Source organism: Chelonia mydas, chromosome 3 (genome assembly GCF_015237465.2).
Source record: "Chelonia mydas isolate rCheMyd1 chromosome 3, rCheMyd1.pri.v2, whole genome shotgun sequence".
NCBI classification, from domain to species: Eukaryota; Metazoa; Chordata; order Testudines; family Cheloniidae; genus Chelonia; species Chelonia mydas.
The window spans coordinates 59,156,974-59,229,062 of NC_057851.1; the positions used below are offsets into that span (position 1 = coordinate 59,156,974).

Consider the following 72,089-nt stretch of genomic DNA (forward strand, 5'->3'; position numbering starts at 1 on the left):
GTTGATTGGATAAAGGATGTTAAAGAAACAATGCCCTTGGGGAAAAACACTATTAAATAGTAATGCAAAGGGACAATAAGTAGCTTTTGAGTGCTTCTGGAATCTATTTGAACCAATCACGTCAAGCAAATATTGGGCTCCTGTAGAGGTATTTTTGTTTTTGTTTTTAACTGGAACCCTATCTGAAAGGCCCAGATTCAGTATGAAACCTCCCATCAATCTCACTCCATATGGTCCAAACACCCATGCCACGGCAACCATGGTGTGCTTCAGGTTTCACTCCAACAAGCTGAAGTGGGGATAGGGAATATGTCTTGGTAGAAATGTGCGTATTTATGGAGTGAATTAACAAAAGAGTGGATAGAGGTGTTAGGACATAAAACAGTGTTTAGGTGAACTTACCTCAAGTAAAATGGTAAGGGCCTATGTGTATTTAATGGATTGCATATATACACACACATATATCACATTAGTTAGTAATACACGTATAAGCAAGTACATAATTGATTTAGTTTGGGTCATCAGACCTGCCTCAGGTTTCAGAGTAACAGCTGTGTTAGTCTATATTCGCAAAAAGAAAAGGAGTACTTGTGGCACCTTAGAGACTAATCAATTTATTTGAGCATAAGCTTTCATGAGCTACAGCTCACTTCATCGGATGCATACTGTGGAAAGTAGAGAAGATCTTTTTATACACACAAACCATGAAAAAATGGGTGTTTACCACTACAAAAGGTTTTCTCTCCCCCCACCCCACTCTCCTGCTGGTAATAGCTTATCTAAAGTGATCACCCTCCTTACAATGTGTATGATAATCAAGTTGGGCCATTTCCAGCACAAATCCAGGTTCCCTCCCCCCCTCCCCCACAAACCCACTCTCCTGTTGGTAATAGCTTATCTAAAGTGATCACTCTCCTTACAATGTGAATGATAATCAAGGTGGGCCATTGCCAGCACAAATCCAGGGTTTAACAAAAACGTCTTTTCCATAGGTCCAGATGATGAGGATGTCATCAATATAGCGCAAGTAGAGTACCCATAACTATTTTACATTTGGGGACAATGTATACCTTCAAATCAGCGGCACTGCTATGGGTACCCGCATGGCCCCACAGCATGCCAACATTTTTATGGCTGACTTAGAACAACGCTTCTTCAGCTCTCGTCCCCTAACGCCCCTACTCTACTTGCGCTATATTGATGACATCTTCATCATCTGGACCCATGGAAAAGAAGCCCTTGAGGAATTCCACCATGATTTCAACAATTTCCATCCCACCATCAACCTCAGCCTGGTCCAGTCCACACAAGAGATCCACTTCCTGGACACTACAGTGCTAATAAACGATGGTCACATAAACACCACCCTATACCAGAAACCTACTGACCGCTATTCCTACCTACATGCCTCCAGCTTTCACCCTGACCACACCACACGATCCATCGTCTACAGCCAAGCTCTGCGATACAACCGCATTTGCTCCAACCCCTCAGACAGAGACAAACACCTACAAGATCTCTATCAAGCATTCTTACAACTACAATACCCACCTGTGGAAGTGAAGAAATGGACTGATAGAGCCAGAAGAGTTCCCAGAAGTCATCTACTACAGGACAGGCCTAACAAAGAAAATAACAGAACGCCACTAGCCGTCACCTTCAGACCCCAACTAAAACCCCTCCAACGCATTATTAAGGATCTACAACCTATCCTGAAGGATGACCCAACACTCTCACAAATCTTGGGAGACAGGCCAGTCCTTGCCTACAGACAGCCCCCCAGCCTGAAGCAAATGCTCACCAGCAGCCACATACCACACAACAGAACCACTAACCCAGGAACCTATCCTTGCAACAAAGCCCGTTGCCAACTGTGCCCACATATCTATTCAGGGGACACCATCACAGGGCCTAATAACATCAGCCACACTATCAGAGGCTTGTTCACCTGCACATCCACCAATGTGATGTATGCCATCATGTGCCAGCAATGCCCCTCTGCCATGTACATTGGTCAAACTGGACAGTCTCTACGTAAAAGAATAAATGAACACAAATCAGATGTCAAGAATTATAACATTCATAAACCAGTTGGAGAACACTTCAATCTCTCTGGTCATGCGATTACAGACATGAAAGTTGCGATATTACAACAGAAAAACTTCAAAACCAGACACAAGCGAGAGACTGTTGAATTGGAATTCATTTGCAAATTGGATACTATTAACTTAGGCTTGAATAGAGACTGGAGTGGCTAAGTCATTATGCAAGGTAACCTATTTCCTCTTGTTTTTTCCTACCCCCCCCCCAGACGTTCTTGTTAAACCCTGGATTTGTGCTGGAAATGGCCCACCTTGATTATCATACACATTGTAAGGAGAGTGATCACTTTAGATAAGCTATTGCCAACAGGAGAGTGGGTTTGTGTGGGGGGGGGAAGAGGGGGGGCGGGAGAAAACCTGGATTTGTGCTGGAAATGGCCCACCTTGATTATCATACACATTGTAAGGAGAGTGATCACTTTAGATAAGCTATTACCAGCAGAAGGGCGGGGTGAGGGGAGAGAAAACCTTTTGTAGTGGTAAACACCCATTTTTTCATGGTTTGTGTGTATAAAAAGATCTTCTGTACTTTCCACAGTATGCATCCGATGAAGTGAGCTGTAGCTCACGAAAGCTTATGCTCAAATAAATTGGTTAGTCTCTAAGGTGCCACAAGGACTCCTTTTCTTCTTTCGACCTGCCTCCGTTGATCACTGCGGTGTGGCACTCTACCTATGCTCAAATAAACCGGTTTCTTGGATCTGAACTCTGGATTTAGCCATGATTTTGTCAGTTACAGCAAGCAGTGGCTGTCTGCTTTGTTAGGTTCATAAGGTAACCTGAATGCCTGGTTGGTGGTTCTGAAAATATCCTTATATTCTGGGGCTTGTCCAGGATCTTAGACAGTTACATTTCATGGAGGAATCGCAATCTACATGTAACAGTGCATATGTAAATAATGGCTGAGGCGATCCATCAGTAGATCATTAATTATGTGCAAAAACTTTGGGTCCATTTAATTTTAAAGAGGAGTTACATAAAGAATTGGATGTAACTCAACATCTACAAAATGACATAATAATAAGAAATTAAAATCTGGCCCGTATCAAAGTGTCAGCAAACCAATAGCTTTGGCTAATAGCCCATGATTTGAATGTTAAATTAAGTAAATGTAGACCTGAAAAATAAATTGTAATAGAAGAGAAAAGGAAGTTAAGAGCAAATGAAAATGCTGGAGACAGAGGATATGAAGGAGTTAAAGAAAAATGTATGTGAATTAAGGGCAAATTCTCTTTTCAAAGGGAAAACTTCTAGCTGTTAGGAGGCAGAGAAGAGGGAAAGTTTCTGATTTAGGGAGACAAATATAAGAAATGGGAGGACACATTAATGGATTGTTGCAACTACAGAGCACAAGTCAGTTAATCATGTTTCCTCCTTTTTAGGCAAGGAGGCAGTGCTAACAGCATTACCACTCCATGCTGAGGAAACCAGAGCTTTCCATAAATTATATCCCTGAAAGGATCTGTTGAAAGAATTCTCTCTGCTTTTAATAATTAAAAGCTAAATAATTATTTAAGTAACTTGTAAGTTTAAGTTTAAAGGTATTATTAATTGTTGTTAATTTGTAATGTTTGCATGACTTTTAGTCAAACCTAACAAAAGACAATACAATGTTATTTAAAACTGTTTGGCAAGCAGCCAATATGTTGTTGTGAAAAGGGTAAGTGGCTTACCTGGCAGTTTTGTCTGTGTTGGTAAAAAGTTGTTTAAAGGCATTCAATTTAATAACCTTTAAATATGGCAGTAATTTATACAATTCACTATCTCTTTAAATAGGACTGTGCTTAGTGTAAATATGAAATGTAAATTAGTGAGTAAAAGTACAGCAGAAGAGAGAAAGTAGAAAAAGAAGCAAAGGTAAAACCCTTAAGTAAAATTAGCATATTAAATGTGTGTATATATTGTTCTGTTACTTGCATGTCCATATTGGCCAGACTGACAGCCACAAAACTTGTTGGGTTCAAATTTTTGTTAATGAACATATTTTTAATCTAATTAATTGGTTGTTGTGTGTTATCTCAAAGGTGTAAAGTTAGTTATGATTCCAGCCACACCACCATGATCATGGTAAGGAAAACCAGCGATGTGTAAGTTTTCTGCTTTATACAGAAACCATTATTTTAAGGAAGTACTGACACCTCTAACAAAAGAAAACGTGGCAGCCTCTTCTACTCACAAAATAGCACTCATGGGATAATTAATTCATCACTCTGTGAAAGTGTCTAAACTTTTTGCAAGCTCTTGTAATTTCTGTTTTTTATTTTCCCTAGATAAAATGTGTTAATATGGTTTTCCACAGCATTTGTTTTTGCTTCCAGTATACAAATATTCAAGGAAAAATACCTTTTGCTCCTAACTGAATTGTTTAATTCCTTTCAGCAAGCAAAATTGAAGATTAATTTAGTTAAAAGGAGGTTGTTAACTCAATTAGGATTTTTTCCATTTCATTCTCATTAGAAATGAACAAATTTCCAGTGCCTGTCTGCCATATTAGTCAATGCTAATGTAACTAAGTCAAGGGTAATTGATCATTTTAACCCCTAGGTTTCCTGGACCTGCGCTAAACAGCAATGTCTAATCCTTTGTTTAGTGGTTTGTTGTCTATGTTTAACTCTTTAGAGTTTTTCTTTAAAGTTTTATTTTATATAGAACATGTTGGAATTATTTGTCCCTTGGTTATATGTTTTATTTCATGTAACTGTTATTAGGTTTTTAATTAGGGGAGTTTTGTTGGGGGGGGAATCCTTTTTGCGTGTGCAAAAATTATGAATAGACCTCTGAGAGGGCAGTACATGTATATTTCCCTCACTCCTACTGCAGCGGAAAGCAACACAGAGCCACTCCTTTCCATAAAGTGTTTGGTTTTTTTCCTGGTTGGCTCAGACATTCCTCACAACACAGTCATTCCATCTGAGAAAATGGATCAGAATGGTTTCAGGTAACTCATCAATCCACATGCTTAGACTCAGTCAGTTAGGGAACCAGAACTAATACTATTTGACTTGTGAGGAATCAAACCCAGCAAATTCTGCTCTAAACTCCAAAGAACCAATAATCTTATTTTAATTCCTGTGTCCTAACAGAATCCCCCCCTACACACACACACACACACACACACGTTTGGAATGAGTTTTAGTGAGAACGTCATTTTTTGTGTAACTGCCTTCTGTTTTCATGCACATTTTGTGAATACAAAAAACATGCACAGTTCATTGCAGTTAATATTTTGCCCAGCTCTGCTTTGCAACATAAGCAAGCAAGCAGTAAACACTCTATTTCACATCCCATATGGGGTTTTGTTTATCTAATGTTACTGGTTAATAAGATTTTTCCTAGCTTGCACCACTGAAGTGCTAAAGAGGTAGCAGCTCTACCAATACAATATGAGCTAAAAGGAAGCCAGTTCTTCTCAAATTACTAGTACCTGTGCTAAATTCTTGACAGGTAGAGTTATTCTGAATTTATTTTTGATTTGTGCATGATAGTTAAATGCCTTTATTCAGTCTGGGATAAAATATAATAGATCTCAGAAAGTTATATTTTTGTTATTAATACTGGATCATTTGCCCAAAAAGCAAAACACAAATGAGTTTCCACTAAACCAAATCACATTTATTTCCATTTTTGAACAATACAGTTATTCATTTACTTTAATAACTTACAATTTGCTTATCACTGCAGTCATTGAGTACTTGATACATTGCAGTAAATGTTGTGGTAAACCAACAAGTGAGGAGGAAATCAAAGCCAGAAATCAAATGCAGGCTTGGCTGGAAAAAAAAATCTTAAAATAAAGTGTGATATTTATGCTTAGAAGGCCAACAAACTCGAGCTCTGGCAGACTAGACAGTGTCATGATCTTCTGTACCAGATACGGACTGGCTACAGAGCTTGCTTGTAGACAACAGATATATTTTTCATAAGAGCCTTTAATGATCTGTCAGCTATGGCTGAGGTTCGTTTAAATAAGGTATTTTACACACAGTGCCACCTAGTGGCTGAACCACAATACAATTGAGCATTTCATTAATCCCCTTGTGTAAATTCTACATTCCTACCATTTACTATATTTACCCTCATGCTGTCTTTGAAGTTCTGCAATCAGTCTGTTAAGTGTCTCTGAATTGTACTGGTTTTCTATTTACATGATCCAAATGCATAACATCGTGGCATCTGGCTGTCCATTAGTTGCAATGACTGGTTGAGGACAGTCCAGAATTCTTGAGGCATTGTCTTCTTGTTCTGCATCTGTCGAGTTTGTTCTGTTGATTGTTCTCTCTAGGAACAAACTGCAGCTCTTCACAGTTGGTCTCAATCACATCTGATCTGGGTGCAGAATTCTTTTTCTTTGTGACAGCTGAAGTTGGCCATCCTTTCGCTCCATCCAATTTGATGTGAACATGGTCACTAGGTTCTAGACCTGGCAGTTCTCTGAGTGACATCTGGTGTAAAAGTGTTCATAAACTCTTTTAGCCTTTATCCGATTTGTCTACTCTTTTCTTGTCTGGCCACTTTAGAGATAGGTTCTTTTCCAAAGTTGGAAGAGTAGTTCTGAGTTGTCTTCCCAGCAGGAGTTGTGCTAGATTATATCCAGTAGCCACTATTGAACTGTAACTCAGAAGAGCAAGGAATGAATCTTCCTGCTGTAGGATTTTCTTGTCTTCTACAACTCTCTCAGCTTCTCTGTTCATGTGTGGGTAATGTGGGCTGCTAGTAATCTGATCAAAATAATGTTTTGTGCAGAATGAGAAATTCCTCTGCAGTGAATTGTGGTCTGTTGTTCGTCATTAGTTGTTTTGGAATACCAAAGTGAGCAAAAGTGCACTTTAGTTTCTCAATACCACTATGACATGTTATGACTTTCAAATACATTATTGCTACAAAGCCGGGTGGGAGGTGAACTCACGTGAATGCACCTCTGAAAGCTGGGTCTTGGCTGAACGAGGACAACAACTGTGAGCGGGGTGTAGTGGAGGGAGAGGGGCGTGGCATAGTAAAGGAATTGAAGATGTGCCCTGGCTGGGTGGTTGAATAAGGCAGTGCCTCGGGGAAGAAGTCTTAAAGCTGTGGCCCCATATCAGGGCTGAGAAAGAACTTTGACTGTATACCCCAGCAGGGGGGACAGCGTGTGAAGCTCATCCAGAGGGCTGAGCTGCCGAAGACCAGCAACTGCCTTTCAGGTACAACAATGAAGTTAGACAGTGCTAATGGCCCATCAACAAAGACAGTGGACCATGGAAGAGCTTATCCTCACCAGCGGACGTTTCAGACAGCCTATGGAAAATAGCTGCTATGACTCAGCAAGGCATGCAAAGGCATGTGACCTGATTACATGATACTGAACTCCATTTTGGTACCTGTGTTATTCCACAAACTGGGCTGGGAACTTGTCTTAGAACAAAGGGGTTCCCTCCCTATGGAGAGACTATAAAAGTTGGGGAGAGACGTCATTTCTGGGTCTCACTCCTCACACAAGAGAACACCTGGAGAACAAAGACTGAACTGTGGGGAAGTGCTGGTCCCAGGCTAAAGGGATTTCTAGCCTGTGTATGGAAGCTTGATGGACTGCTTGTACTATCTTATAGGGTGTAGCACTGTTTGATTCAAATCCTGTGTAGTATGTTAGGCTTAGATTGTGTTTTTGTTTATTTACTAGGTAATCTGCTTTGATCTGTTTGTTATCACTTATAATCACTTAAAATCTATCTTCCTGTAGTTAATAAACTTGTTTTATATTTTATCTTAACCAGTGTATTTTTGAGTAAAGTGCTTGGGAAAAATCTCAGCTCAGTTAACAAAGGCTTGGTGCATATCTTCCCCACATCGAGGGGGCGAGCAGATTAATTTAATAAGCTTTCAGTGTTCAGACCCCTGTCCAGTGCAAAACGGTATAATTCTGGGTTTATACTCCAGTAGGGGTGTAAGGTTGGAGAGCTGGCAAATTGGCTTGGGCCTCCATTGTTAGTCCATGAGTGGCTTAGGTAAAGCACTCAGGTGACTCAGTTGGATGTGCGGCACCACCTTTTGTTGGGTTGGGTGATACCTAGCCAGCCCCTTCATGTCCTGTTATCACCAATAGAGCACTGTGGGAGTCCAACCCAACTGAATGGTTTGGGGACACAGCAATTCCAACAGTTTGCACGCTTCACTCCAGGGGTACATCCCATCACAACCAGGTCTAAGCATTAGAGTTGGAGTGGGGCAGTGTTTCTGATGAAAGGTTACAGTAGAGAAGGGAATGGAGGAGTGAGCAGCTGATGGTGGAGCAAGTGACCAGTGGACTGGCTGGGCGACGGCAGAGTGAGTGGATGGCTAAGCAGTTGGGTGATGGAATGAGCAGACAGCTGAGTGGATGGGCAATGGTGGAGAGAACAGACAGGCAATGGTGGAGTGAGCGGATGGCCGAATGGCAGCTGAGGCATTCCTTGGTGCCTTCCCCCCACACCTTCGAGGTGGAATGTGAACTCATGTGAATGGATCTCTGAACTCTGGGTCTTCATTGACCAAGGACAACAACAGTGAGTGGGGTGTGGTGGAGTGGGGAGTAACACATTGAAGAAATGTTTGTTTTTTGGACTGTCTCACTACAAGATAAGAACCTGAGGCAAAGTACACCGACCAGGAGCAGAACATCCATCACAGATTATGTTGGGCATTCTGAATCATGCTTGCAGCATTTTCCCAAATTAATACTCGGTTACTTTCCCCTTTTTATTAAAAGTTTTTCTACACACAGACTCCAGTGCTTGTGAGAGGGGAAGTATTGCCTCATAGAGGCATCTGGGGTAGTGTGTAATTTTCCCAAGTTACTGGGTGAGGGGTCAAGCCAGTTCTGTGTTGCAAATGTTAAAAAAGAACCGCAAGGTATTGGACCCATCCCTTGTCACTGTTGACTCCATCTGGTAGAAGAGTTACAATCCCAAAAGATAATCTAGAAAAGTAAAATCTTCTAAAGGATGTGATAAATGTAGTTAGTTAAAACACCCTCTTTGGCTAAAGGAATTTGCTATAACCAGCCTGGAGAATGCTGTAGCTACTTTCACTTTGGGAAAGAATTCATCCAGTACTGGGAGAATGTATGTCTCTCACAACTGCTTCATTAAGTCTTTTTAAGATCCACACAGATTTGTATTTTTCCATTTTTCTTTATAACTGGTACCATTGGGGTACACCATGCTGTTGGCTGTGAGATTTTCTCGATTATGCCAATCCCTTCCATCCTCGTTAACTCAGTTTCCACTTTATGAAGTAATAGGATAGCCATTCTGCAAGATGTAGGTACACAATATGGCTCAGCATTGTCTCTTAAGGTTATTTGCACTGGATGTCCTTTCCAAAGTCCAATATCACCAAATAGTCCATCAAGTTCTTCCACCTTTCTCACTAAGCCCATCATGGTTGCCATGCTGCAGCTGAGAAGGCTATTGGTCTGTGGTCCTTTGATCACATTCATTCTGAATGCATAGCTCTTGTCGCGTAAGGTTTTTTTCTGTGATGAATTGGCCCATCCAGTTCAGAATACCTCCAGGGTTAGTCAGAGCTGTGTCTTGTGACTTCATCTCTGGGAGAGGTTAAAGGTGATTGTAAGTGCCTTTTGAGATGACTGACATCCGCTTCTGAGTAGAGCCCTGCAAATCCAGACATCCACTTTATATCTATGGATAGCTGAACCTGCGGTTTTATTATTTACCATCATTGCAGATCAGATGCGAATCCAAATTTTTGTATCCACACAGGGCTTTAACAGTGAGATAGGTGCTGGTGCGGATGCAGATAGACAGAAAAGATGGAGTGTGGATTGCAGGCTGGATACAAGTTACTTGTCGCGGACGCAGATCCACATTTTTGTATGCATGCAGGACTCTACAACTCAGTCAATTTAAAAGTCAGTAGTCTTGCCATAAACATTCATTTTCACTCTCCAGGTACGCTCTATCTTATCACAAGTGACAGATCCAGAAACAAAAGCTCTTGATTGTCTGTCTGTAATATAAGTCAACTCCCTGACTGCTTTGGTGCGACAAACAACGGCAAAATGTCTATATTTCATGCATGTGTTACAGTGTGCCTCTGGCTGGAACATGCATCATCTCTTGAGATATGGCTTTTTCCACACCTTGGGGAAGTGGGCTGGAATTTGTTCTTCTTAGCCTGGAAATGCTCTCCTCTTGCCTCAGGGATTTCATGATAATGACTTAACACTCAAGTGTCTGTTTATAGCTTTCAGAGTAGCAGCCGTGTTGGTCTGTATTCGCAAAAAGAAAAGGAGGACTTGTGGCACCTTAGAGACTAACAAATTTATTTGAGCATAAGCTTTCGTGAGCTACAGCTCACTTCATCGGATGCTTGTAAGCTACTTTCAGGTCTTTCAAGTTGCTCCTACCTTTAGTTTTGTTCTTTGACTAATTCTGACTGCTTTACTGTCTGTATAGCTGTAGCTAGAGTTAAATCTTTCATCAGTTGTAGCTGCTGTGAAAGCCTGCTGCTGATTATTTTCATGTTTTGCATTCCCCAAATCAGTTTTCAGCCAATATATGCAGAGCTCTTATAAAACATTCAACATTTTCCCCTCATTCTTAAATTCTCTGGTGAAAACATGCTCTTTCATAAACCACATTTCTCTGGGGTATAAAGTATGTGTGAAATATAGACAGAACCCTTTCATAGTCATCTTTGTGACTGTCTTCAATAAAGTCAAAGGATTTAAAGATATGCTCTGCTTGATTTCCCATCGCATATATTAAAGAAAATACCTGTATATCTCCAGTTTCTTGGGGAGTTTGCAGTTGGAAATCTTGCAAAATACTGCTTCCAGTCTATTGTGGAGGTTTGTCAAAGCTGAGATTCTCTGGAGCATGGAAGAATGGCATGTTGATGTGAACCTGCAATCTTTATTGCTGTTCATTCGGTTTCTGTTAATTTACTCCTGATACCATGTCATGTTCTTCTATACAAGATAGGGACTGGCTACAGAGCTTGCTTAAACACACCAGATTATTCATGCTCAGACAGACCTGGCAGAGCTTCACTTAAATATTAAATAGGTATTTTATACACACTGTCACCTTGTGGCTGAACAGTTAAATACAGCTTAGCATGCCATTACAGTCTGTATGAGAGAGCAAGTTCTACATTTGGAGGACTTCCTCTGACAATGTCATGCCTTCAGCTCCCATGGTGGCATATCTAGGAGTTGTCAAGAAAATTACTTCTGCCATTTCAGTGTTACATAAAGAAAACCTACATTTTCCATTTTAATATTGATTAGTCCTCCAAAATCCATTACACATTTTAGAAAAAGAAACAACTCCCAAGTAATATTCTCTCTTCAATTTGTATTTCAGAGATGATGTAAAGAGTTAGTCTTTTGCCCCTCTTTTTTTCTGGAAGATGAATTTATGCCATTATCTTCAAAAAAGTAAGATTATTAATATGATCTCTTATTAATTATACTGGGGTGGCCAAACTTACTGGCCCTCAGAGCCACATATGACAATCTTCAGAAGTACAAGAGCTGGGGCACACCTCCCAGGAGCCAGGGCTTGGGGTTTCAGCCCCACTCCTGCTGAAGCCCTGATCCCCAGCAGATGTGCCCTGCAGGGCTGAAGCCCCAAGACCCCTCTCCTTTCTGGGCAGAAGTCCCTACCCCATCACCCCACTGCAAGACAGAGGTCCTGAGCTCTGCCCCCAAATCGGGTAGGTGGAGAATGGTGGGGCGGGGGCTTCCAAGCTGCACTTTAATGGGAAAAGAGCCACAATTTAGCCACCCCTGAATTATACCTTTAATCTCCTTTCTCTCTGCTGTACATCTAAACTCTTTTGTATTAGTAAGTTTTGTATTTTGCTTGTCATCATCAAAATATTACAAGAGATTAAATTTTTAGTAGGACTTTACTTTTCTGTAGAAGTAAGAAATTTTACAAATGATCATGTTGATTTAAAATAAATGTGATACTGTCCAAAGAAAAACATGCCCAAATATACACATGCAGGAATCCAGGGTAATTTCTTTTATGGTTTCATTGGGGGGAAAATAATGAACTGCTTCAATCCCAAATTTTTTTTTAGTAAAAAGAATTGTACCCCTGGAAAACATTCAAGAACCATAATTAAGGTACCTCTATGGGCTTGTCTTCGCTGCAGTGTTAGCTCAAGGTGTAACTTAAGTGGGAGAAAGCATGAAGGTGTTTGTTTGAAAAAGTACAATGTAGGTGACAGAGGCTGGCATTACTAGCCAATTGGGGTCAGAGTTGACACCTCAATAGAGTATGAGAAATGATAAGGTGGGGATAGGCCAATAAGGTCCTTGAAAGTGAAGATAAGTAGCTTACGTTGATGTGATAGAAAAGGGAGGCCCAGTGAAGGAATAGAAAGAGAGGGGTGACATGGTCAAATCAATGGGCTAGGAAAATATATCATTCTGAATGGATATAAGCAGGGCAAGATAGAATTTGTCAAGCCCAGATAAAAGGATGTTGCAGTAATTGAGATGCAAGATGAGGAGGGCCTGGACAAGAGGTTTAGATGTGTGGATGGATAGGAAAGGCCATACTTTAGAGATGTTATGCAGAAAAAAATCTGCAAGATTTAGACATAGCTTGGATGTGAGAGAGATCTGGGTCAAAGATGACACCAAGGTTATGGGCCTGAGTGAGAGACAGGGCGGTGATCAAGAAAGGATGTCAGGGAGAGGGCTTGGGGGAATTGTTAGTATACATTACCGTTTTATGTTACTAATGCAAAACAAAAAACTGAACAGTGTCAGTGGGCTTGTTTTCACTGCAGTGTTTGCTCAAGGTGTAACTCAACTGTTGTCCCTAACCTGACTCCTGCCCACACACCCAAATCTCCAGCTCAAGTTAAGTGGTGCTTTAACCTTGAGCTAGCTCGCTTGTCAAGGGGTAGGGGTTGAAACGAGTGCTGCTGATACTCAGGCTTGTCATGCAGCGGGGACTCAACTAGTCTGTGCTGCCAATCACTCTATTCAAGTAGAGCATTTTGCAGTGTGACTGCTCTCACTCAAGCTAGGCTAACTTGAGAAGAGTTAATTTGCATGTAGATGTCTTTACTGCTATGTTAGCTCAAGTTAAGACCAGTGTCTCTTAAAGGATACTATAGATGATCGTCTATTAATAATAAATAGTTGTTTTGCAGTAGCACAGAGACCCAATCTGGAATAGGGCCCCATTGTACTAGTCACTGAGTTTAATAAATGTAACTTGATTTATTAATTGAACAGTGTGGTGAACTGATGTGTTTCCAAAACCAAAATGGCTTGTCTTTTACATTAGTACAAATTTAGATATCCTTCCTGAACTAACTTGTAAGGCTGTTACCAAGTCCTCCAAATCCTTTTCAATACCCACCCATACTGTGACATCAGCAAGAAATCAGACAACCATTATTAAATTGAGTTAAATTGAGCAGTCCTCAGGGATGGCTGAGGTTATTTACTAATTTATCATTTTAAAAATACTTTCAAGTGACTGAAAACCATCAAACTGTGCACATAACTTTACAGAACTGTGTGATCTTTTTATTATTACCCCCATCTTCTGTCCCACCCTTCCCACACTTACTTGGTTCTCTTTTCAGATTAGATTGTGAAGTCTTTAAAACAGGGTCTTCCCTTGTTCATATAACAGCTAGTATGCAGGGCCCAAATTCTGACTGGGGCCTTTGGGCATACCACAACATAAATAAATAATGATATTTAATCAAAATTATAAAGGTGGAATCCAACTCGGCACAGGACAGATCTTTTAAAACTAGCAGTCAAGTCATTTTTCTTAAATTCTGCTCAACTAAACATGAACTTAAAGGGTTACTAAGGCAACTAAACTAGAATACAAAAATTCAGTTGAGGTTTGCAGGAGCAAACTGGCTTAATCTTCATTAAAAGGGACAAGCAGAAAAGAAATACTTTTTCTAGAGCTGGGTGATGGTGGTGGGTAATTTCTGAAAAAAAATTACACTGAAAATGTTTGCCACTTTGCTCCACACAATTTTTTGTATCATTAAATTTTTTGTCATGGCATTTTAAGGAACTGAAATTATGTAAAGTGAAACCTGCAAAACCAGCAAAATCCATTTTAATGGATGGGGGAATTACACATCACTTTTAAAAAAACTTCTGGAGGTATCATTGATCCTGATAAACCATATGGCAAAGAGGATTAAGCCCAGGGTTTGGAATCTGGTTCTGATCTCTAGTCCCACCTTTAACACTGATTAGCCTTAATGATACTTGTATTTTGTTTCTCCCTCCCACAATTCAATGAGGGGAGGAAAGGGATTCAGAAAACCTTGGAGCAGAGTGGGGAGACATGGCGATGGGAAATCTTTCCCATATCTGTACTACCTGCTTTTTGCTGCCACATTCTTCCCCTGTGGTCCTCTTGGAGGGGGTCCAGGATGGTCTCTTACTGCCTCAAATAAGGGAAGGATAGCAGAGTTGTGGGATTTTCTTACCCTCTTCTTACTGGAGGGGATGTCCGGCTGCAGCATTTTATCCTGGCTGTAACTCAGGCTACTGTGTCTTGAGTCAGCAGAGCAGAAACACTGAGCTTGTTCTGCCTGGTATCAGAATGCTCCAAACAGAGTAAGCTGAGCAGTTCTCAGCTGTTGCTAAAAGAGCAGCCTGAGGACTTCATGTGCTTGTGTGTGAAAATTTACATTTCTGTGAGTTTCAAATGTGAAAAGAGCCATTCCCTCATAATTGCAAATAAAGCAATATGTCTGTGTGCATACATGCAAAATCACATCAAACAAAAAGGCAGCACTACCCTGTGAAAACTGCAGAACAAAAACCCAAGAGGTCTGCCCATGTCTACTTGCAATAACCTCTCTGTGTGAAATCAGCCAAGTCTGAATTGCTAATGAATAATGAAAGGCAGCAGTGTAGAAGGGAGAGCTTCACCAACTAGCACTAATATTGGGTCAGATCTTTTGGCTGCTGCTTCCATGATCAATCTTAGGGGCATTTGGATGTAAGTCAGACCTATAGCTACACTGCTAGCTTGTCCATTTTCCATTCAAAGAATATTGCTAGACAAGTTGTTTGGTTTTAGTCTGAAGCAAAGCAGGGTGTTTTTTTCATGCATTTAAGCAGACCTCATTACAGTAATGCTGTTTGGACTGCTATTTATCCCCTTTACAATTCAAAATGTCCTCTGACTTGAGTCAATTTCAATAACCCTGTTCCTCTGAAACTGCTTTAATTGCAATGACTCCCTGTGAAACAACACTGATTGTTACAGTGTGGATTGGCTGCCTTTTATGGACCAACCCTATTCTAATACCTGCTGCAAATGGGCTCACAAGACTCTGAAGGATTTCATAGCAGTGAGCGGCCATCTATTCTATGTAAATGCTTATAGTTGGAGTGCCTTACACTCACGCATTAAGCAATATGGCTAACATGTGGTTTGTTCTTTCTCTTCTTCTCTTCCAGGGAAAAATGGTGTGTCCAATAGAGTGTTTTGGTTGGTAAGGTTTTTTAAAATGTTCATGCTGCTACGTGTTTGTTAGAGAAGTTAAGGTCAAAGAAATACACCTTGCAGAAGGAGGTGGTAAGCCTTGTGATAGTCTTTTGTTCCAGTGGAAGTCTGTTCTAGGACTCAAAAAGAAAAGGAGTACTTGTGGCACCTTAGAGACTAACCAATTTATTTTAGCATGAGCTTTCGTGAGTTACAGCTCACTTCATCGGATGCATACTGTGGAAACTGCAGAAGACATTATATACACACAGAGACCATGTGTGTATATAATGTCTTCTGCAGTTTCCACAGTATGCATCCGATGAAGTGAGCTGTAGCTCACGAAAACTCATGCTAAAATAAATTGGTTAGTCTCTAAGGTGCCACAAGTACTCCTTTTCTTTTTGCGAATACAGACTAACACGGCTGTTACTCTGAAACCTGTTCTAGGACTGGCTCCCGAGAAAGCTCTGGCTCCTGCACAGAGAAGCTTTACCCTGCTGGTAGACAGTTCCACTGTGGCTGAGGAGTGGAGTTGTCAACCACAATCCTCATCCCAGAGCTTTAGGAGGCCTTTTAGATATCAAGGCATTCAATGGCCTGGACCCAGCATAAGGACCAAGACCTTGAACTGGAATTGATATTTTATGGGAAGCCAATCTAGAGAGCAAAGGAAAGATTCCATGTGTTCACAGTAGACCATGTTGTTGAAGAAATGCACTCTCTTAGCCAACAGTTAAGCCACTCTGCCTTTGAAAAGAGAGGAACTGATGCCTGCAGTCTTTGTGCATCCTAAACTCCCATTTAAGTCAACGGGAATTTTCCCTGCTGATAAACTGTGTCTCACAGGTTCCTTTTCAGATGTCTTGAAGAAGAGTACCACCTAAATTAAGATCAGGCACTAAAGAAATGTTTCAGGCTAATTCATCCTTTGTGTAATTCCATTAATTTCCAAACTGATAGAAAAATAATGCATGCTATTCTTTATTGTACCCATTTTAACCTGGGATCTGATTCACATATGGATACCTGAACCCTGTAGCTGGACAGGGGTGCTGGAACTGGGGGGGAATGGGCCATGGCTCTCCCACTTTTCACCCAGCCCCCTGCCCCTCCTCTTCTCCTGAGGCCCCATCCCCTGGCCAGGCCAGAAGCTGGAGCCTACTCTGAGTAAGAGCGGCCCAGGGAGCCTGGGCAGTGGTGAGGAGCCACGGACCCTCTACCTGCCCAGGGTGGGGGGGCCCCCCCTGAGAGCAGCCTCCAGCCTGTGTCCCCACCCCCTCACCCAGGGCAGATGGAGGGTCTGCCGCTGCCCAGGTGGCTCTTACTATGACCTGGCTGCAGCTCTTCAGCCCCTGAGGCCCTGGCCAGGCCGGAAGTCAGAGTTGGCTCAGGGTAAGAGCCACATGAGCAGCTGTGGGAAGCCATGGACGCTCCACCTGCCCTAGGCACAGAGACACAGGCTGGGGGTTGCTCTCTGCTGCCCCGCACCCTGGGCAGGTGAAGGGTCCCTGGCTCCCCAACCAGGCTCTGGCTTGGCCAGGGCCTCAGGTGGAAGAGATTGGGTGGGGCCGGTGGGCGGGGCCTCATGCTTCCCCCCCCCTTTAGGGTGCCTGGTTTTGAAAGGTCCTGAGTCAGAACCCAGTGAAGTAGTGTGGGCCTGGGTTCCCCTACCCCCACCACACACACACACACACTTACTTGCCACTGGGCAATACTGCCGCCAAGGGAAGCGGCCCTTTTGGACTCTCGCCACCCACCTGACAGATGCCCAATGGCAGTACACGTGTTAAATATTTTACAATACCAATGCAGCATTCATATTGCACCCAATTCCACTGCTAGGAGTTTTGATATTGATTTTATATTTCAGGGACCTCCCAATGTTGAAACTTGAAAGCCAGTATTTTCACCAGAAGCAAATGAGCAATTCATTTTCAGGCTTGGTGAACAGAAGTATCAGACAAAGAATTGCTTCCTAAGAATTAAGGGGAGACAAAGATATGGAGTATCCTTTCAGAGCAAATAAATAAATACTGTTATTTTCTAGCAGCTTTTCTACAGTTAATCATTTGTTTTCTGAAAGGCACAGAAGTGCAACTACTCTTGCTGAATTGTGCTCAGCCATTGATTTTTTTGAAAAGCCTGAAAAGCCTCAGGTCATGGTGTTCTTCAGATTTGGAGTCACCAATTGAAATAATTGATGTGCTGAGTATTGGGTCTTCTAAATCCAAACTCAGAATTTTGCCCTGGTTAGCATTTTTTAAATGATGCATCTATTTGATTTTCGTGTGCTTGATTTCAGTGCACCATTTCCATTGACTCTGTCTGAAACACCCCGAAGTGCTACCCTGGAAGGACACTATGAAAATGAAAGAGAAGGTTGTATTGATCATTTTATTACTGTGCTCCCATAAAATTACAAACATTCATCAAAAAATGAAACACATGACTGAGCTAAGTATAGCCCTTAGATGAGTGGCGGTGCTGAAGTGCCGTCAAAATACGTCGTGCATAATTATCTAAGAGGAGAATTTGGCCCCTCGCAACGGACTGCATGTTATTAAATTAACTTTCAGTCACTATGGAACTGTGGCAAACTCAAATTAGTGATCTACAGGTGTAATAGTTCCCCCCCACACACACCATTATCGATCTTCAGAGCCAGGAGCCATCCAGCCTCCCATTCTTTGATTGCTTCGAAGGTATTGCATCCACATCAGCCTCCGAGCTGAATAATCATGCTCCAGGAACTCTCGGTAGCTCTAATGCCACAGGTTCAAGTCAAGGAGCAAAGTAATAAACTGAGCAGAGTCATGGTGGCAGAGGGAAGAAAGAGGGGGCTAAGTGAATTCAGGTCAAGGACTTGAATATGGCTCGGTTCTTTTGAAAAAGAAGCTACAGAAAAGCCCCAGGCAATTTGGAAGCATAAAGACCCCATTGATTTTTCTTGTTGCTTTGCAGACCAGGTATTACAGTCGATGGTTTTAAACACTCTCATGGGTAAAACAAAATGAACTGAAGTTATTTATACTTTTAGCAGTAAAAAGGGGAAAATCCTGTTCCTTCCTCTCTGGGAAGAAAGATCCTCGTGCTCTGGAATCAATTCAATGGGGGAGAGGGGCTTAGCAGGGCCTCCTTGAATGGCTAAGTAATGGGGAGAAGAGGCTGATCAGGGCCAGAGGATCTTTTATTAAACTGTCTTTTTGTTCAGTGTTTGTACAGCACCGAGCACAATGTGGTCCTTGTCCATGACTGGGGCTCCTGGGTGCTATGGTAATACAAAAAATAAATGAGCAGATCTTCTGATCTCTCCCCTTCTTTGGTGGCATGGATACTAGGCTGTGGAGGTTACTCCATTCATTAGGCTGGAGTTGCCTCTACAGAGCAGCTTCAGTGCCCTTCTTACTTCTCAGAGATTGTAGTATTGAATTACTCAGACTGGACATTGGGGAAAGAGTTTGCTCCTCCATGGACACACAGGCACCCTCTGTCCAAGGGCTACCAACTGACTCACTGATAGCGAAAGTATTTTGTTGTTTCCAGCTTAGCCAGTTCCTGCTTGTATCCAATGTTTAAAGTTAGGATGACTAGAAGAAGAGGGGGTCAAAATATTAGTTTGAGATCAATCAGTAAATCACTTTTTGCTCCATGGCTTTGCATTGTATTTTCCCAAGGTCTGCTTTTTGAAAGGGCTATTTTCTAGAAGGACACACAGACAGCTCTAGCAGACACATCATATATCAGGGTCTTCAGCTGGTGCTAAGCAGTTCAAAAGTTCATGCATTTTTATAGCCTGTGCCCTGTATGTTTACATTCTAGCTCCCTACAGAAAAGTGGCAATCACTAGATGTGATTGTTTTTCAATATATCCCTGCACACCTATATCCCAGCACTGGTAAACACTAGGGGCCTGATTTTTCAACATGCTGAGCTCTCAACTCCATCGCTGCCAAGTTTCATGCAGTTCAATGTGTGACATTTTATGCAAGTTATTTAAGGACCTAATTTGCCTGTTTGCAAAGGACCATATACTTTAGCTTATGGTCAATACACCTTTCTCCACACAGTGGCAGGGATAGGACATGGAGGTGCACACGGTGTAGCAGCTAAGAGGCTGTGAAAGGTAGATGAGGTGGGCGGAGGTGTCTGGGAGGAATGGGTGCTGGTGGGGGAAGGCAATGGTAGGTGCTTGTGTTGGTGTATGCCAGAGGGTGTCTGCGTGCTATTTGCACAGCTGAAGTTGCGTATCTTAGGTCGACCCCCAATGTAGACCAGGGCTGGGTGCTGTAAGAAGGTGACTGGGTTAGGTGGGTGGCAGCAATGGATACTGCTGGGGTTGGATGGGTTCTGGGAAGTCTGGGAGTACTAAGGTAGGTGACAGGGCCCTGTCTGGGAAGACAGATGGGGTCTGTCTGGTGGTTTGGTAGCTGAGAAATCAGTGGCTGAAGTCTCTCTCAAGGACCGAGGTCTGGAATCTAGCTGGGGGTCTCTTTGCATGGCAGCAGCTTGGGCTCTGGCTGGTGGTCTAACTGAGGCCAGGCCTCTCTGAGGCAAGGGTCTGGCTGGGGGCTTTGCGGAGAAGGGGTCTGTCTGATACAGGAGTGTGGCAACTGGCTGGGAAGTAGGGCCTGGGGTTGGTCTGGGGCACAGAGGATGGTCAGGGGGAGCCTGGGCCTATTACTGGACCCCCTCACCTTCTGTCCCCACCAACCATTGCTGCCACCCCTCTACTGACTGCTGTTGCAACTCCACCACTGGGAGCCGGCAGGAGCAGCCAGAGGGGAAATGGATAGGTGCCTGAAGACAGGCTCCTAGTGGCTGGCAGGAGAAATACAGCACGGGCGCACAGCTCAGCCACACATGTGAGGTTCATGTGAGAAGCAGCCCTGCAACTCCAATTGAAGTCAAATGGAGCTCTTGGTGCTCAGAACTTCTGAAAAGGTTGCCCTAAGTTTTTTGTTTTTTTTTCATTTCCAGCAGTCTTTCATTTTCCATGCTGAGCTAGCAGTAATTGGGTAGAAGAATCAGAGGGACATTAGCAGTCCTTGCTACGCCACTGACCAGGAGCCGCCTGAGGTAAGCCCACGCTCCAATCCTGCACCCCAATCCCCTGCCCCAGCCCTGAGACCCCCAAACCCGGAGCCCCTTCCTGCACTCTAAACCCCTCACCCCTGGCCCCACCCCAGAGCCTGCACCCCCAGCCCAGAGCCCTGACCCCCTCCCATACCCCAATCCCCTGCCCCAGCCCAGAGCCCCCTCCCACACTCTGAACCCGTCATTCCCAGCCCCACCCCGCAGGCCTTACCCCTGCACCTCAACCCTCTGCCCCAGCCCTGGACCCCTCCCACACCCCAAATCCCTCATCCCCAGCTCCATTGGATCATGGGGATCAACAATTTTCTTCAGCAGGGTAGCTGGAAAAATCTTTGAAAACCACTGTTCTAAAAGATATGTTCTAGGAATTATTTTGAGGAAGTTCTGTGTTATACTGTAGGTCACACTAGATGATCACAATGATCCCTTCTGGCCTTGGAATCTATTAATCTAAGAATTTGGATGCACCGATAGACATTATGTATGCAGTTTTTATTATTTGTTAAGACTCGTGATGTACTTAAGGCACACAATAACAGACACTGCCCTGAAGAGATTACAATCTAAGATTTCATTTCCATTTGCAAATGTAGGTTTTCTAGAATCAGATATGTTGCTCTGCACATTTTGCATGTATAATTTAGAAGCCTTCTTTGAAATTTGATTAAGTGAATATTGTCAGTAACCTACCAGTTTGCACTATGCTGAATGACATTAGTAATATTTTTCAATATCTTTTATTCACATATACGCATGAAAATCCTCTTTTATTTTATAGCTCTTCTGATACCCTGTTTAAATAGGGGAGAGAAAACATGTTTTCAGAACAAATTTTCTAAAATCCATAAGCTTCAAATGTTTTTGACATATTTGCAGCATTTTACAAGACTGAATTTAGAAACGATGACTAACTTTCCATTTTCTTTGTAGTGTGATTGACAAGTTCATTTTCACATTCAGGTATGTGCCCTCTGATTACCATTATGATACGAGAATGCTTCTTCCCACATTATGGCTGCTTACACATGGGAATAACTGCCATACTTTGCCTAAAGTACCAATAATTACACTGCAACTACACGGTAAGCAATGTAAGTGTCTAATATAGCATTGCTGCTTCATGTTATTGAATAGTCATTTAGACGCTGTTATGTTTGACAACTGTATGGTATAATTATATGTTACTTCAAAATCTTTCTTTTACAAAGTGCCACCCCCCCAAAAAAAATCATTTTTATTTTAAAAGACTAAAACATCTCAGAAATAATGCCTGAGCTGATCTGAATGCGGAATCAGAAACAAAACTGAACCTGTCATTGATTGAGTGAGTATACAAGGCAAAAGATGAAAAATGTGACTAATTTAAAAAAAAATCTCTGGGACTAAACCTCGACAGTCACAGTGGTGCTCAATTATTCCTGTAACCAAACTATAACAGGAAAAACAGGAAATTAGTAATAGGCAGCAAGTTCTCTAGGATTATACTGAGGATTGGAGTCACAAGACCCTGCGTGCTAATCCTGGCTCTTCCATGTCTAAAAGCTTGTGACTTTTAGACAAGTTATATCTCCTCTCTGCCTCAGCTCCCCTGACTGTAATAAGGTCCCTCTCGCCCTTCTAAGTGTGTTATGAGAAACAGCATCTATAAAGTCCTGGTCCAGTAGGTATACTGAGCATCACCACACCTAAGTTTCTTTGTGAATCTTAGCCCTGTGTCTGGAACCCACAAATACACTAACAAAAAATAGAGTCCGATATTTAATCAGTAGGAAAGTCAGTTCAAACAATTCAGGATAATAAACTGTATAAACTTTTAAGAAATCAAGTTAAGTGACAGCACCTTATCCTGCTATACACCCTACTAGAGATTAACACCAGAGTTATATCTTTATAGAAAAAGAGGACAAAATGTACTAGGTTTGTTACAGAATAGCGAGAAGTATATCTGACAGATCTTAACTAGATTAGCTTGTTGGTGATGTTGATAATGCTTATAAACATGTATTCATCACAGGTCTTTATTAACATTGCTTAATTAATCCAAACAATGCTTCAGTGAGGAAACTAAGTGTTTATTTTGTTATCTTTCTATCAAAACTGATGAAAGCCATTGTGATTGCTTTTAACATGGATGCATAAGGGGTTAAAGAAAAAGCCATACACACACTGCTATATTAGTTAACAAGTTAGTTAACACTCTCCACATCATGAAAAGAGCCCAGGGGTGAGCAGGAGCTGAAGGCCCCAGACTGCCCCCAGGGTCAGGATGGAGATGGAGACAAGGCAGAGTTCAGCCACACAAAGGGTGAAATGAACTTCAGTAAATTACTTCCACCCCACTAGCCTGCCTGGAGCAAGTAAGGACTTGTAATTTTGAGTCACAGTTCCTTCCCAAGGCTCCCTCTGGAGTGATGCAGCTGCGCACATACACACACACTTATACAGGAGATTGAGGAAAAGTTCAAACTATCGTATGCCCCAGATGTAGTCCGTGTCAGAGCCAGGAATAGCAATAACTCCAGAGGAGAAGAAGTGGGAATTTGTGGAGGTAAAGGGAGGGAGGTTGATGGCAAAATGTTTGAGGCTAGGCAAAAAATGGCAAAGGCTGACCTTGCATAGAATTATAGTTATAAGAGTGTATGTGTGTATGTACACATGAATATATATTCACATTTGCAACAATGTGTATGTGCATGTGTGTATATATATGTGTGTGTATATATATATATAAAAATGGGACCAGCCATGTGAACCTGCAGCGTTAGAGAATTTCCAAAAGCACAACCAGGCAAATATAATAGATATTGTCTTAAGCTGTCAGCATTTTAGAATATTGAGAGATGGGAATTCTAGCTAATTTGCTGAGCAAAAAAACCCAAGAAGCCATCACAGAACATGTCATCAGCACATTTGACAATATTTCTATAGCTCCGATTCATTTAGTTAGGGTATCTGACATGAGCATGACAGAAAGCAGATGAGTCTCCATGAACAGATTTCAAGATTAAACGAGAGTCCCTTTCCTCCTCTCTTACTTTTAGTGAGGAGGGATAATGATAAACGTAACCCTCATGTTCTGTAAAGCGGTCATAGATTCTTGCTATTGACAGGATTGTGCTGAAAATAAAACTGCAAGAGGTAGAGAGGTATCCAAAGTAAATTAAATTATACTTTTTTTTCTCAAATACACAGCTACAGTCAAACAACATAAGAACATAACGGCCATACTGGGTCAGACCAAAGGTCCATCTAGCCCAGTACCCGGTCTTCTAACAGTGGCCAATGCCAGGTGTGCCAGAGCGAATGAACAGAACAGGTGATCCATCCACTGTCACCAATTCCCAGCTTCTGACAAACAGAGGCTAGGGACACCATCTCAGCCCATCCTGGCTGATAGCCATTGATGGACCTATCCTTGATGAACTTATCTAGTTCTTTTTTTAACCCTGTTATAGACTTGGCCTTCATAACATCCTCTGGCAAGTAGTTCCACAGGTTGACTGTGTGTTGTTTGAAAAGAATACTTCCTTTTGTTTATTTTAAATCTGCTGCCTATTAATTTGATTTGGTACTCCTTAGTTCTTGTGTTGTAAGGAAGAGTAAATCACTTCCTTATTTACTTTCTCCACACCAGTCATGATTTTATAGACCTCTATCAGATCCCCCCCTTAGTCATCTCTTTTCCCAGTCTTATTAATCTCTCCTCATATGGCAGCAGTTCCACACCCCTAATTATTTTTGTTGCCCTTTTCTGAACCTTTCCAATTCCCGTATATTACTATTACCAACAGGAGAGTGGGGTGGGGGGCTGGGGGGGAGAAAACCTGGATTTGTGCTGGAAATGGCCCACCTTGATTATCATACACATTGTAAGGAGAGTGATCACTTTACATAAGCTATTACCAGCAGGAGAGTGGGGTGGGGGGAGAGAAAACCTTTTGTAGTGATAAATGCCCATTTTTTCATGGTCTATGTGTATAAAAACATCTTCTGTATTTTCCACAGTATGCATCCAATGAAGTGAGCTGTAGCTCACAAAAGCTTATGCTCAAATAAATTGGTTAGTCTCTAAGGTGCCACAAGTACTCCTTTTCTTTTTGCAAATACAAACTAACACGGCTGTTACTCTGAAACCTGATCCCTGAATGTCTCCTTCTCCTCAAAATTTGGGACTATACATAACCCCACTTTTGTTTCTAGTCTATCACAGTATACACTGAGCTGGATTAAATAGAATGATTATTTCCTGAATTTTGTTTTGTTTGACACAGCAGCCACTTCTGACATTCTGTTGGAACATGAGTTAATTTAGGAGAAGAGGAAAGAGTTAGCTGTTTCTGGTTTGGCTTGGTTCCAATCCCACTACACTGAAGAGTATTCCAGAAGTGGTAAGGGTCAGGATGAGAACATTTCATTCGAGAAACTTCAATTGTATGACTCTTTTAAAATCAGTGGGAAACACAATAGCCTCTCCAAAGAATGGGGGAGACACAAGTATTTTGATAAAAAGGAATTTCAGAAAATCAGTGTTTTTCACTGTATTGCTGAAATTTGCCACAGAGTCAAGTCTCCACATTGGCACCCACTATATTAACAATCAGCATGTAACTACTATCCCCACAAGTATTTTAGTTTTTAAATGATTTTACTTTGATCTGCTTATGCCCCTTTTATGTTGGCTTTCCTTGACTATTCCAGCAAACAAGATTTTCTAGCATGAATATATGCAAAAAGCAGACTTTGGATTCAACTATGCTTGAATTGTGAGTAACATATTTTGCATCCATCTATGCAGTTTGCAATTTCTGCTATTGTTACTGGTTAGTTATACGATCAGGGAACAGAAATAATGCCATGTGACTTACATAACTAACCAACATAACACAAATGACAGGTTTCAGAGTAGCAGCCCTGTTAGTCATTGATGTGTCATTACACAAAGTAAAACTATTTCCCCATGTTTATTTCCCCTCCCCCAACTGCTCCTCGGACGTTCCTGTTAACTGCTGGAAATGGCCCACCTTGATTACCACGACAAAAGGTTTTCTCCCCCCGGCTCTCCTGCTGGTAATAACTCATCTTAAGTGATCACTCTCCTTACAGTGAGAGTGGGGTGGGAGGAGGTATTGTTTCATGGTGTCTGTGTATATAATGTCTTCTGCGATTTCCACAGTATGCATCCGATGAAGTGAGCTGTAGCTCACGAAAGCTCATGCTCAAATAAATTGGTTAGTCTCTAAGGTGCCACAAGTCCTCCTTTTCTTTTTGCAAATACAGACTAACACGGCTGTTACTCTGAAACGTCTCCTTACAGTGTGTATGATAACACCCATTTTTCATGTTGTGTGTATATAGATCTCCTCACTGTATTTTCCACTGAATGCATCCGATAAAGTGAGCTGTAGCTCACGAAAGCATATGCTCAAATAAATTGGTTAGTCTCTAAGGTGCCACAAGTACTCCTTTTCTTTTTGCGAATACAGACTAACACGGCTGCTACTCTGAAACCTATCATCTCCTCTGTGATTTGAGAAATACCATGGCACAGGAGCTGTCATCTGTCTTTTACGTCTATACTATATTATAGATGTTGTGTAATTAAAAACAGATCTAGTTGATGAAATCCTGTTTCATCTCCCTGAGGCTACAGATCATCCTTCTGTAAGTTGTCATTGCTTTAAAACTGTTCCTGCTGTTGGCCTTCTTCCTGCTCTTAAAATGTATTTTCCCAGTTGCTCAAAAGAAAATACTTTCCTGGTGCCTGTATGAACATTAGTGAACACTTCAACCTCTCTAGACACTCAGTAAAAGATTTAAGGGTAGCGATTTTGCAACAGAAAAGCTTCAAAAACAGACTCCAAGGAGAAACTGCTGAGCTTCAATTAATATGCAGACTAGATGCCATTAACTTGGGTTTGAATAGAGACTGGGAGTGGCTGGGTCATTACACATATTGAATCTATTTCCCTATGTTAAGTATCCTCACACCTTCTTGTCAACTGTCTAAATGGACCATCTTGATTACCACTACAAAAGGTTTTTTCTCCTGCTGATAATAGCTCATCTTAACTAATTAGCCTCTCATAGTTTGTATGGCAACTTCCAACTTATCTCAATGTGTGTGTATATATAAGTTGGAAGTTGCCATACAAACTGTGAGAGGCTAATTAGTTAAGATGAGCTATTATCAAGCAGGAGAAAAAACCTTTTGTAGTGATAATCAAGATGGCCCATTTAGACAGTTGACAAGAAGGTGTGAGGATACTTAACATAGGGAAATAGATTCAATATGTGTAATGACCCAGCCACTCCCAGTCTCTATTCAAACCCAAGTTAATGGTATCTAGTTTGCATATTAATGCATATATATTAATATATATATATATATACACACACACATTGAGATAAGTTGGAAGTTGCCATACAAACTGTTAGAGGCTAATTAGTTAAGATGAGCTCTCTCTCTCTCTCTCTCTCTATATATATATATATATATCTTCTTACTATATGTTCCATTCTATGCATCCGATGAAGTGGGCTGTAGCCCACGAAATCTTATGCTCTAATAAATTTGTTAGTCTCTAAGGTGCCCCAAGTACTCCTGTTCTTTTTGAAGATACAGACTAACATGGCTGCTACTCTGAAATCTGAATCTCAAGATTAACTCATGTCTGTATGTATACTGTTCTTTTAACCAATTATCTCTCAATTTTATTTTGTAATAAATTCTAGTTTAGTTAATAAGAATTGGCTGTAAGCGTGTATTTCGGAAAGGTCTGGAATATTCATAGAGTCATAGAATATCAGGGTTGGAAGGGACCTCAGGAGGCCATCTGGTACAGCTCCCTGCTCAAAGCAGGACCGATCCCCAATTAAATCACCCTGGGAGGTAATGTGTCCAATTCTTTGGGATTGGTAGAACCTTTTTTATATGATGAATAAGATTTTCAGAAATCCTCATCGTACGTGACTTGTGTGTCTAGGTGGAGGCCTGAGACTGGGTTACTTTAAGAGAACTGTGTTGTTGGCTTCTGGGCAACCAGTGAGGTAACATAGAAGCTATTGCATGCTGGTCTGGTAAATCTAAGTATTGGAATATCCACCAGCTTTGGGGATTGTCTGCCCCGTTCTTTGCAGTTCACACTAATTGAGTCCCTCAGCTGGTTCCCCTGGGAATCCGGTCACAACATGATCTCTAAAAAAGAAAAGGAGGACTTGTGGCACCTTAGAGACTAACAAATTTATTTGAGCATAAGCTTTTGTGAGCTACAGCTCACTTCATCGGATACATTCAGTGGAAAATACAGTGGGGAGGTTTATATACATAGCGAACATGAAACAATGGGTGTTACCATACACACTGTAACCGGAGTGATCACTTAAGGTGAGCTATTACCAGCTGGAGAGCGGGGGGCGGGGGCGAACCTTTTGTAGTGATAATCAAGGTGGGCCATTTCCAGCAGTTGACAAGAACGTCTGAGGAACAGTGGGGGGCAGAAGAATCTGTCCTATCTCGGGGCCTCTCCTTCTGTCCCTCCACCCGCACGAACATGACACAGTTCTGTGGTGACCTAGAATCCTATTTTCGATGCCTCCGACTCAAAGAATATTTCCAACACACCTCTGAACAACATACTAACCCACAGAGAGCTTCCTACCAAGACTACAAAAAGACGGATTCTGGGTGGACTCCTCCTGAAGGTCGAAACAACAGACTGGACTTCTACATAGAGTGCTTCCGCCAATGTGCACAGGCTAAAATCGTGGAAAAGCAGCATCACTTGCCCCATAACCTCAGCCGTGCAGAACACAATGCCATCCACAGCCTCAGAAACAACACTGACATCATAATCAAAAAGGCTGACAAAGGAGGTGCTGTCGTCATCATGAATAGGTCGGAATATGAACAAGAGGCTGCTCGGCAGCTCTCCAACACCACTTTCTACAAGCCATTACCCTCTGATCCCAATGAGGGTTACCAAAAGAAACTACAGCATTTGCTCAAGAAACTCCCTGAAAAAGCACAAGAACAAATCCGCACAGACACACCCCTGGAACCCCGATCTGGGGTATTCTATCCGCTACCCAAGATCCATAAACCTAGAAATCCTGGACGCCCCATCATCTCAGGCATTGGCACCCTAACAGCAGGATTGTCTGGCTGTGTAGACTCCCTCCTCAGGCCCTACACTACCAGCACTCCCAGCTACCTTCGAGACACCACTGACTTCCTGAGGAAACTACAATCCATCAGTGATCTTCCTGAAAACACCATCCTGGCCACTATGGATGTAGAAGCCCTCTACACCAACTTTCCACACAAAGATGGACTACAAGCCATCAGGAACAGTATCCCCGATAATGTCACGGCAAACCTGATGGCTGAACTTTGTGACTTTGTCCTCACCCATAACTATTTCACATTTGGGGACAATGTATACCTTCAAATCAGCGGCACTGCTATGGGTACCCGCATTGCCCCACAGTATGCCAACATTTTTATGGCTGACTTAGCACAACGCTTCCTCAGCTCTTGTCCCCTAATACCCCTACTCTACTTGCGCTACATGGATGACATCTTCATCATCTGGACCCATGGAAAAGAAGCCCTTGAGGAATTCCACCATGATTTCAACAATTTCTATCCCACCATCAACCTCAGCCTGGTCCAGTCCACACAAGAGATCCACTTCCTGGACACTACGGTGCTAATAAGCGATGGTCACATAAACACCACCCTATACCGGAAACCTACTGACCACTATTCCTACCTACATGCCTCCAGCTTTCATCCAGACCACACCACACGATCCATTGTCTACAGCCAAACTCTACGATACAACCGCATTTGCTCCAACCCCTCAGACAGAGACAAACACCTACAAGATCTCTATCAAGCATTCTTACAACTATAGTACCCACCTGCAGAAGTGAAGAAACAGATTGACAGAGCCAGAAGAGTTCCCAGAAGTCACCTACTACAGGACAGGCCCAACAAAGAAAATAACAGAATGCCACTAGTCATCACCTTCAGCCCCCAACTAAAACCTCTCCAACGCATCATCAAGGACCTACAACATATCCTGAAGGATGACCCACCACTCTCACAGATCTTGGGAGACAGGCCAGTCCTTGCTTACAGACAGCCCCCCAACCTGAAGCAAATACTCACCAGCAACCACACACCACACAACAAAAACACTAACCCAGGAACCTATCCTTGCAACAAAGCCCGTTGCCAACTGTGTCCACATATCTATTCAGGGGACACCAACATAGGGCCTAATCACATCAGCCACAATATCAGAGGCTTGTTCACCTGCACATCTACCAATGTGATATATGCCATCATGTGCCAGCAATGCCTCTCTGCCATGTACATTTGTCAAACTGGACAGTCTCTACGTAAAAGAATAAATGGACACAAATCAGACGTCAAGAATTATAACATTCAAAAACCAGTTGGAGAACAGGTCAATCTCTCTGGTCACTCGATTACAGACCTAAAAGTGGCAATACTTCAACAAAAAAACTTCAAAAACAGACTCCAATGAGAGACTGCTGAATTGGAATTAATTTGCAAACTGGATACAATTAACTTAGGCTTGAATAGAGACTGGGAGTGGATGGGTCATTAAACAAAGTAAAACTATTTCCCCATGTTTATCCCCCATCCCCACTGTTCCTCAGACATTCTTGTCAACTGCTGGAAATGGCCCACCTTGATTAGCACTACAAAAGTTTCTCCCCCCCCGCCCGGCTCTCCTGCTGGTAATAGCTCACTTTAAGTGATCACTCTGGTTACAGTGTGTATGGTAACACCCATTGTTTCATGTTCTCTCTATATATATAGATCTCCCCACTGTATTTTCCACTGAATGCATCTGATGAAGTGAGTTGTAGCTCACGAAAGCTTATGCTCAAATAAATTGGTTAGTCTCTAAGGTGCCACAAGTACTACTTTTCTTTTTGCAAATACAGACTAACATGGCTGCTACTCTGAAACATGATGTCTGGTATCTAAGCTATCACTAGTTTCTAGTTCAGTGATCAATTCCTCTTTAATCTGTCAAAACAAGATCTAATATAGGATTGCCCCTGTGCTGGATGCCACACTTTTTGAGTTAGGATATTGTCATCTACAATATTTAGAAATTACATGGATGTTTTAGTACTAGCAGCATGAAACTTCTAGTGTTGTTGTACTTTATTTAGGTTTTCCCCAAGCTGGTACCTGGGAGCATCAAGCCTCAGCTAGTCAAACTAGCAAGACAGAGATGCACATTATATCCTATAACTACTCTCAAAAAAAAAAAACCCTACTAATTGCTTCCACTATGGGATGTCATTCTAAGAATATGCGATGGATAGAGAGAAGTAAAGTAACTTGCCCAAAGTCACAAGGCAAGAGACTAGAACAGAGTATAGTATTTTACAATCCTGTGCTAAACCCACTGGACCACACAGGGCAACAGCCTTCTTCCCAGATGGATTTTTAGATTTGTTCCCAAGATTTCTTTAAGCCTGAGCTAATAAGACTTACTGGTCATGTCCTTCTCACTGACACCCATGTTTGTTTGTTACCTGAATAGGAAAGGCAGTTTCCTTTGCTTTTCACTTCAAAAAGTGTGAAATTAACAGCATACATGTGGAAGTTTTAAATTTTTTTGAATTACTGTGAAAATGTGAATTTTTAGTTGTGTTCCTTGGCAGTGAGAATATTTTGGCTGTTTGCTTGTTCATTTTTGCGATTCAGTTGTTTAGGGCCAGTTAATCAAACTATTTCCCTGGGCCAAGACTATAAATTATATCCTTCGTCCACTCCACCTGAGAGCAGAAAGTCTAAAACTTGCCTTCGTGGCCTGTAAGCTGGCTAGAGCACTGGAACAGAAATACAAGAATACACTGGGTACACTGTCCAAGTGATCAGAGAGAAACGGCCAGCAGACCACAGTAGCACTTTCCTGAGTCAAACCAAATTGAAATATTTTAATAAAATCCCATCTGTGCATGCCTTTTCTCTCCCTTTTGATCTTTTGGATGTTGTCTTTCATTTACAGCTGCCCAAGTCCCTACTGTGTCCAGCCCGGAGATGGAAGCATAACTGCCCAGAACTAGCATTTGTCCACATTGTGCAGCTATTGTTCCAGCTATATCAGATAATTCTGGTAAAGTGAAAGTCATAGGGCAGCATTCTCAGCAATTATGCTTTGTCAAACATCAATGAATCTGTTTGAAAAGCAAGGCTGAAAATAGGCAGCTAACAAAGATGCAACAGCTTCGTGTGAATTAACCATATTTGGCAGCACAGCAGTAATGATAGTACACGCAATGATTCAGGCTACTGCTATGGGCTTGAAAGATGGCTTGAATGTAGCAGGCAAGCAAATATTGGAAGTTGATGGAGCCTGATGCTGGCAACAATTAATTAGTGTGTCATAAACAGAGAAAAAGCAATGAGAGGATATCATAATACATCAAGAATGTGGCTTTAAGCCACAGCCCGCATATCTGGGATGAGGAGGAGCGGAACTGCTAAGCAGCCTGTGATACAGACGGGGCAGATGAACCTTTTGTAGACCTTTGTGCCTGGACCATAGCCCTGCCTCCCCCCCTCTGCCCGTGCCTCACCTCCGCTCAGCCTCTTCTCCCCGAGGCCCTGCCTGCTGTTCACATGTGGGGGAGGAGGGGAGGAAGGGTGGAGAGGAGCAAGGAGGAGGACGGGGCCTCAGGGGGAAGAGGCCAAACTGGGGTGGGGCCTCAAGGTGGAGCACAGGCAGAGTGGGGGGGAGGGACCACAATCCTCTTTTGAGTGTGGGCCCAGAGCCATGGCACCATTGTAAACCCGGTTACTGGACACAGAGGCCCACTGGTGCCAGCTGTTAAAGGATTCACTGTTCCTAACAGGCCCAACAAACTCACTACACCTAGTATACCATTTTCATGGTATTTAGCCATAAATTATGTCATGTGAGGTCTCTAATAAAAGCTTGTCATACTGCTCCTCATAATCATTGTGTAGTGTATGTACGGATGATATTTAAGGAGTTGTGTACGTGTACTGAAAGTCTGTCACCAACCAAATTAAAATGCAGGCTTCTTCCAGACAGAAGGTAATGTGTGTACCTCTGTCAAATGTAAATTAAGCATTGTAAGCCAACACAATGGAAGCCCTATTTACATACAGCCTCAACAGGAAAGGAGCAGGGTGAGGAGGGGAGCTACTGTCTGTGAGAAGAAAAGGAGTACTTGTGGCACCTTAGAGACTAACCAATTTATTTGAGCATAAGCTTTTGTGAGCTACATCTCACTTCATCGGATGCATCCGATGTGAGGACAGACAATGAAGGGAGCATTGTACCAATCACTCTTGCATTCTACCTTTCCCCACCACATCAGAAATGGTTAGCACTCAAAGAGGGTAAGCCTGGAAGTAGTCATTGTTTTCTTACAATGCAAGGTTTGGGAGTATGACTTGCCTCTTCCTTTCCTAATGTAGCCACAACCACAGTCTGACCCATACTGTGGAAGGGTTATTGTTGGTAAAATGCAACGGTTAAAGTTGGAATATTTTACATATATATCATCAAGTGGAAACCATGCAGAGAAGGGAAGGGGGCAAAATACTGTATGAGGGAAGAGACCAAAGTGGATGAAAAAGGGTGGCTGGGCCTCACAAACAAGGGGTAACATTATCATCTGATAGGTGTGAAACAGATTGATACATAGGCATGGGAACTAGGAGTGCTGCAGCACCCCTAGGTTTTGTGTGGGGTCCCGGCCACTGGCCCTGTGCCTGAGATCCTGGCCATTGGTGCCGTGCCCAGGGTCCCAGCTGCCAGCCCCTTGCCTAGTGGCTCCACTATCAGCCCCGGTCCTGGCTGCCAGCCCGGGGGTCCCAGCTGCCAGCCCCATGCTCAGGGCTCCACTTCTGGTTCCGGCCTGGGGCTCTGCACCCACCCCCAGCTGTGGCCCCAGTCTCAGCTACTTTACCCCGTCCGTGCCCCACCCTCCCCAAAGCCACGACCCTGCTCCCGGCCGCATCTCTGAGGGGTGCAGATAGGGGTAAGGGAGGGTGCAGCTCAGCACCCCCACTCTAAAAACTGTTCCAGCGCCACTGGAGTGGTATGAAATACATGGTACACAGTGGGCCCAGCCTGACGTATATAATGGTAGAAGGCACAAGATGATTGAAGAGAAAATATCTGGCTAAGGCAGACAGTTAATTGTTTGAAATTCCTACTTATGTTATGTACAGCTCCCGTACTGAAAGTTTTTAAAATCGAATTCGCTTTCCACTATTTATGGTGCTTCACACCTTTTGGTATTTTTCTCAGTTTGTACAGTCAGTAAGCTAAGCAGTTTCGCTGCTCGTTGCAGTTCACTTCTAGTCACTTAGACGCTGCTTTTAAATTGTTAGCATAATGGCAAAGAACTATATGGGGTTTTTTGTATAATTTAATTTTTTCCCAGGGAAATACTTCTATTAGTTTTAGGTTTTGTAAAATCTTGGATCTTGGATATGCATCATTTCCAGCAATGGTCAATCTTATTCTTGTTGTAGCTCATGAACAGAATCACAATGGCTTACAGCGAACATACCAATGAAATATTTTCTCCAGAGCAATCTGGCTTTAGAGGTCTAATCCTGCAAGATGCTGAGCACTTTCAAGTCCCCCTGAAGCCAGTGGGAGATAAAGTTACTCAGCACCACTGTGGTAGAGAATGATATAGAGGCGACCTGTTCTAACAGGGGATCTTGCAGACATTAAGTAGGTACAGCACTCCAAAAGCAGAAAGGGAGGGTGGTCATTGCACCTCCTCTTGAAAGAGTTCAGTTTCCCCATGAAGGGCAGTTGTGGGGAAGCTAGGGCCAGCAGCAACACTAGCCTAGAAAAAAAGTGAAATTCTGGTCCCATTGAAGTCAATGGAAAAATTCCTATTGACTTCAGTGGGTCCAGGATTTCCCCCCTTGTGCACAACTCTGTATTGGTTTGCAAGGGTGGATGGGTGAAAGCTCTACATGGATGAGGCAGAATTGACCTTTTAATGTAAACTGTATTAATTTAGACAAAGGATTTCAGTTAGCCACTTGCAGCAAGTTTGTAAAAGATGGGAGCCCTGGGTTAATTAAGAGTAGCGGGAACAGGTGATAAGCTCCCTCAGCACAAAGCACAGCCCCTGCAAGTGGTGCCAGCCTCTTCTTGGTAGGGGGCTGAGGTGGCCTTTAGCCTGCCCTCACCATGGGTAGGCCCTTGCTCCACCTCTTCCCCCAAGGGCAGGCCAGAAGCTGGAGCTGGGCAATGGTAAGAGCTGCCCAGTGAGCCCAGGCTGCTGTGGAGACTCCCAGACCTTCCACTTGCCCTGGGTGGTGCACCCCATGATGAGGGGACATATCATGGGCTTCTCTTAGGCCCCCTGTCCACGATGAGGGGAGGGTCCAGTGCTCCCCACAGCAACACAGGATTGCTGGTTGACTCTTACCATGACCCATCTCAGACTTCTGGCCTGGCCAGGGGGTGGGGCTTCAAGGGGGCAGAGGAGGAGCAGGGGAGGGGGCCACAATTCCAGTGCCGGTGCCCCCTCCACCATCTACACAGGTTCCGGTGCTCCTGCTGGTGATCCCTCGGAGTTTGGGGAGGATTGGCTTCCATAAAAGTTATTGCTGGTGAATCCGCAGGTGGCTAATGAGACTACTCTGGGATCCACAGATTTTGTCACAGTTGGTGCAGACATTTCCCAGTGGCAGGGGCAGATCTGGATTGTTGAGTTGGGCTGCAGCACATTCTTTCCTCCCTTCCAGTTTCTCTGTTTCCTGTTGTCTTTGTTGGATCTCAAAATACTGAAATCCTTGCCACAAGGTCCTTTTCCATTTTGGTTGGCTGAGGACTTGGGTTTCCCATGAGTTTGTCAATATTGCACTTTGAAGCATTTTTTTGCCTTCCCCTTGTTCGTTGGCCTTGGCTCAATTGTGAGAATATGACCTGATTCAGGAGTCAATTGTCTGGCATTCAAAAAACATGACCAGCCCAGCAGAGTTGGTAGGGGATGATCATAACTTCAATGTTGGAGATTTTGGCTTGGGACAGAACACTGATGTTGGTCCATCAATCATCCCACTTGATTCAGAAAATCTTGCGGAGGCACCATTGATAGTATTGTTCAAGAACCCTGAGGTGTCTATTGTACGTAACCCAGGTTTCAGTGCCATACAAGAGAACAGGGTACAACAGCCTGGTACCTGAGAAGCTTGATTTGATGCTTGATGTTACAATCTTCAAAAACACATTTTCTCAAGCCTTCGAAAACTGCACTGGTACATTGGAGGCCAGTGTTGAATTTCCTAGTCAATGTCAGCTTTGAAACAGATGGCTGCCAAGGTAAAGGAAGTGTTCAACATTCTTCAGGGTCTCTCTATTGCTCTGACTTATGGGAGCAGGATCCTGGTGATTTGGAGCCTATTGGTGGAGTACTTTAGTTTTCTTGGTGTTGAGTGTGAGGCTGAGTTGGTTGTAGGCCTCAGAAAAAATATCGACTATGTTTTGAAGATCTTCTTCTGAGTGGGCACAAAGGGCACAGTCATCTGCATGTTGGAGTTCAGTGACTGATTTAGTGATAGTCTTCATCTTGGATCAGAAGCAATTGAGGTTGACTTACTGTATATTTATCATATTTATGTAGCACAATAAGTCTTCGGGTGACCTTAGGATATATAAAACATGACAGGTTCTGCCCTCAGGAGCTCATGGTATATAATTTTATACTCTAAAAATAATTAAGTTACAAAATAAATTTATAGAAAAGAAACAAAGTTAAACTGGAAAGAGCACTGGGAAAAGTCAAGAGCTAGGGTTCTTTTCCATTTTGTTAAATCATCTATCAGCAGTTTATTTTGATAGAATCAAATAGAATAAAATATAGTGTTACTGCTAAAGTTTAAAAATCAATGATTATGTCATATGGTGAAGTAAATTGCAGTATATAAGCCTACTGAAAAGGTATTTTCTAAATGTCATGACTTTTTAGAATGTCACTTAAAAATCTTATTCAATGAAACAAACAACAATTTGAACTGTTGTACAGTGACACAACGTACATATTTTTAATTAGCAAGTGAGAGTCACACTTTGACTTTGCCCTAGCCTTGGGTGGTAAATGTAAACAGACCTACAGACCTTTTCAGTGCAGCACTGTCAGTTCTCTATGACAGCACACACACGCACGCACTGGTACTGAGTTTCCTGTAACTTTTATTTTTATTGTGATTGCATTTACATGGACATTCAAGTCAACCGTGTGAGTCTAAATGTCTTAACCATTCAATAGCTGAGGGAAGGGCATTGTGAACGGCCATGAGGGAATCTGAGGGTAGTCTGCAAGTATAATTTGTACATAGTCTAACTGACCACAATGCAAAAGGGAGAGTCACAAAGTCCCCACTTGTAGTCATTTGCAGCACATCTGGTCACTCTATATCTGAAGCAATGGAAGGCCGATGGCATGGAAGGTCAAAAACCAAAGGGCTGGATTGTTGATCTGTCACGAGATAGGCATTGGCTATGTATGAAGCTTGTCATCTGGAGATGACATCAAGGTTCTTTCAAGGCATTTTCCAAATGGGATGCCTTGAGCTAAAATGGTTTATAGGTAGGCTAGACACATCTTTAAACTGGGGTAGATAGGGCATGTCTTCCACCTCAAGGGCAGATTCTGCAAGGCTTGATGTCAGAAGGGGCAATGTTGGACAGGACCAGCAGCCAGCCCAGGTTTGTTGGTCTTATTGTACCAGTTATTATATGGATAGTTTCATTCAACTGAGTGTCCACTAGCCCTGTGTGAGAGGAGCTTAGCCACACCAGTAAGAAATTAAATTCAATTAAGCAAATACACTAAAACAGCCAGTGAAACCTGAATAGAGGTGACTATCAAAGTTCAGGTTACACTCAAACTTTCATTGTAACTTTGTTTTCGTACTCAAAACCTCTGGATTTTTTTTCCCTTCTGGTACTGAAAGTTTTTGGGCTTGACTGAGACATACAAGTGATTTTTTTTTTTAAGTCTCAAGAAAATGCCTTCAGCTGTTTTTGAATTTTGAGAGAATGAAAAAGAATTTTAGCAGGTTAAAAAAACATAGCTCACCCCATATGCAGGAAAATCCTGTGTAGGTACAGCAAACTGAGTTTCAGCTGACAGTTTACTACTGGATTGTCAATCAGGAGGAAAGCTTCCTCCACACACATCACAGGCAGGGCAGTTGTCCCCGCCATACCCTCTGTTATGCTTTTTAGCATGGTCAGGTAGTCGAGAGCATCTTCCTCATGAGTATACAGCAGCCTCTGTATTTCAGGAGCCATAGAGAGAACCATGGATATAAAGTTAAAACTACAACTCTCTTTATTAGATACATAACAAGATGGCTCACGCAGACCCTGAGCTTGCAGATCTTGAGAGTGTCTGCATCATGTCCGAGACCCCTCACAATGGGAGGCCCTCGGCACATGGCTAATTTTCAAGAGACAAGTTTCAGAGTGGTAGCTGTATTAGTCTGTACCAGCAAAAAGAATGAGGAGTACGTGTGGCACCTTAGAGACTAACAAATTTATTTGAGCATAAGCTTTCGTGGGCTGAAACCCACTTCATCGGATGCATGCAGTGGAAAATACAGTAGGAAGATATATATATACACACACACAGAGAACATGAGAAAATGGGTGTTGCCATACACCAGTGGTTCCCAAACTTGTTCCGCCGCTTGTGCAGGGAAAGCCCCTAGTGGGACAGGATGGTTTGTTTACCTGCCACGTCCGCATCTTCGGCCAATCGCAGCTCCCATTGGCCGCGGTTCACTGCTCCAGGCCAATGGGAGCTGCTAGAAGTGGTGGCCAGTATGTCCCTCGGCCCACACCATTTCAGCAGCTCCCATTGGCCTGGAGCAGCGAACTGCGGCCAGTGGGAGCTGCGATTGGCCGAACCTGCGGACACAGCAGGTAAACAAACCTGCCCGGCCCACCAGGGGCTTTCCCTGCACAAGCGGCGGAACAAGTTTGGGAACCACTTCCATACACACTATAATGAGAGTGATTAATTAAGGTGAGCTATTATCAGCAGGGGAAAATAAACCTTTTGTAGTGATAATCAGGATGGCCCTTTTCCAACAGTTGACAAGAAGGTGAGAGTAACAGTAGCAGGGGGGAAATAAGCATGGGGAAATAGTTTTACTTTGTGTAATGACCCATCCACTCCCAGTCTTTATTCAAGCCTAATTTAATGGTGTCCAGTTTGCAAATGAATTCCAATTCAGCAGTCTGTCATTGGAGTCTGTTTTCGAAGTTTTTTTGTTGTAATATTGCGACTTTTAGGTCTGTAATCGAGTGACCAGAGAGATTGAAGTGTTCTCCGACTGGTTTTTGAATGTTATGATTCTTGACATCTGATTTGTGTCCATTTATTCTTTTACATAGAGACTGTCCGGTTTGGCCAATGTACATGGCAGAGGGGCATTGCTGGCACATGATGGCATATATCACATTGGTAGATGTGCAGGTAAACGAGCCTCTGATAGCGTGGCTGATGTGTTTAGGTCCTATGATGGTGTCCCCTGAATAGACACAGTTGGCAACGGGCTTTGTTGCAAGGATAGGTTCCTGGGTTAGTGTTTTTGTTGTGTGGTGTGTGGTTGCTGGTGAGTATTCGCTTCAGGTTGGGGGGCTGTCTGTAAGCAGTGTATGACAGGGAGAACTGATGGGTCCATATATATGGGAGTCTTACCACAGAACTCTCTAAGTACCCTGAAAACTTCTGGTATTGTCCAATCAATTCTTCTTTAGTGCTGGGTGCCTTGGTGTGCAGCATACCTATTTTGTATACTGGGCTTAGCTGTAAGCAAGTGTCTCTGCCTACGAGTGGTGTTGTAGATGACTTAGTGATGGAGAACTGATGACTGACCTTAGCCTTGGTCTTTGTGATGTTAGGGTGACTTCTCCTTCAGAGTCTATTCTGGAAACTCCATTTATTATAAGCCCAGTATCAGATTGCTTTAGCTGGATGGGACCTGGTATCTTTTTCAAACAGTGAACTGGTAAAACATTAGCTTCAGCTCCAATATTGAGCTTGAACTTTAGAAGTGCAATCCTTATATACAAGTATAGAATACCAAGGTTCTGCTGAGTGAACTGTACGATTTGTATTATTCAGTGACAGTGTATCTACAAGAAGAAATTGCTCACATTCTACTTCAGCCAGAGATTTGTGACTTTATCTTTTTGGGTAAAGTTGTTTCTATATATCTAGATTAATTGTATAGCCAGTTGACTGACTACACTTGTGGTTCATTATGAAAAATGGTCATGAAACCAAATAACCAGACTCAGCCAAATGTATTTGTGACATTACACCCCATATTCTTCATAGAAATATGGCTCTGATATGAATATGGCATAACTAAGATACACTTTATGCAAGATGACTCATGTAAGATATCATTGGAAAGGTTATGATTTACTGAATATGATTATCCAATTTGTATGCATGTATCATTTCTGCATCTAAAGTTAGGAATATTGACAATGTAACAATTACAGCTGTGTGTGTGTATTTGGGAGACACCCACCAGACAACTGGCCAGCACAGCCTTGACAGGCCATTAAGAAGAAACAATAAGACTGTGAAGATACTAATCTCTCTCCTTCCTGGGACATCCTGAGGCATCCTCAGCTGAAAGGACCTCGTTAAGCCAGGGGCTCAAATGTCAGACCCCTGTGAAAATAAGAGAAAAAGTGGGAAAGGTATCCCAGCCAGGAGGTGTGGACTGTCTCTAAGGGTCCCCAGTCTGGTTTAACCTGTTCCTCCCCATTGTTCAAAGATAGAGCTAAATAGGCTCCATTAGACGTCTTTGTTACTTTAAGTGCTTAAATGAGAGCTGAAATAACTTGTGGTAGGACAGTGTTTCTGCCCAGCATGTTGAAAGCTGAAAATCACTAAGAGCTGACAATCAGTAAGAGACTGACCTGCAGAGGTCACAGCAGAGAGGCAGGTGGCAGCAGAAGGTAACTGAGATTTGGCCAGCAGAAGCAGCAAACAGGTGGCCAGTGGAAGCAGCGAGCGGTCAGCCAGTGGTAGCAAAATGAATAGCTGGCAGGGCAGGCAGCAGAGAGGAACTGCAGCTGGCGGGGTGGCCAGTGGCAAGGAACCGTGGATGACGGGGCAGCCAGCCAGAGCAGGTGCTCAGATGGCGGAGCAAGCAAGGTGCCTTCTTCCCCGCATGGGAGGTGAACTTACACAAATTCACCCCTGGGTCCTCACTGACCAAGGACAACCACAGTGAGTGGGGTATGGTGAGGGAGCAGAGAGGGGCACAGAAAAGGAACTTTTGGTTGTAGAACTCAGTGCCCCACCCACTCTGGGATGCGTGTCCTGCTCACCGTTTTATGATTATGAATCCTGCCTGTGGCATTTTCCTTAATTAATATCCTTCCCTCCTTTCATTAAAAGTTTCTTTTCTACACTCAGACTCTGTGCTTGCGAGTGGGGAAGTATTGCCTCTCAGAGGCACTTGGTGTGGTGTTTCAGAGTAGCAGCCATATTAGTCTGTATTCGCAAAAAGAAAAGGAGTACTTGTGGCACCTTAGAGACTAACAAATTTATTTGAGCATAAGCTTTCATGGCTCGAGCCAGTTCTGTGTTCTATTGTTGAAAAGGAACCCCTAGATATTGAACCCAGCCCTGGGTGCTGCCAGATCCACCTGGCAGAAGAGTTACATATATTTAAAGGTAGCTATATTTATAAAATGGTTTTACAAGTTGCAAAATTCTCTATATGTCACTAAAATCCAACCCACCAGTTTGTAACAGTTCCTTGACTTGGTTTATTCTGTACTTTTCTTACCTGTTTTGGATACTACATTGCAAACCAGTTGCCTGTGAAGGTACCTGTGCTAGGACACAGAACAAATTTATTTTGATTTTGACAGATTTCATATTCACAAGTCCCAAAGCTGACTCCAGCTTTACAAAGTATTATGTGATACTGAACATGAGTAAACAAACATAGTACCGTTCAAATATAAAACTTTTTGCTAACATTTATATATAATATAGACTCAGATTCCAAAGTCGAAGGGACCATCATGATTGTCTGGCCTGACCTTCTGCACATTACAGGCCACTGAACCTCGCCCGCACACTCTGAAATAGACCCATAACTTCTGTCTTAGTTACTGGAGTCCTCAAATCATGATTCAAATATTTCAAGTTACAGAGAAGCCACCATTTACACTCGTTTAAACCTGTAAGTGAACTGTGCCCCAGGCTTCAGAAGACAGCAAAAAAAAAAAAAAAAAAAACCCATGGTCTCTGCCAATCTGATCTTGGGGAAAATTCCTTCCTGATTCCAAATATGGACATCAGTTGGACCCTGAGTGTATGGGTGAGACCCACCAGCTAGGCAGCTGGGAAAGAATTCTCTGTAGTAACTCAGCCCTCCCCATCTAGTGTCCCATCACTGACCGTTGGAGATGATTGCCAGCAGTCACAGATCAGCTACATGCCATTGCAGGCAGTCCTATCATGCCATCCCCTCCCTAAACTTATCAAGTTCAGTCTTGAAGCCAGTTAGGCTTTTTGCCCCCCACTGCTCCCCTTGGAAGGCTGTTCCAGAACTTCACTGCGCTGATGGTCAGAAAACTTTGTCTAATTTCAAGCCGAAACTTGTTGATGGCCAGTTTATAGCCATTTGTTCTTTGTCCATATTGGCACTTAACTTAAATAACTCCTCTTGCTCCCTGGTATTTATCCCTCTGATGTATTTATGGAGAGCATTCATACCTCCCCTCAGACTTCTTTTGGTTAGGCTAAACAAGCAAAGCATTTATAGATAAATTAATATGGTGTGCAATATGTATGACATGTAGTATTGGCTAACAGTGATTTAATTTTCCAAATTTGTGCAATATTATTCAAAAGTGTGGGCATCCTCAGGGTAGGCATGTCTTACTACAGTGTGTGTGGTTTCTTTGTCTGTGAGCAGTTGATGCGTCTGCTTTGCTGTGATTCTCAGGTGGCTGGGCCCTACCCATTCTGCTCTGAGTACTTTTTTTTTTTTTTTTGGCAAGAGTTTGCATGAACTTTCAGTGTATGGCTCAGACATGATCGTTATTTATGTCTTTATAGCTTGCAAGGTTCTACAAATGTCTATTACTTTTTGCAAAAGCTCTAATTAGGCTCCCTCAACAGTCTTTCCTTTAGTCTTCTGTCACTGGACACAATTTTGTCTCTGCTCATGCCATTTTCTGTATTTCCAAACTCAAAATTTATTGCTTTTTTGCGTCAGCTCTGTGATATACTTGTCTATCTGTTCCTCTTCGAGGTGTGGGTGAGACCAGAACTGAAGACAGGGAGAAATCTGTGGCCAGCAGAGTTAAGGACAATAAGGAGTTTCCTAACAATATAAGGAACAGAAAGAATCCTGACAATGGTATTGGCCCATTACTAGATGTTAATGGTAGAATTATCAATCATTATGCGGAAAAGACAGAAGTAGATATTTCTGTTCTGTATTTCGGAGAAAAAAAACAGATGATGCAGTCTCATTATATGGTGATGATAACATTATTTCCATTCCACTAGTATCTCTGAAGGATGTTAAACAGGAGTTATTAAAATAAGACATTTTTAAATCAGCAGGTCATGATAACTTGCATCCAAGAGATTTAAAAGAGCTGGCTGAGGAGCTTGCTGGACCATTACGGTTGATTTTCAATAAGTCTTGGCGCACTGGGGAAGTTTCAGAAGACTGGAAGAAATCTAATGTTGTGCCAACTGTTAGAAGGGATGGCATGGGTGATTATAGGCTTGTCATTCTGATATTGATCCCAGCAAGATATGGAACAGCTGATATGGGACTCGATTAATACTGATCAAAAGGAGGGTAATGTAATTGATTCAAATCAACATGGGTTTATGGAAAAATAGATCCTGTCAAACTAACTTGATTTTTTGATGAGATTACAGATTTGGTTGATTAAAGGTAATAGTGTTGACGTAATATACTTGGACTTCTGTAAGGCATTTGACTTGATGCCACACACCATTTTGATTAAAAAAACTAGAACGCTATAAAATTAACATGGCACACATTAAATGGATTTAAAAACGGCTAACTAATAGGTCTCAAACTGTAAATGGGAAGTCTTCATTGAGCAGGTCTCTTTCCAGTGGGGTCCCACAGGGATCGGTTCTTGGCTCTGTGATATTCAACATCTTTATCAATGGCCTGGAAGAAAACATAAAATCACCACGGGTAAATTTTGCAGATGACACTAAAATTGTGAGAGTGGTACATAATGAAGAAGACAGGTAACTGATTCAGAGCAATCCAGATCACTTGGTAAACTGGGTTCAAACAATATGCATTTTAATATGGCTAAATGTATACATTTGGGAACAAAGAATGTAAGCCGTACTTACAGGAAGGGGGACTGCTTCCCAGTGACTCTGAGAAAGTTTTGAGGGGGAAGGGGTCGATAATCAGCTGAACCTGAGCTCCCAGTGTGATGCTGTGATCAAGAGAGCTAATGCAGTCCTGCAATGCATAAAGAGAGGAATCTCAAGTAGGATTAGAGTGATTATTTTACTTCTGTTCTTGGTACTGTGCGACTGCTGCTGGAATACTGTGTCCAGTTCTGGTGCCCACAATTCAAGAAGGATGTTGATAAATTGCAGAGGATTCAGAAAAGAGCCACAAGAATGATTCAAGGATTAGAAAACATGCTTTATAATGATAGACTCAAGGAGCTCAATATATTTAGCTTAACAAAGAGAAGATTAAGGGGTGATTTGATTACAAACTATAAGTACCTACATGGGGAATAAATATTTAACAATAGGCTCTTCAATCTATCAGAGAAAGGTATAACACGATCTAATCTCTGGGAGTTGACGCTAAACAAGTTCAGACTGGAAATAAAGCATATTTTTTTAACAGTGACAACACTGCAACAATTTACCAAGTGTCATGGTAGATTCTCCAACACAGACAATTTTTAAATCAAGATGGGATGTTTTTCTAAAAGGTAAGGAGTACTTATGGCACCTTAGAGACTAACCAATTTATTTGAGCATAAGCTTTCGTGAGCTACAGCTCACTTCATCGGATGCATACTGTGGAAAGTACAGAAGACGTTTTTATACACACAAACCATGAAAAAATGGGTGATTATCACTACAAAAGGTTTTCTCTCCCCCCACCCCACTCTCCTGCTGGTAATAGCTTATGTAAAGTGATGACTCTCCTTACAATGTGTATGATAATCAAGGTGGGCCATTTCCAGCACAAATCCAGGTTTTCACACACACCCCAAACACCCCCCCCCCCAAAAAAAACACTCTCCTGTTGGTAATAAACCCCCCCCCCCCCCAGACGTTCTTGTTAAACCCTGGATTTGTGCTGGAAATGGCCCACCTTGATCATCATACACATTGTAAGGAGAGTCATCACTTTACATAAGCTATTACCAGCAGGAGAGTGGGGTGGGGGGAGAGAAAACTTTTTGTAGTGATATTCACCCATTTTTTCATGGTTTGTGTGTATAAAAACGTCTTCTGTACTTTCCACAGTATGCATCCGATGAAGTGAGCTATAGCTCACAAAAGCTTATGCTCAAATAAATTGGTTAGTCTCTAAGGTGCCACAAGTACTCCTTTTCTTTTTGCAAATACAGACTAACATGGCTGTTACTCTGAAACCTTTCTAAAAGATATGATCTAGGAATTATTTTAGGGAAGTTCTAGGGCCTGTGCTTATACAAGTCAGGGTCAATGATCACAATGGTTCCTGTTGGCCTTTGACTAATACCATAGATCCACAGATTTTTAACACCATATTTCTCTTAGGGTTGCAGTAGTTCCTCAGTACTGTTAAAACCTCATCCAAAGTGGGAGCATTTTCAGCTGATTGCTGGAAGAATGTGTTATAAACTTCCAGAGCCTCCTCTCCCACTGTATATAATAAAATAGCTTCTTTTATGTCCTCTTCATTTTTCTCTGCTCCTGAGGCTTTCATACAGATACGATTGGTGCCATCTCCTTCAGTTCTCAGCAAGATTACCAAGTAAAGAAACAGACAGGGGTGGCTTGAAATCCTCCATGTACAGAGTTAAAAAAAAAATTACTATTTTCTAGTTTAACTTCTCTAGTTTTGGTTTCACTTGTGAGTACTCACTGTGCCTCAGTACTCTGTACCTTCTGTCTGATTCCTTCTCTTTATTAGATACATAAAAAGATAAATCCTACAGACACCGAGCATTCAGACCCAGAGCTTCCCTGCATCCTGGGGGAGACACCCATCACAATGGGAGGCCCACTGGTGATTACATGTGACTAATTTTAAAGAGACCGTACCAAAATATACTGCACTTTCCCAGGCCTACAAACACCCCCAACAAAGGAAAAAAGATAATACCAAGAACGAGCCCTTCTCACTTCCACATCTCCTGAACCTGATCGTCAGATTTTGAGTCTTCTCCACTTCCAGAAGCTGATGGGACTATCTAATGCCATGACTGCCTTTGTTCACTAGTAACTCAAAATGTCTGAAAGGAAAACCCCTGCAATCTTGGCATGTGGCAGGTCATGCAGAAGGAAGAGGTTCCTTGCTGAGTCTGAAGTGGAAAAGCACAGCAAAAATGTATTTAAAAGTACAGATACCAGGGGTCGGACAATTTTTTTATGATGGAGAACATATTGTAAGAGAGAGATTGTCCCAGCCACCATCATACAGACCTCCTCCATCCCAATCATGAATGCATAGTGCCCCTGTGGCAATTACAATAATTAATTAGAAGGAAACGTAATATTAGGAAAAAATGTGGTATTGCTTTAACTATCGTTAATGTGATGTAGCAGCTGGAAATAGAGAGGAGAGCCAGCGTCATGTGGTTAGCCAATTTTCTGCTGACCAGCAGCAAGTGTTCTGAGGACCAAAAGTAACATACAAGCTGCAATGTTTGAATCACTGGTATAAGTAATTTAAATATTCTCAGCGGGCTGCTGCTAAGAATTTACCAGGGCCTAAACCCTATGCTCTTTGTGACATGTTATGGAGGGAAAGACAATTGCATGTTCTTCTTGCTAAAGACAAAAGTGATCCAGTGATTAGGGATTATATTACATAGGTTGTGCAATTAGGGTGACCAGATAGCAAGTGTGAAAAATCAGGACTGGGGGTAATAGGAGCCCGTATTTAAAAAAAGCCCCAAATATCGGGACTGTCCCTATAAAATCAGGATATCTGGTCACCCTATGTGCAAAACATCAAGTGGGTGAAATCAAGTCTCGTATCTTTGGAGGCTACAAATAAGCTGTCATTGCTTTAAACTCGCTCCTGCTATTGTCTTCCTTCCTATGTTTTCTCTGCTAGTCAAATCCATGCTCTGCCACAAACTTCCTGTGTGATGCTGGGCTAATCTGTGTGTCTCCATTCCCTACCTGTAAAATGGGAATAACCCCATAGGGGTGATGTGAGGATAAATAAATGAAAAACTGTGAAGTTCTGTTGGGAATGTTTCATATAAAGTCAGGAATTCTGAAAAAAATCCTCTCTCTAATTGTTTAAGGTAGCTTAAAAAGTGACAAACCTCAAGTTTGGAATTTGACTCTTTGATCTTTAGGATGCTTGTAAATAAAGGAAGTATGCAATCTGAAGTGTGTCACAAGGCTCAAGTGATTCTCATTTCAAAGGGCTCTGAACCAATTCTGAGGTCTTAAAGATAAAATGGAATGTGGTCCTTTTTATCAATTAAATGTAAAATAAAAGAAGAATCTGGCTTCCTGTATGAGTCAAGAGCTTATTTCCAAATATGTAAATAAGCGTGGAATAATTTGGGAAATAATTTATTCAGTTTGATTTTTATATTAAAACTGATTTTGTATGGTCCACAGAACACCTCTTGGAGCAAGCTATGATAATAACATAATTCAAAACAACCATTTTGTAATCAGGAACTCATTGTAATTGAATTCAACATCTATTGTAAATTCTGTCCATTCAGTCATTGGCCTCAATGCTGAGACCACCAGAACAAGTGCCAAGACAAACCAAATGCAAACAACCTGCCAACATGCTCAAAGGCAAAAATGGGTAGTGTTCACATTTTCATAAAATTACATAAATGTCAATGAAGATAAAGGCAGGCAACCAAATGGTGAGAGAGGACAGCAATTCAGGCAGAGAGAGAGAGATGGGGGAGAGATGAGCAAGGAAAGAGACAGATAGAGAGGAACAGAGAGAAGGAGAGAGAGGCAGGAAGGGTGTGGGTTTTGTTCATTCCCTCCCATTCCCCCACCCCACCCCCCAGGTGGCTCAGTTAATCAATTTGTAATCTCCCTCAGTCAACTACATTCTGACTACACACACACACAATTAATCAAGTGTCACTCTCCAACCCATACCCACTCAATCAGCTCGGGGCATTTTTTTTTTTGGTTCCTTCTTCCCCAAAGCATTTCATCCTCTGTTCCCACCCACCATCCCTATTTCACATCCTACCTCCATCCCAGCATTTCATTCCCTGCCCGCCTCACTTTGAGCTCTCCTTACCTCCCACTCTAGCCAGCAGGTTTGAGGAGTCCTGGTAGCTTTCCCAGAAGGGCGTGTGATTACAAGTAAAGCACATTGAATGCCTCACTCTTTACCCCTCTTCCTTGGTCTGCAAGGGTACCACTGGGAGCCTCTTCTCCCCCACCTCAAGCCAGGGAGTGGGAAGCAGAGCAGGTGCATAACTTCAGGAGGAGTTGTTCCCAGTTGGCTCTGTCTGTGCAGAAGCACTCCCAACACTGCTATAGGGAGCAGGAAAGAGCACGCACTCCCATCAGCAAATGGACTAGTTCTGATTGAGTGTCCAGGAGGTAAGGGAAATGGGGCAGTGCAACCAATCACCTGGGCAGTTATTTCTCCAGACTGAGGGATTTCCCCACAGCCTGGTGGCTGGGACTGAGAATTTATTGTCTGTGGGGAAAACCCAGAGTGGCAGAGCTGAAAATGCAGTGATAGTCCATTTCTTAGTGGAGAAGTGTCCACATCAGAAATACTCAGACCCATTACTAGTATCATATGAGTCACCAACTCATTTATTTAGCATGTACCCTACATTTTACCAATCGTTCGAACATGGGGGCGGGGGGGTCGCACACATCATAGCTTCTGCAGGCTGAGCTCACTGCACCCACCCACACGCCTTGTATTCCTCCATTCTTGCTCCATGAGCTCTCTGTTTGCCATCCTCCCACCCCACTCTATTTCAAGGACTCCTTGCATCCCTCCACCCCTCCCTCATGCCAGGGGCTATGTGCCCCTATAGCTCCCTCCACCACACTTCAAGGACTCCATATGCACCCCATGTCCTCCTCCCCGCAATACCATTATCTCCAATTCTCCCTCCCCGTCTTCTCTCCCTGTGATATTGGGAACTGTACCTGTAAGTGGATTACCTTCCCATGGGGCGTTGCAGATGCCCATGCTCTATTAGGCAGTTTGGGACTAATCCCTGAATAAAGTGGATCTCTTTTAAGCACCTTGGACCCAGAGTGACTGCTGAACACCACATATTACCAGGGTAAATAGAAAATAAGTGGAAGAATGCAGCAGCTAAAAGCTCCACCAGAACTGGTAGTCTCTGGAAATATGGAAGATAGCTGGAAGAGATTTAAACAGCATTTCGCTCTCACAGTATTGCCAACCCCAAAGATTCATAAATCATGAGTCAAACCCCAAGGAATCATGGAATTGGTCCAACACTCATGATATATAGATAGAGATGTAGTTTTTTTTGTCTGTCTTAGTTTTTAAATTCCCCCTGCCAGGTGGATTTTGGTGATTTTCACCCTTACTTCAGGAGCTCTCACCCCCACATCAGCCTGGCTCCTGCCCAATTAATTCTGTCCTCCAACCTCAAATCAATTCTGTACCCCCAGTGCGCCTCCTGCAACTGCTCCTCAGGCTCTTCATCCTGCCCACACCCTCAGGCTTGCGGGGGCTGCAGCAAGATTCCCTTTCAGAGCAGGGGCTAGTTCCAGGAATTCGTCACACCCCCTCTCCATCTGCCAATTCCCAGCCCTGGCAGGATGAGTGTAATGGGAGAGGAGCCAGAAGGTCACAGAAGGAGATGAGGAAGGAGAGACTAGGGCCACCGTGAGCTACTGGGCTTTTTCTGGTGCACTCCAGTAAGAATGGTGTTGGGTTGCTGAAAGGAGCTTTGCCTGCTTCCTGTAGTAGCCAATTTGCTGGTCTTTCCCAGCAGGTGGGCAAAGCAGCCAGTCAGAAGGGATTTTCCCCTAGCTAGCTCTACAAATGCTCACTCAGTGACTCAGCTCGTTGCTTAGAAATTTTATTTCCTGGGTCTGCCACCTGATACAATTTAAGTCTTGGCAACACCTATATGAAAGTTGCCTAACACTTGCCATCATACTTCCCAACTGTGTATCACTGTAGCAAACTTTAATGGTTTGGGCAGACATTTTCCATGTTTGGTCGCAGTCTGTTGGTTTTATTGTTGATTTTTGAAAGTTTGAGCTAAGTTCAGCTGTTTCTGAAAATGAAAACATTGTAAAATACACAATTTTGCCGCAGCTAAAAATAATTCAGACTTTTTTTTAGCTATGTTAGGAAAAGAGGTGGGTGTATTTTTAAACATGGTAGCTAAACCGTTTTAATTGTGCACTGTTAGCATCTACTATAGATAAAGTTTAACATCTTTAAAATGTGTTTGCTGATTATAGCCAACCATCGATTCCCATATACTACAATCTTTACATGATTCCCTACAATTTTTTCCTTATTAAAAGTCACAGAATAAGATGAAAAATCACAGCATATTTCATTGAACTATGTAGAAGCCTAAGTGTGCACCCAGCTGTATAGATTAAAATAATAACTCCACTTAGAGGTTACGGTGACATCAAGCAATGTCATGCAAGTTCATGGGCCTGATTCTCCACAGCTGTGCACCTTGTACAGTTGCTTACAGCTCTTCAAAATGGCTAGAAAATCAGAAAGTAGTATTTCATCACCACTTTGCTCAAGTGTAAATTACTATGCAAGGTTCAAGGCAGTGGGAAAATCATGACTCATGTTTTTTGTTAATGTCGCAAGTAAGTAATGCACAATCCTGGAGTACTTCTGCCATTCAATAATTTGAGACTCAAGTTAACTTGGATCCCAGCATCTCAGTTCCTTATATTACAAAAAGTACCATACAATAACAGCACTACTGGAGCAATTTGTTAAACTTTGAACAAATTATTAATAATTTAAAAGCATTTCTATTAACTGCTCTCAGTAGTTACTATTTACTTTCCAAAACAATGGGAGAAAGATAGGTTACTCTTGCTCTAAGGATTTGAAAATATTTGTAAGGCTTCATTTTCATTTTATGACCTCAAATACTGAATAATAAGAGATATAAACACCTATATTTTATAAACTGGTTATAGGCTTCCGTGTATAATTTTAAAGAAATTACAAGTAGCAATGATATGCATAATGAAAATGTTTGCGGAGGTCACAAGCTAGCAGGGGAGAAGTTGGAGAAACGCAGTAGCCTGAATGCAAATAAAGTAAAGATACACGAGTTTCAGCAGCAGCTTCCCTGCTGTCTGCTGGATCTTTAAATTGTGTTGTCAAAGTTTGACTCAGACTCACAATTTATCAGACCACTCTGTTTTATTAGCAAAGCTGCTCTGCTAATACATTTAGAAGTGAGCCCCCCGAGTGGGGCTTGTGTCTCTTAATTTATACAGTTTTTTGGAGAACAAGTTACAGAGAAGTTACAGACAAAAGAAGAAAAAGATTTTAGTCATCACCCTTCGAGATCCCTGAGACCAGTCACGTATCTTCAATTACCTGCCACCCTTAACAATCTCCTTTAACAGCTTCCAGTTAACTTAACTAATTGCCCTTCACACCTTCCATTCTGATGCCTGCTTCTTAGATGTGCTGGCTCTATCTTAATTGCTTCTCCATTCAAAAGCTAACTGTCCCTACGTGTGCTCCCTCAGATACTTTGTAACATGTTTTGGCATGCCCTCTCATATACAATGTATCCAGCATGTCCCCTTATACAACGTTATACAATGTTATATTTCCACAGTATGAAAAGAGAAGAAGTCAACAACAGCTGGAAATGGGAGAAGATGAGAGAATAAGCAGAAATGCACAGTAGATGAGAAGAGAAGTCAAATAAATAGACAAGGAAGGAAAGGGTTATGCAAGAACCGGGAAAGAGAAGAAAGCAAGATGTAGAATGCAAAGGAGATATGTGGTGTTTAGATGTTGCTTATAATTATTAGAAGTGGGAGCACTGGCTGTTGGGAGTCTGAAAGGACAGGAAACAAGAAGGAGGGAGGAGGAGTTGAGAGGCTGGGAGAAAGCTACAGAGGGTGCAGCAGCAGCAGCTTGGTAAAGAGGTTTCCACTTCGAAAATAAAGTCCTGTTGAAGCTTGTTAGTACCTTGCCTGGTTGATACAACAAGATATCATGCACGATGCCCTCAGTTGTCTGAAGAAAGGCCCAGGCTGGGGCGGTGGCTCCAAGGACTCCTCAGCCCCCTCTGCCCCTTCCCAGGCTGTGTACTGCAGGTGAAAGGGGGTGGAGCAGAGACTCCATCCTTTCCCTGTTCCTCACAGGAAGGGAGGAAGAGGAGGGGGCAGAGTCACCATGAGCTGCTGGGCTCTTTCCTCCCTTCCAACCTTTCCGTGTGAGAATGGCTTTGGGTTCCTGGGTGGAGGGGGAAGGGGAAGAGAGAGCTCTGCCTGCAGTATCTCCAATTGGTTGTTCAGCCCCAGAAGGCGGGCAACTGGGGCAGACAATCAGAAGGCTCAAATTCACTTGAAGGCTGGAGCTTCTTGGGTTATCACGTGACTGGGTTCCAGCAGTGTCTAGAATAGTCATGATCTAGCTCTAAGAATACAGTGGTCCTTTCTGCTAATGCTGCCCATGGTTGGTGCAGAGAAGGATGGGGCCATAGCCCTGCCCACCACTACTGGTAGCACTGAGGTACCCCCCTCTCTTTACACTGAAGGTGATGAAAAACCTGGTTTCATAGAAGTCAATGGGAATTTTGTTGAACAATATTCTTGCTCTTCCCTCCCCCCTCCCCCCAGCCCATATGAGTGTGGGTGGAAGACAACAGGCTTTAGTATGTTATGGGTAAAAAAAATAACCAAGTGTTCACCATGACTTCAGAGTGCTGCTTGGAAACTTCAGCCTGTCATCTTAAACTACAAACCCCTGGGCAGTAGAGAGACTTCAGTGTCCCTGGGGTTTTGTTGATCAATGACATCCTCTAGAAAGTCAGATCGTTGAATGAAAATACCATATTTCTTTCTCAATTTGCAGAAAACACTTCATTTTTTTTCAATTTTCATAGGAAGGGAGAGGACGAATTTGATCTGCTTGAAAACTCTACAAAGCTATATTGACATCGATATCTGCTTCATTCTTTATACTGTCTGTTGCACTGGCTTGCTGATGTACTCATCACAACAAGGTTATTTTTAAGTATTCAGATCAAAGTGACATAAAATTTACCAAAGAATGACTATGTGCAATTTACTGTTGTCTTTGGGCTCAGGTTGTTTCGAACATCTCTATTTTTTTTTCTCTGACTTCCTATAAGAGCATATAAAGTGTACATACTGTGCCCAATTTACAAGCGGTTAAAGGTATGTTAAATCAAGCATTTTTATTTTGGAAGGACTGTTCCAATGGCTTCTGAGGATTTTGTAGCTCCAGTCAGAAACTAACTATTAATGCTGATCAGATGAGGTGAACTCTGTCAGTATGAGGCATTAAGCCTCTTCAATTTTTATGATATTGCAAAGGAGTTGCGTGTTATCAATCTAGCCAAAAGAGCTTTTCAGAGCTATCATTAGACTGCAAGCAATAGAAATTACTAATCACCTGCTACATGCCATACAATCATGCTAAAATATTTTCAAAAATAGTCATTTCATGATGTGTGATAAACAGTCACACACTTTGAAAATCACTGTCTAAGCACACACTGTGCCCTTTTAGAGATAATTTTCAGGAGGCTCTTAACAGCATTCCAGGAATCTTGTGATATAGATACCTACCGCGCTAACCATCTTCCTTATCCAGCATTGCCAGTCCTTCCCCTGGCTCATCAGAGCTGTCACTGGGCCCTAGTTAGCTCTAAATCTCAAATTCTAAATCAAGGGTCAGATTTTCCTCTCCTATAAAGGTGCTGAAGAAACTATGGATCTGACTGAAGTAAATGGGAGTTAATTGAGTCCTGAGGGGAAGCATTAGACCCACCTAGAGTTCCAGCTAAATTCTCCCTTTAAGGGGGAAGATTTTGAAACCAAGTGAAGACACTGAGTGTGGACAACCCCATGGAGACTGAGGGTCTTAAGGCAAATCTTATGCATCTGGTGCCTCCAGGCCATGGGGTTCCAACGGCTTTCCCCTTCTTCACCCTAGGGCAGGGGTGCTGGGGGGTGCAGCTGCATCCTCTGGCTTGAAGTGGTTTCCATCATATGCAGGGTTTACAGTTTTGTTCAATGGCTTTCAGCACCCCCATTATAAAAATTGTTCCAATGCCACTGCCCTAGGGTGTTCTGTGCTCCCATTATACACCTCCAACCATGCCTATCAAAAGGGAGTGCAGCTGTGAATCACAAATTAATGCTACAATGAATAGTATTAAATTATGCACAGCTACCATGTGCTTTTGGAGAGAAGCATGCCCTGTAGATTGACTTCTCCCTGGCTTCATCCCCTGGAAATCCTGCAGTGTCCCTACCACATGGAGTTTGGATAGAGAGAGCTTTTGTGGGATTGGAGGAAGTCGGGGCAAGTTGTCTTTGGGCTCTTGTCCTACTCCTTTGTCCTCTTAGCATTACTGAGCATACAGCCCACAGTCATCTTGCAGATGAAGCCTTTCCTCCTGCAGAATTTTTTTACTTCAGGGTCTGATGAGCTGTTCTTTGGGCATTACATTTAAAAGGTTGTTTTTTATTTTAATACTTAACTGATTTCTATTCCCATATGGTAAAATTTTTACAATAAATCTGTTAATCAAAGCTAAATTTTAATAGGTAATTCAATAAGAATTTCATTTTTGTCAGCACTATAGATACCATAATACTAAATAATGTTACTGATGTACCTGTGTGCAGCCGAAGAATAAACAAACAGCACTTCATAATGCGGTTTGTTATTTCACACTGAAGATGGACAGAGTCTGCTAGATTTAGGTTATGACCTGATATACATTATTGCAAAATGATATAAATTTTATTTTCTGCTTGCTAGGGAGGCAAATGATAGAACATTATTTTATGCAAAATATTAAGCAAACTTCAGCCTGAGGCATAACTTAGTTATTAACAAACCCTAAAGGAGGCTGAGTGCCAACCCTTCTGCAAATAATTCATATATGATGAACTGAGGTGCTGTATCTCTCAATTTGCAAATACAGCTCCCAGCCCTGTGAAGTGCTGAGGGTCTCCTGCGAGGTGATGAGTGCTTTCTACGCCTGTTGACTTAAACAGTTAAAGGGTGCTCAGTGCCTGAGAAGGTGTTCAGCATTTTGCCAGTTCAATCTTTTTATCCCTTTTGCTTTCATATAATCTCAAATGCCTCTTGTCTTTGGGCTTGATCCTACTGGCATTGAAGTCAATAGCAAAACTCCTACTGGCTTCTGTGGGAGCAGGATTGGACCCTTTCTTTGCAATGTCTGAATCAAGTAGCTGCCATCCCTTTTTACAGATTGGCTTCATGCAGTTATCTTCTCCTCTAGCTCATTTTAGATGCTTCAGTACCTGCACAGATTTAAAAGGACATTCTAAGATGAAATTCATATTTTAGATAGGTTTCAGAGTAGCAGCCGTGTTAGTCTGTATTCGCAAAAAGAAAAGGAGTACTTGTGGCACCTTAGAGATTAACAAATTTATTTGAGCATAAGCATCCGATGAAGTGAGCTGTAGCTCACGAAAGCTTATGCTCAAATAAATTCATTAGTCTCTAAGGTGCCACAAGTACTCCTTTTCATATTTCAGATAAGGGCCCTTACTTCTGTTATCAGTCCCTAGACTATTTACACTGATTTTTTAAAATCTGATTTACTTTCCAATCTTTATTCTATGGCTTTACTATTTTACACTCAATTTAGCTTGGATGACAAAGCTAGATGGTCAGTTTCACTTTGTTTTACAGAGGTGCTAAGCAACCACGACTCCCAATCTCTTAAATAAGAACTGTGAGTTCTCAGCAATTTTTAAAATTCCGCCACTTACTTAGGGTCCTATATGTGGATAATCAGTGCCTGACTGCAGGCACTCAAGCTGAAAAATGTTGGTCTCTACCTTTAATTTGATGATGATTTAAATTTAAATTTAAATGTATATGTAAACATTCTTTTGGCCATAAAGCTACTTTGTTATGAAGCAGTACTAATTCTTATTCAGAAATTGAATTATTATGGATGTCATCCAGGGTTGAGAAACGTAAATGTGTTTTCGGCCTTTAAAACAAAATTCGCCAGTGTGAGGGAACTAATTTGCAGTTCCTTGTAATTATTGTCAAAGGATTCCTGTGCATGTAAGATGATGCATCTCAGTGCACATGTTTATAGAAATTCTCATTAATCAATACGTGCCTCTGGTTATATTTTTGCAAATTAGTTAAGCTTTGGTGGATGTAGTAACACCATATATAACCCGCTGGTTATAATGAAAACAATTATTAGAAATATGATTCTCATTTTTCTGTTCATCTGGTTAACAGATATTGCAAAATGAATTCATTTCTTCTATATTCACATCTCTTGTAAATTATAAAGTAGTTGCAAATTTAATACAATCGGAGCAGTTTTAATGGAGAAAACAGAAGTCTCTTTCTTTAGTGTTTTTGAAAGTTATCTTTAACTAATGTTGAATGAGATATACAGGATTACTAATCATCTTTTCTGTTCTGGTAACATAACAGAAGGTTGACAGATTCCTAAGGTAACACAGAATTCAGGCCATTTCTCTGTAACATGGTATTCTGTATCTATTGTGACAGGGTCGGGCCGGATGGCAACAGGAGAGTAATTTTTTTTTTTGAAGCAAAAAAGGTGTTTTTTTTAATTTGCATAACACACTTACAAAACAAAACAACAGCATATGCAATGTGTAACACAGCAACCAATCACAATTGTTTTCTCATTAGCTTCAGGGGAGGGAAGTGTTCAAGCTTGCCTGGGCCCAGAGCGGGGGGCTTCTTCGACTCTCGTGGTCTTCCACCCTTCTGAGTTACCTGGTAGCCCAGAGTGAGGGGGCTTCATCGACTCTCAAGGTCTGCCACCCTCTCGAGTTACCTGGCGCCACGCCCGAGTGTCACCAACAATTCCCTCCTCTGAAAGCACCCAACCAAAGGGGCAGGCTGTGGGGTGGACAACCCGGGGGGGGGGCACATGCACCCACGTGTGAAAGGACCCCTCTAAGGTGGCGGTGTCCGCAGCAGCAATGGCTGGGGCTGGGGTCCCTTACTCTCTCCTCCAATCAAAGGGTCAAAACAAAGGGAGCCAGACAGGGACACCGACACCGAGCAGAGAGCTTTGGACAGCGTCTACCGCTCCTCAAAAGCATCAAGGGAGTCGGTGGATGCCTCCCAGAGGAACTCCGCCCAGATATGTGAACAGACCGAGGATCGGAAAATGGCCCCACAGTCACAGGAAACTCCATCGGCCAACCTCCTCTCTCTGGTTTTATAGATGGCCATTTTAGCCAGGGCCAGGATGAGGTTAACCAGGAGATCCCGCGACTTTGTGAGGCCACAGATGGGGAGTGCATAAATAAAAAGGTGAGGGGAAAAATGCAACCAAAAACGTAATAAAAGATTTGTGAGGAACAGGGGCTGCAGCCTGGCGCACTCCAAATATATGTGCGCCAGGGTTTCCCTCACATCGCAAAAGGGACAGGTGTCTGGGATGGGGTTGAACCGCGCCAAGTACATGCCCGTGCTCACAGTTCTGTGAAGGAGCCACCAACTGATGTCCCTGACGGGCCTCGGAACCAAGCTGGAATATAGGCTGGCCCACCGGGGCTGCTCACCCTCCAAAGGTCTCTCCACTTTGTGTTGGGGCGGGACGCTAGGGTGAGGGCGTGAAGGGTGTGGAGCATGAGCGTGTATAGATGTTTCCTTGGCGCGGTTTGGAAGCATACCAGCTGCAGTTCATGCAGCCGGCTCGCCGTAAAGGGGTGAGGGGGTCGATTGGGTCTATGGGGCAGGGGTCCAATTAAAAGGTCCGGCGGGCCTGGGGTAGAGGGTGGGCGGGGTGTGCCCTCGAGCAGGACCCGATTGAGGTAAGCTCTAGCAGCGGGTAGCAAAGCGGCCTTCACCTCCTGAAGTACGCGCCGGGGGGTACGAGGTCTGGAGAGCCCCATGCGCCGAGCGAGTGTCAGGGGATCCAGCCAGTCTCCCCGGTCATAGTCCAGGAGGTCTCAGACTCTCATGACTTCTGCCAGGATCAAGCTCTGGCGCACCGAGCGGGACTCCGCCTCCTGCACACAGAGCTGGGGGTTGTGTAGCAGGGGCTCCGCAAGGAGATCTGCCCCCTCAGTGGCCGCCACGGACCTGGTCGTTAAAAACCGTTTCCAAGTCCGGAGGAGGTCCTGTTATAAGACCGGCAGCCCGGAGAGGTCTCGCGGAAGACCTCCCGGACAGAGATAAAAGAGCTGCTGGTCATATCGGAGCCCTCGGATGCGGCACAGGATGGCGCGCACCAGTATGCTCCACACCCAACTGCCTGCACTATAAAGGAGCCTCTGTAGGGCCTGGAGGCAGAAGACGCAGACCTGAGTGTGCAGACACTTCAGGCCCTGTCCTCCTTCCTTCAGGGGTAGATGAAGAACCCCTACAGGGGCCCAGTGCGTTCCTGATCAAAAGAACCCCAGAATCGATGTCCGGAGGTTGGTCAGGAAACCCAGGGCCGGGACCAGGGTGTTGAGCTGGTACCAGAGCTTGGACAGGACTAGTTGATTAAGCACCAGCGCTCTCCCACGAAGAGAGAGACATCGGAGTAGTCCCGTCCATTTCCGGAGCTGCTCTATCACCCTGCCCTCTAAATTTTCCCAGTTCTCCGGCGGAGAGGGATGTGTGGCAGAAAGGTAAACGCCGAGGTAGAGCAGTGGACCCACGCTCCACCGGATGGTCTGAAGCGCGAGTGGGAGGGAGCTTGCCTGCCGCCAGTCTCCTACCGCCACGTCAGAGCTCTTGACCCAGTTGACCTGGGCAGAGGAGGCTGCCGAATAAATGGCCTGGCAAGCCTCCACCCGCGCCAAGTCGCCCGAGTCCTGGACCACGAGGAGCACGTCATAAGCGTACGCCGACAGGGCCAGCCGCAGCTCCTGCTCCCGCAGCACCAACCCTGTCAACCTCCTGTGGAGGAGGCAGAGGAAGGGCTCGATTGCCAGAGCATACAGCTGCCCCGAGAAGGGTCACCCCGCCGTACTCCTCGCCCGAAGCTGACTGGTTCGGTCAGGGTCCAGTTGAGCTTAACCAGACACTCTGCGGAGGTGTACAGCACCAGGAGAAAACCCACAAACTGGGGTCTGAAGCCAAACGCTCGCATAGTGTTCAGGAGGTACCCGTGGTCCACCCTATCGAACGCCTTCTCCTGATCTAGGGACAGGAGGGCGAACGACAGACCGTCTCTACGCCCGAGTTCCAAAAGGTCCTGAACCAGAAATAGGTTATCAAAGATACTGCGGTCCGGGACGGTGTAGGTCTGGTCTGGGTGGATCACGTCCGCCAGCACAGACCCTAGCCACAGCGAGATTGCTTTCGCTATGATTTTGTAGTCCATGCTGAGGAGCGAGACGGGACGGGACGCCAATTTCATAAATCGCAGAGGTCCCCCTTCTTCGGCAGTAAGGCGAGCACAGCTCACCTACACGAAAGAGGGAGGACCCCGCTCTGCAGAGACTCGGCCCAGACGGTGACTAGGTCTGGGCCTAGGACGTCCCAAAACATGCTGTAGAACTCCACGGTCAGCCCGTCCATGCCTGGAGACTTAGTAGTGGGCATATGACGGAGGGCTTTCGAGAACTCGGCCAGAGTGAGAGGCAACTCTAGCCGGTCTCGGTCGCTCGCGCTGACCGTAGGGAGCTCCTCCCAGAGCACTCTGCAAGCACCAGGGTTGGTCGGATCCGGGGAGAAAAGACTTGCGTAGAAGGCTCAGGGCCTCCCACACATCTCCACCGGTTCCGTGAGGGGGGTGCTGTTTTCTGCCAGGAGGCAAGTGACATGTTTCTTGGCCCCCCTCGTTTTCTCCAGGGCATAAAAGAAGCGGGAGTCGCGATCCATCTCCCGAAGGAGGCGGATGCGGGATCGAACAAAGGTGCCCCAGGCCTGATGGGTCTCGAGGGCCCGGAGCTCCTCCCGCTTCTCCCAGCACTCTCCGCAGAGGAACGGGTCCTCGGGGCTGGTGGCCAGATGCCTCTCCAGCTCTAAGACTTCCCATTCCACCTGCTCTATTGCCGCATTTCTCCGTCGGCTGGTGCCCCGGGTGTAGTCGCGGCAGAAAAGCCTGGCGCGCACCTTCCCCAGGTCCCACCATCGCTGCACCGAGGGAAAGGCACGCCGCTGCCCTCGCCAGGTCAGCCAGAATTCCTGGAAGGACGTCACGAAGCCCTCATCCTCCAACAGGCTGTTGTTAAAATGCCAGTAGGCCGGCCCCGGGCTCTCCGCACAGAGGGAGGCTGTCACGGTGGCTAGATGATGGTCAGAAAATGGGGCCAGCCGAATGCTGGAGGAGTGGGCTCGTGACAGATGGAAGTATGATAAATAAATGCGGTCCAACCGGGAGTGGCTCGACCGATGGGCTTCCACCTGGACAAAGGTGAACATGGAAGTGTCATCCAGGTGGTGGTCGCACCAGATGTCCACTAGGGAGTGATGTTCGACTATCTCCCGGAGGGTGTCCGCGGCGGCCGGGCTCTGCTCGGTCCCTGAGCGGTCCTGTTCCTCGAGGGTGGTATTAAAGTCCCCTCCCAGGACCAGGCACTCATGAGACTCTAAGGTGCCGAGGAAGGCGGACGTCCGCTGGTAGAATTGCAGCCACTCCGGGTCCAATGTAGGGGCATAGACGTTAACGAGGTTAACCACGAGCCCCTCCATATGGACCCAGAGATGCAGCAGGCGACCCGGCACGGCCTCGGCGACCCCCTAGCACCTCGGGCCGCAGGTTGGGGAAGAACAGGGTCACCACTCCAGCCTGTCGAACCGTGGCATGGCTAAAGTAGACCCTGTCCCCCCACACCAGCCGTCAACTGTCTTTGGCGGTCGGGTCCGTATGGGTCTCCTGCAGGAAAACCACAGAGTACCTTCCCTCCCGAAGGAAGGAGAGCACTTGGGACCTGCGGAGAGCCATTCTACAACCCCAGGTGTTCAACGTTGCGATGGTGAGAGGTGTCATGGGGAGGGTCGGGGGGGTCCTCACTGGCAGGGACGCTCACATCTCCCAGCGGACCATGCAGCAGTCCGTGACCCATCCCGTAGGTGAGTAATTGTTCACGGAAGACTCAGACCCGCCAGTAGGCCGTGGCATCCTGCTTCCCCATCCCTTTACCTTCCCCCATGAGGGCCCTTGTGGCCCGGAGGATTTGAGAAAAGTCCCCCCATCGCTGGAGAGCAAGTTGTACCTTGTTGCGGGAGCCACGGACATCCTCTAAAAACTTCCGCAGCTTTCCTCGCAGCTCATGGGGGGGGTGGAGTTACGGTTTCCCGGTTGTTCCCCGGCGGGGCCCTTGGTGCAGCCCTGTGGTCCACTAAAACGGACAAGCAGGGTGCGGACCCCCGTCGGGGTGCCTGATGGGCTGGAGCTTCTAGGCTCGCCTCAAGCTCTGGGGCGATAGGGGGCGGTGGAGGGAAAATAGCGTCTCCTAATGGGTCGGGGCAGGAGAACACAAAGGCCGCTCCCTGGAGGTCATCAGTTGGGAAAGGGAAGGAGATAGCCCCGGGGGCAGCAATGACATTGCAGGAGGTAAATTGGATAGGGGTAGGGGTAGGGGAAGGGGCAGGGGCAGAGGCAAGGTTCTGGGTTTCGGGAGGCAAGCAGCTGGATGGTGGCGCCTCCCGATCAGGCTCAAGGGTTAAGGGGCTGGGGAGGGAGCTCTCAGTGACACTGGGCGTGCACTCAGTGGTGGATTTAGCGGCCACAGCATCAGGAGGTGGATTATCTTTTGTAGGGCCCCCACCCAGGAAGGGAGTCGATTGCTCCTCACCAATGGGGGGTGCCCCAGTGACTCATGCCCCGGCCGTGTGGCGCCAGCTGAGCAGGCTCGGTGGTCGGGGTGCCATCAGCGGCTGGGTCGGTGGAGGAGTCCAGGGGCTCCTTGGAGGTGGGAGTGGAAGCAGCAGTTAGGGGGAGGGAGCATGGGGAAAAGAGGGGTGGAGTGAGGTCGCCCAGATCGAGATTTGCTGGCAAAAGGTCGTTCTCCCCCTGGGCGACCAGAGTCAGATCTAAGGCCTCGATCTCCTCGAACATGGAGGAGAGGACACTTTCTGCCGCCCCGGGGTTCTCCCCTCAGGCACCCGCCATGATGGTTGCCTCAGGGTTCACGGGGGCTTCGGGTAGCGTCAGGATAGAAGGGGCTTCCTCGAGGGTCTCGGAGGGGAGGATCTCCTGTGGAGGGGAGACACTACCCTCCGGTGCTGCCACGGCTTTCCCGGCTGACACCTGTGGATGGGACGCACTTGTGGGCTAAGCGGAAGGTTCGGCATCGGTGCCCCCCTTCCTGGTCTTCCGGGGGGCCTCCGCCTCGAGTAGATGAGGCAGAGCTCGAGCCTTCCGCTTGCCTCGCTTCCCCTTGACTAGGCCCAGCCCTCCATGGCATCATCTGGGGGCTGGTTAGCAGGGGTCGTGTCAGGGGGTAAAGGCGATGGCTCAGGGATTTGGGGGTGGGGAATGGCAGGGCAGCATAAGGGAGGAAGGATTCTCCCTGGGGCAGGCTTTCTCCCATTCCTGGTGGTATCTCTGCCACACCCTCCTCCATAGGCCCGCTAGATTGTCAGCAGCGAGGGCGGGGCTCTCCCACTCGTCTGAGCGTTCTAGGGGAGGTACCCCTTGGGTCTGAGGAGGAGAAGTAGTGGTCTGAAGAGGAGGGGGGGTGGGTTTGGGTACCGGGCTGCCAGGGGCGTTGGCAATGATGGGGCCAATGTCCTGCCGGGTCTCAGGGATCCCAGGTGCCCCTCCTTGCCGGGCTAAGGGGCAGTCCCTCCAGACATGCCCCGACGCCCAGCAGAGGTAGCACTGGGCTTCCCCCCGTGGAGAAGTACACCCGGTAACGGGCCCCCTGGTGGGGGACTAGGAAGGACCCTTCGAGCGCCACTCCGTCACGCGCCGCCGACGGCAGTAAAAGTTGCACTTGCTGGCAGAAGGAAAAAATGTGACTGAGGGTGGGGTCCTTGCAGCCCAACGGGAGAGGGCTGATAACAGAAACAGGTTTCCCCAGGGTGGAAAGGGCGGGTAGCAGGGCAGCATTGGGGAGAAAAGGAGGGACAGAGGTCAGGATCAGGCGGATGCCCAGGTCCTCTAGCGGCTCTAGGGGGACAAACACCCCCCCCCCCACCGCCAGGCCCCTCTCCACCGCTTCCTGGGCAGTAGCCTCCGATGCTAAGAAGAAAACGACCTTCCCGTACATTTTGGAGGCCGCCACAACGGCCGAGGGCCCCACCACCCTCACCAACGCCCGCACATAGGTCTCCACGTGGGGCGAGGTGGGCACCAGGAGGCATCGGACACCGTGCTTCCTTGTCATGGTGGGAAAGGGGCCCTGGCTGCTATTGATGGTGGCGGAGGCGGTGGGCAGGAGAGATGACGAGGCGGCAGGCGGGGGGGGGCTGCCGCCGCCTGGGCATACGTCCTGGGGGCTTAGGGAGGGACATCCGGAGAGCTGGTGGAGGGGACAGCGGGGGAGGACGCTGTGGTCGGTGGCGGGGCTGCAGCAGTGGGGGCGGCCCCTGCCATGGAGGGCCCGGTGGTTTTAGTGGGGCCCTTCCCCTTCTTCTTGCCCTGGCCTTTCCCGCTGGCTTGGGGGGCTTCCCTAGAGTCTGGTGAGGCGATGGGCATGGCAGGGGCGGAGGTCACCCCGGTGCCCTCCATTGGCGATGCCCCAGCAGGCGCGGTGGCAGGTGATTAACAGGAGTTGGGGTCAGGTAGAAAGGGACAAGCTGTGGGGTGGACAGTTCGAGGGGCGAACATGAACCACCGTACGCTTGTCCAGAGAGTCCTGTTTGGTTGGCTGGTGCTTCTGGCCCACGCGGTGGAATCAGGGCGAGCAGCTGAGTCCAGAGGCAGATGTTGGACAGCCAGCAAAGATGGTGGATTGGGGGGGGTGAAGATCATAGTGTGGGGGTTGGGAGGACACAGATGGATCGGGGGCAGCTCCGTGCCACACCCCCTGTGTCCCTAACAAACACAGTTAAGACACAGTCAAGGCCTCCCCCCACACGAGAGCACAGTTCGAAAGTTACTCAGTCTTAGGCCCCCTCCATGGCGATCTGTAGATTCTCCGGGCGGCGTTCCTCCAGTGGATGGCTTTTTCTCTGTCTGCTCCGGGTTTTCTTTTTTGCATTCCAGAAATGCCGGAGCAAGTGATAAGAGTCCTCTCGACCAGAGATGGGTCCGCAGACAAACAGCAAGTGGCTGGGTCTGGGGGCTGGATCCTTCCACTCCCCCCTTCTGGGGAAGCGGGCCGGCAGGCCCCCCCTCTCTTGGCGGGGGGGTTTCAGCTGGAGCAGCAGCAGTGTCCGAGGGCGGGCGGGGGGGGCTAACAGCCGGCTGACAGCCGGCCAGCACTCTAGCAACAGCAGAGAAAGAAAAAAAAAACAACAAAAGGAAAAGAAAGAGGGGAAAGCGTCTGGCCCGGTTGGGGGGGAAGCCAAAAGCAGGGGCAAAAAGCAAGGAAAGCCCAGGCCAGAGGGCAGCAGCAGGAGAGCAGGCTAAGTAGGTCCCTTTTCCCTGGGTAAGGTAACAGGGAATGTTTTTTTTTTTTGAAACAGAAAAGAATTTTATTGTGACAATTACAAGAATTACCAAAGAAACAAATCAAAGTATGCAACAAAACAATGCAAACAGAAGGTATAACACAGCAGCTTTCAGGAGGGAGAAGTGTTCAGGCTAGCCTGGGCCCAGAGCGGGGGGGCTTCCTCGACACTCGCGGTCTTCCACCCTCCTGAGTTACCTGGTGGCCTAGAGCGGGGGGGCTTCCTCGACACTCGTGGTCTTCCACCCCCTCGAGTTACCTAGTGCCGCGCCCAGTGTCACCGATTATCCCCCCCCTGAGAGTGCCCGGCAAGATGGGCACGGCTGCGGGGTGGGCGGTTTGGGGGTGGGGGGGTAGACACCCACGTATTATAGGACCCCTCTTAGATGACAGTGACGATGGTATCCACAGCGGCAACGGCTGGGGCTGGTGTCTCTCGCTCTTCCCCTCAATCAAAGGGTCAGACGGAGGGAACCGGACGGGGTCACCGAGCAGAGAACCCCGGACAGCGCCCACCGCTCTTTAAAGGTGTCAAGGGAGTCGGTGGACGCTGCCCAGAGAAACTCCGCCCGGATACGTGAATGTACTGAGGATCGGAAAAAGGCCCTACAATCGCAGGACGTTTCATGGGCCAACCTCTTCTCTCTGGTTTTATAAATGGCTGTTTTAGCCAAGGCTAGGAGGAGGTTAACCAGGAGATCCCGCGATTTTGTGGGGCCACGGATGGGGAGTGTATAGGTGGGGAGAAAAATGAAGCCAGAAGCGCAATAGAATATTTGTGAGGAGCCGAAAAAGGGGCTGCAATCTGGCACACTCTAAATAGACATGCGCCAGGGTTTCCCTCACATTACAAAAAGGGCAAGTATCCGGGATGGAAGTAAACCGTGTCAAAAACACGCCCGTGCTCACAGCTCCGTGAAGGAGCCGCCAACTGATGTCCCCGACGGGCCTCGGGACCAAGGTGGAGTACAGGCTGGCCCACCGAGGTTGCTCACCCTCCAAAGGTGGCAGGAGGTCCCGCCACTTTGTGTCGGGGCGGGACACCAGGGTGTGGGCGTGAAGGGTGTGAAGCGTGAGTGTATACAAATATTTCTGTGATGCAAGTTGAAAACTGACCGGCTGCAGTTCATGCAGCCGGCTCGCAGTGAAAGAGTGAGGGGTTTGTCGGGATCGGCAGGGTAGGGGCCCAATGGAAAGGTCCGGCGGGCCTGGGATAGAGGATGGGCGGGGTGCGCCCTCGCGCAAGGCGCGGTTGACATAAGCCTGAGCAGCGGGGGTCAAGGCGGCCCTCACCTCCTGAAGTACGCGCCGGGGAATACGGGGGCTGGAGAGCCCCATGCGCCGAGCGAGCGTCAGGGGATCCAGCCAGTCTCTCCGGTCGTAGTCCAGGAGGTCTCCGACCCTCGTGACTTCCGCCAGGACCAACCTCTGGCGCACCGAGCGGGACTCCGCCACCTGCACACGGAGTTGGGGGTTGTGTAGCAGGGGCTCCGTGAGGAGATCTGCTCCCACGGTGGCCGCCACGGACCTGGTCGTTAGAAACAGTTTCCAGGTCCGGAGGAGGTCCTGGTAGAAGACCGGCAGCCCGGAGAGGTCTCGCGGAAAACCTCTCGGACAAAGATAAAAGAGCTGCCGGTCGTATCGGAGCCCGTGGAAGCGGCGCAGGAAGGCGTGCGCCAATATGCTCCACGTCGAACTACCTGCACTGTAAAGGAGCCTCTGCAGGGCCTGGAGGCGGAAAACGCGGACCTGAGTGTACAGACACTTCAGGCCCTGCCCTCCTTCCTTTAGGGGTAAATGAAGAACTCCAACAGGGGCCCAGTGCATTCCTGACCAAAAGAACTCTAGAATCAATCTCCGGAGGTGGGTCAGGAAACCCGGGGCCGGGGCCAGGGTGTTGAGCCGGTACCAGAGCGTGGACAGGACTAGTTGGTTAAGCACCAGTGCTCTCCCTCGGAGGGAGAGACATCGGAGTAGCCTCGTCCATTTCCGGATCCGCTCTATCACCCTGCCCTCTTAATTTTGCCAGTTCTCCAGCGGGGAAGGGTGCGTGGCGGAAAGGTAAACGCTGAGATAGGGCAGAGGACCCGCGCTCCACCAGATGGTCTGAAGTGCGGGTGGGAGGGAGCTTGCCTGCCACCAGTCCCCCACCGCCAAGCCAGAGCTCTTGACCCAGTTGACTCGGGCAGAGGAGGTTGCCGAATAGATGGCCTGGCATGCCTCCACTCGCGCCAGGTCGCCCGGGTCCTGGACCACGGGAAGTACGTCATCAGCGTACGCCAACAGGACCAGCCGCAGCTCCAGCTCCCGCAGCACCAACCCCGTCAACCTCCTGCGGAGGAGACAGAGGAAAGGCTCGATCGCAAGAGCGTACAGCTGGCCCGAGAGGGGGCACCCCTGTCACACTCCTCGCCCGAAGCTGACCGGTTCGGTCAGGGTCCAGTTGAGCCTAACCAAACACTCCGCGGAGGCATACAGCACCCGGAGAAAACTCACAAACTGAGGTCCGAATCCAAACGCCTGCAGAGTGCTCAGGAGGTACCTGTGGTCTACTCTATCGAACGCCTTCTCCTGATCAAGAGACAGGAGGGCGAACGACAGACCATCTCTCCGCCCGAGTTCCAAAAGGTCTCGGACTAGAAATAGGTTTCAAAAATGCAGCGACCTGGGACAGTATAGGTCTGGTCTGGGTGGATCACGTCCGCCATCACGGACCCTAGCCGCAGGGAAATTGCTTTCGCTACGATTTTGTAATCCGTGCTAAGGAGTGAGACGGGACGCCAGTTTCGTAAATCGCGAAGGTCCCCCTTCTTCGGCAGCAAGGCGAGCACCGCTCGCCTGCACGACAGAGGGAGGACCCCGCCCTGCAAAGACTCAGTCCAGACAGTGACTAGGTCTGGGCCGAGGATGTCCCAGAACGCGCGGTAAAACTCCACGGTCAGCCCGTCCATGCCCGGAGATTTATTGGTGGGCATGCGGCGGAGGGCTTCCGAGAACTCGGCCAGGGTGAGAGGCAGCTCTAGCCAGTCTCGGTCGCCCACGCTGACCGTGGGGAGTTCCTCCCAGAGCACCCTGCAAGAGCCAGGATCAGTCGGATCCAGGGAGAAAAGGCTTGTGTAGAAGTCGCGGGCCCTCCCACACATCTCCTCTGGATCCGTGAGGGGGGTGCCGTCTTCCTCTAGAAGGCAGGTGATGTGTTTCTTGGCCCCCCTTGTTTTCTCCAGGGCATAGAAGAAGCGGGAGCCGCGGTCCATCTCCCGAAGGAGGCGGATGCGGGACCGGACGAAGGCACCTCGGGCCCGGTGGTCCTCGAGGGCCCGAAGCTCCTCCCGCTTCTCCCGGCACGCTCCGCAGAGGGACGGATCCTCGGGGTCGGCGGCCAGGCGCCTCTCCAGCTCCAAGACCTCCCGTTCGAACTGCTCTATCGCCGCATTTCTCCATCGGCTGGTGCCCCGAGTGTAGTCGCGGCAGAAGAGCTTGGCGCGTACCTTCCCTAGATCCCACCATCACCGCACCGAGGGAAAGGCACGCCACTGCTCTCGCCAGGCCAGCCAAAACTCCCGGAAGGATGTCACAAAGCTCTCGTCCTCCAACAGGCTATTATTAAAGTGCCAATAGGCCGGCCCCAGTCTCTCTGCACGGAGGGAGACCGTTATAGTAACTAAATGATGTTCGGAAAAAGGGGCCGGCCGAATGGTGGAGGAGTGAGCCTGTGAAAGATGGAAACGGGATAAGTAAATACGGTCCAACCGAGAGTGGTGTGACCGATGGGCCTCCACCCGAACAAAAGTGAACGTGGAGGTGTCATCTGGGTGATGGTCACGCCAGACGTCCACTAGGGAGTGATATTCAACTATTTCCCGGAGGATGTTCGCGGCGGCTGGGCTCGGCTCGGCCCCTGAGCGGTCCTGTTCCTCGAGGGTGGTGTTAAAGTCCCCTGCCAGGACCAGGCACTCGTGCGAATCTAGGGTGCCAAGAAAGTCGGACACCTGCTGGTAAAATTGTGGCCGCTTTGGGCTCATTTGCGGGGCATAGATATTAACAAGGTTGACCACGAGCCCCTCCATACGGACTCGAAGGTGCAGCAGGTGGCCCGGCACAACCTCAGTGACCCCTAGCACCTCGGGCCGTAGGGTGGGGGAGAACAGGGTTGCCACTCCAGCTTGCCAAGTCACGAAGTGGCTAAAGTAGACCCCGTCCCCCCACTCCAGCCGCCACCTGTCCTCAACGGTCGGGTCCGTATGGGTCTCCTGCAGGAAAACTACAGAGTACCTCCCTTCCCGAAGGTAAGAGAGCACCTGGGACCTGCGGAGAGCCATCCTACAGCCCCTGGTGTTCAAGGTTGCAATAATGAAAGGCATCATGCGGAGGGCTGGGGGGGTGGGGGTTTCTCAGTGGCGGGGGTGTTCGTGGCCCCCGGCGGGTTGCGCAGCAACCCGTGACCCATCCCGTAGATGAGTAGATCGCTTCGGAAGCCGCGGGCCCGCTCGTAGGCCGCAGCGCCGCGCCTGCCTTGCCCTCTGCCCTCCTTTATAAGGGCCCTTGTGGCCTGAAAAATTTGATCAAAGTCCCCCCAGAGCTGAAGAGCTAGCTGTACCCTATTGCGGGCACCACAGGTGTGTTCTAAGAACTTCTGTAGTGCATGCCGCAGCTCATGGGGGGGTGGGGTTACGGTTCCCGGGGTATTTCCCGGTGGGGCTCTTAATACAGCCTCGTGGTCCGCTAAGGCGGGTAGGCAGGGTGCGGACCACCGACAGGGCGTCTGACAGGCTGGGGTTATTAAATCCATTTCATGCCTTGGGGTGGAAGGGGATGGCGGGGGAAAAATTGCAACTCCTAATGGGTCGCGACTGGAAAGTGCAAAGACTGCTCCCTGGGGGGAATCTGCAAAAGGCGGAAAAAAAACAACCCCAGGGGCGGCAATAGCATTGCAGGAGGGGGTAAGCTGGGCGGGGGAAGGGGAGGGGGCAGGGGCAGAGGTAAGGCTCTGGGATTCAGGAGGCAAGCAGCTGAAGGAAGGTGCCTCCTGAGCAGAGTCGAGGGTTAAGGGGTAAGGGAGGGGGCTCCCAGTAATGCTAGGCGCTGGCTCCGTGGTGGTCTTGGCGGCCATGGCATCAGGTGGTAGACCACCTTCTGCAGGGTGCTCGCCCGGGAAGGCAATCGGGGGAGGGAGCATGGGGAAAGGGGGGCTGGGGTGAGGTTGCCCAGCTCGAGGCCAGCCGGGAGTAGATCATCCTCTCCCTGGGTGACCGGGGTCAAATCTAGGGCCTCAATCTCCACGTACACGGAGGAGAGGCCAACGCCTGCTACCCTGGGGGCCTCTCCTCTAGGGCCCGCCTCAGCGGTCGCCTCAGGGTTCGCGGGGGGTTCGGATGGCATCCGGGCAGAAGGGGCGTCCTCAGGGGTCTCGGAGGGGAGGGTCTCCCGTGGAGGGGGGGTTCTGCCCTCCAAAGCCAGTCTGTCTTCCCCTCCCGACACCAGCGGATGGATCTCACTCGTGGTCGCAGCGGAGGGCTCGATATCAGTGTCTCCCTTCCTGGTCTTCCGGGGGGCTTCCGCGTCGGATGAATGCAGCGGAGCTCAAGCCTTCCGCTTGCCTCGTTTCCCCTGGACTAGGTTCCAGCCCTCCATAGCGTCGTCTGGGGGCTGGTTAGCAGGGGTCGTGTCGGGGGGCGGAGGCAATGGTTCAGGGGTTCGGGGGGGTAGCGGTGAGGCAGCATGAGGAGGGGGGGTTCTCCTTGGGGCGGGCCCTCTCCTATGCCCGATAATATCTTTGTCGCACCCTCCTCCATAGGCTCTGCCGAAGTGGAAATAGCAAGGGTGGGACTCCCTTGCTCGCCCGGGCGTTGTAGGGAAGGAGTCTCCTGGGCCCGGACGGGAGCAGCGATGGAGTGAGTAGGAGGAAGGTTGGTTTCAGGTGCCGGGCAGCCAGGGGCGTCGGCAACAACGGGGCCGATGTCCTGCCGGGTCTCGGGGGTCTCGGGTGCCCCTCCCCCCCGGGGCAAGGGGCAGTCTCTGCGGACATGCCCGGCTGAGCGGCAGAGGTAGCACCAGGCCTCTCCGGTGGACTAAAAGACCCGATAGCGGGCTCCCTGGTAGGGGACTAGGAAGGACCCCTCAAGCGCCTCCCCGTCACGCACCCCCGCCGGCGGTAGAAGCTGCACTTGCCGGCGGAACGAAAGGATGTGACGGAGGGTGGGGTCCTTGCAGCCCAACGGGAGAGGGCTGATGACAGAGGTAAGTTTCCCCAAGGCGGAGAGAGCGGGTAACAGGGCAGCATTGGGTAAAAAGGGAGGAACGGAGGTGAGGACGAGGCGAACGCCCAGGTCTTCTAGCGGCTCTAGGGGGACGAACATCCCCTCCACCGCCAGGCCCCTCTCCACCGCCTCCTGGGCAGCAGCCTCCGTAGCTAAGAAAAAAACGACCTTCCCATACATCTTGGAGGCCGCCACAATAGCCGTGGGTCCTACCACCTTCGCCAACGCCTGCACGTATGTCTCCACGTGGGGCAAGGTGGGCACCAGGAGGCAACGGACACCGTGCTTCCTGGTCAAGGTGGGGAAAGGGCCCCGGCTGCTGGTGATGGTAGCGGAGGCAGTGGGTGGGCGAGATGACGAGGCAGCAGGAAAGGGGGAGCCTGCCACCGCCCGGGCATACGTCCTGGGGCCTGGGGGAGGGGCACTCGCAGAGCTGGTGGAGGGAACTGCGGGGAGGGGCTCCGCGGTCGATGACAAGGCCACGGCTGTGGGGGCAGCCCCTGCCATGGAGGGCCCAGATGTTTTAGCGGGGCCCTTTCCTTTCTGCCCGCCCTGGCCTTTGCGGCCAGCTGGCGGGGGGTTCTTAGAACCTGAAGGGGCAGTGGGCGCAGCAGCGGCAGTAATCACTCTAGTGCCTCCTGCTGCCGGTGCCCCAGCGGGGGCGGTGGCAAGTATTTTAACAATCGTGGGGGGGGGAGGTTGGGGGTTGGGCGGGGGGGGTGGGGGAGAAACAACTAAATTTGCTAAAGGGGCCTCGCCCCTCTCATTCCCCGCCATTGTGAGCAGGGAGAGACGGGCAGACACCGAAAGGAGGAAGGGGGAGGGGAAAGCGAATTAACCACTCCTCCCTGCTAGGCTGCAGGCAGGAGGGGGGGAATGCCAAAAGGGTTGGACAGGGAGGGGCGGAAAAACAAAAAGGAATCCAATAATAGGGGCAAGCCGTAAAGTAAGCAATCCGGGAGGGGGGGCGTGTAGACCCACGCACGTTTGTCCAAAGAGTCTCGTTTGGTCGGCTGTTATGTCCGGTCCGAAAGGCAAAGTCCAAAGCAAACAGCTGGATCCAAGGGCAGATGGCAGGTTGCCAGCAGGGACGAATGACGGGGGGCCGT

General features: G+C 46.2%; 1 long non-coding RNA gene across 1 annotated transcript; it reads left to right on the forward strand.

Moving 5' to 3' along the window:
* Nucleotides 1-20,564: 20,564 nt before the first annotated feature.
* On the forward strand, nt 20,565-52,111 carry LOC122465340. The gene is made up of 3 exons (XR_006290091.1): nt 20,565-20,659; nt 21,638-21,759; nt 51,817-52,111. It is a non-coding gene; the product is annotated as an uncharacterized LOC122465340 (long non-coding RNA).
* Nucleotides 52,112-72,089: the final 19,978 nt, after the last annotated feature.